Genomic DNA, 72089 nt, shown 5'->3' on the forward strand with positions numbered 1-72089 from the left:
CTTACCAGAAATTTCCAAAAGTTCAAATTTTGGTTGACATCTAAAATTAACACACAATTCAAATAAAGTTCTCACAGGACTGCCCATCACAACAGCTGCAGCCATGTGGATTCGCTCACACTTCTTAGTAAATAAGTTGATGAAATCACACAGGTGTTCTTTGAAGTGTGAAAAGTTGGGAAATGTTACCTGTGGAGGAAAAAAAAATGCGTTTAATGCATGGCTGTATAATTAATAAAACTTACAAAAACAGAGTATTAGTGATCCTTTCCTACATTATGCCTAGAGTACTATATTAAGCTGCCTCATTGGATTTGCCCTAGTGCCTAATGTATAGTTGTGGCCAGAATTATTGGAATTCCACGTCTAGTATTCGTCCGACTGCCGATCGTTCATCGAGTAGTAGTAGTAGTAAAAAAAACCAAAGAGGAACGAATGTCAGATCGAGAATACAATACTGTAACAGGCTGAACATTCCTAGTATTTAGGGGTGTTCCCTCCCAAGATGTATATCAAACAAGTAAATTAGCACTACACCCCTGAGGCGGCTTGGCAAAGGAAGCACCTGCTGCTGAGCTCGAAGCCAGCAGAATAGAAGATGACACCAGGTCAGTGTGACAAAACTTCTCAACTGTTATTCTTGGCTTCCAAGACCGGGGATCCTGTCTCATGATCAGTAGATAGCTCCTTAATTTATTGTCCTCACTTAAGCTGAGTGAACCTCAGATCTAGTTAAAAATCTCCATCCTGGCTGGGAAACAAAACCGGAGCATCCGGTTGAGAGACAGGCATCATACTCTTGGACCATGGGATCAACCAGGATGGCAGTATATTATTTAAAATTAAATGGAGTTTCATCAAAGCCAATGAAGCAAGCTGCCAGTTACAATCAAAGGTGTTCTATAAGAAAGAAGAGAGCTCTTGGATGAAAGCTGGGTGGAATCAGAATATCTTGTACATAAGTAAGAAATAACAGATGCTAAAGTAGGGAGAATGACTAAAAGCTAATAAAAGCTAAGTTAGGAGTAAATTCGATGGGTGAATCTGTAAATATAAAATGACTTCGGTAGTGGGATCTATGAGGTGAATGGTGGTAGATAGGTTACAGTACTTTTGAGAATAACAGACCACTGAGCGAGTTGGCTACACAGTTTATGTTGTGTACCTGTTTTTTTTTCACATTTGGGAACTTGAGAGTTCGAACCCTATTGTCCGCAGTCCTGAAAATTGTTTTCTGTGGTTTCCAATTTTAATAACAGGCAAATGCTTGGGCTGTACATTTATTGAGTCTATGGTCACTTCCTTCCTAATTTGTCCCCTGTTCCTTCTCAATGTCAGAAAAAAACCTGTCTGTGTCAAGACAAATACTAAAAATGAATGATGGAAACGGCCATGGAGAAGTAAAGGGAAACCATGGTGATGATGGCTAGATTCAATTCTTTATTACTTAATGATAGGAGAAGTGGAACTAAATAAGGCCACATGATTATGTGTAAAATAGTGGATTGTGGAGTCACTTGGTTAATTCACAGAGGCTCGCATACTGAATACTGACTGGCATAATGGTCTTTAATGAAGATCTGTATATGTATAAATTATTATTATTATTATTATTATTATTATTATTTTGCATTCATCTTAATGATGCATTAACACTGGAAGGTGTGGTGATGATGGGATGGAAAATGTTAGGATTGGGAAGGGAGCAGCCATTTACTTAATTCAAGTACAGCCTGAATATTTGCCTCGTGTGAAAATGGGAAGCAATGGAAAACCATCTTCGGGGCTGCCGGAGTGGGGTTCACTCTTCCTTCTCTCAAATGCAAGCTGACAATGACATAATCAGTACATTCTTACATTTGAGGAGGTAATACTTTTATAATAACTGCATTATAGCATGGTAGGAACTTTTCTATGATGAAGTAGGAGAGAGTATACAACATGGCCATCATTATACAGATATATTGCCTAAGTTCAGTTAGTAATAATCAATGTCTCAAGAGAAAATTCAACTAGATACACATTATCCTTTGCCAAGCTATGCAAGGTGATGAGTATTCTTATAGAACAACTAGCTGAATGTGATCTAATGGATGTTTAGTGACAGTGAATGATTTTCTGGGGAACCATTAGAGTTACAAAGATAATGCACATTGTGTTTTTTGAGGAAACTGTATGTTAATTACACACAGTGTTCTTTTGTTTTGTGATAGGACTAACCCAAGCTTTGTACGCAGCAAAGCAAACACTGAAAATATTGCCATGTTTGCCTAGCAACAACCTTTTGTATTGTTAAAGGACTGTATGATGAGCAATTTAAGAAGAAAGCCCCAAAACAACAGAGCACTGTTAGCTGTCATTGACAAGTTCCTTCATACAGGATCAGAGGACAACAGGCATGGGCGCCCATATGACACTTTGTAGGGAGGGGCCTAGACCTGGGGGTATGTAGTATTTTCAATATTTTGGAAGATGAATGGCAACTTGTATTCTGCGGTAGAATAACACCCATGGTATCCCCTGCCTGCTGGTGGGGGGCGGTACTACCACTTCTATGTAATACCAACTTTCAAATCATTTCCTTGAAAGAAAAACACCTGACTTCATTCGATTTTTGCCTCTCCCTGAGAACTGGGGGGGAGGGGGCAGCCCATCCCCTGCCCCCGGGCATGGGTGTCCTTGACAACAGGCATCTAAGAACTGTCACCACAAATGAGAATCAGAAATATACCATCCAACGACAATTGATGCAGAGAGATGGAACCCACACTGCGCGGAGTCACCCATCTGCAACGAATCTTTGTAGTTTGCTTATTTTCTCCTGTGCAACTCCATTCCCATACCTTTCCTGCTGTCCCTACAGTAACCTTTGTTTGCCAACATTTTCAATAATGTTCAGAAAGGTTATGAACGATGTGCAGCACGTGATGGTGGACATTTTGAACACATACTGTACCAGCATGATTAAATAAAAATTTGGTGTCATTTGTTTTGCTGCATACTGTATTAGTTTACCTGGACACTTAACATCTCATTTCATAATGCAAGAACATCAAACTGTACCAGCTCTTCTTTTTTTCACTTTTGAACAATGTATATTATTATTCTTCCTGACCACTTTGTATGGATGTAGCCTATTTGTAAGGGTGGATGCCTTTCCTAACACCAACCCTATGTGGAGTGATGTATTTGCTGTTGAGTTTATCTCTGGTGGTTTGTACTGTGATGTGTATGTAATTAGTATGTATGTGTATTAAGGCTAACACAGACAACCAGCTTCCAAGCCAGATAAGTTACCTAGACAAATTTAAAATCCCCAACACAGCCGGGAGGAGAATGTGGGGCCCTTTAAACCAAAGGCCCGTGCTTTGACCATTCCGCCAAAGAGCTGGACGGATATTATATATACACGAAATGGAAATAAAACATTGATATGAAGGTGGTGATGATTACTGTTTTAAGAGGTAGTATAACCATACTCGTTTAGCACTAATAAGAGGGAAAATGGAAGAGGTCCAAAATTTCAAAGAATAAAGGTACTGGTAAAAATTAAGATGGGTGTTAAAATGGAAGATCTCCTAGGCTTCGCAAGCTTAATACCATTACAGACTATGAATCTCTAGTTAAATCTATATTGATGGTTTAATTTCTTACAAAATTGTACAAAAGTTGATTGTTGTAAAGTTCCATCTTAATTGGATGTAAAACTTATAGTATTGACTAGGAGGATTAAAAAGTTTTGTACAATTTTGTAAGACACTTAATACCATCAGGGTTAGAAAAGAATAAGAGTTGGCCAAGGGTGGTTGGACAGGAAGGATGAAAGCTAAGAGACTGGCACAAGTAAGTGGAGGCAGTGTGAGTATCAGTTAGGTTCCCTGTGGTCACAAACCCATACCCTCAAGTTGAGAACCCCTGGCAGTAGTGGTGATAAGGACCCTGCAGACCCCGCAGGGTGGGGGGGCCCACGGCTTGAGAGAGGCCCTTGACTGTTTCCTAACTCAGTAGCTGAAGAGTGATTTTACATATTGTTAAAGCTACAGCACACAACACAGTATTATTTTTATTACAGAGGCAGGGATGAAATGGCTTCATAGAGTAGTAAGATTAGCATGGAGTGTTGGTAAGGTACCTTCAGATTGGACAAAAGCAGTAATTGCACCTATCTATAAGCAAGGGAACAGGAAGGATTGCAACAAGTATCGAGGTATCTCATATATTAGTGTACCAGGCAAAGTATTCACTGGCATCTTGGAAGGGAAGGTGCGATCAGTCGTTGAGAGGAAGTTGGATGAAAACCAGTATGTTTTCATACCACAGAGGGGCTGTCAGATTAGATTTTTAGTATGCAGCAGATAATTGAAAAATGCTACGAGAGGAATAGGCAGTTGTGTTTAGGTTTCATAGATCTAGAGAAGGCATATAACAGGGTACCTAGGGAAAGGATGTTTGCCATACTGGGGGGCTGTGGAATTAAAGGAAGATTACTAAAATCAATCAAAGGCATTTATGTTGACAATTGGGCTTCAGTGAGAATTGATGTCAGAATGAGTTCTTGGTTCAGGATACTTACAGGGGTTAGACAAGGCTGTAATCTTTCACCTTTGCTGTTCATAGTTTACATGGATCATCTGCTGAAAAGTATAAAATGGCAGGGAGGGATTCAGTTAGGTGGAAATGTAGTAAGCAGTCTGGCCTATGGTAACGACTTGGTCTTAATGGTAGATTGTGCTGAAAGCCTGCAGTCTAATATCTTGGAACATGAAAATAGGTGCAATGAGTATGGTAGGAAAATTAGCCTTCCGAAGACTAAATTGATATCAGTGGGTAAGAAATTCAACAGAATTGAATGTCAGATTGGTGATACAAAACTAGAAGAGGTTGATAATTTCAAGTATTTAGGTTGTGTGTTTTCCCAGGATGGTAATATTGTAAGTGAGATGGAATCAAGGTATAGTAAAGCTAATGTGGTTAGCTCGTAGTTGCGACCAACAGTATTCTGTAAGAAGGAAGTCAGCTCCCAGACGAAACTATCTTTTCATCGGTCTCTTTACAGTCCAACTTTGCTTTACGGGAGCAAAAGTTGGGTGGATTCAGGATATCTTATTCATAAGTTAGAAGTAAGAGACATGAAAGTAGCGAGAATGATTGCTGGTACAAAAAGTGGGAACAATGGCAGGAGGGTATTCGGAATGAGGAGATAAAGTTTAATTTAGGAATGAACTCGATGGATGAAGCTGTACACATAAACCAGCTTCGGTGGTGGAGTCATGTGCGGCGAATGGAGGAGGATAGGTTACCTAGGAGAATAATGGACTCTTTTTTTTTTTTTTTTTTGCTAGTTGTTTTACGTCACACCGACACAGATAGGTCTTACGGCGACGATGGGACAGGAAAGGGCTAGGAGTGGGAAGGAAGCGGCCATGGCCTTAATTAAGGTACAGCCCCAGCATTTGCCTGGTGTGAAAATGGGAAACCACGGTAAACCATTTTCAGGGCTGCCGACAGTGGGGTTCCAACCTACTATCTCCCGAATACTGGGTACTGGCCGCACTTAAGCGACTGCAGCTATCGAGCTCGGTAATGGACTCTGTTATGGAGGGTAAGAGAAGTAGAGGGAGACCAAGACGACGATGGTTAGACTCAGTTTCTAATGACTTAAATGTAAGAGGTATAGAACTAAATGAGGCCACAGCACTACTTGCAAAGAGAGGATTGTGGCGATATTTGGTACATTCACAGAGGCTTGCAGACTGAACGCTGAAAGGCATAACAGTCTATAATGATATTGTATGTATGTAATGTAGGGTTATTCCAAACTTAGGCCAATGTAGTGCAGAGCTTCTGTACTGTAGTTATTTCTGAAAGAATGTTGGTTTCCCAACCTGTTCCAATAATAAGCATCCCTTGCTGCCACTCACAAAAATCAACATGGTTTTTGAAGTTCTGAGAACCCAGCAGTCAGCAAATATGCAATAACAAGGACAGCCTCCTTAACTAAACTCTAAATACTGTTAATAATTCTCGGCAGTCAGTGTAATTAAATTGGCCTACGATTGACAGTTAAACTGTAGATAGGTACACACATCAAAAAAAGTTGTGTATCACCTGATAAACAAACGTTTCAAAGCATTCTGTAAAATGTTAAAGTGTACTTCAAAAGTAATGTATCATCCAGAGTATGACAACCAGAACCAAACAAATCACTTCAATATAAGGTAAGAGTAACACAAATAATTTTCTTGAGGTAAGCCCTTTGTGTAGCAACCTAATTCAGAACAGAGTAACATGGTCTCTTGCATGAAAGCAGCCCTGTAACCTATGTGACAGGCTGCCCATGAATTCATTTAACCATTTAACCACTGCTGGTCTAATGATCCCATGCTTCAGTAGCAATCCTGTGTAACTCTCATAGATTTCTTGTTGAGGAAGGACATGTGTGCATGGCTCTTTTCAATCGATCCCAAGCATGTTCTATGGGATTCATGTCGGGGAAACATCGAAACAATACCAGCACGATTGATGAAATTATTGACGATGTCTGCATATTGGAAGTGTGAGTTGTCATCTATAAACTTGAATTCCTTTCAAAAATGCTGATGAAAATGTTCAGCGTGGGTTGGAGAATGTTGTCCCTGTATTGAGAAGCATTAAGTGTGCTCTGGATTGACATCAGTGGCATCCGATGCCCACATATTATTCCATCTCAGAACATCACTGATCCACCAACTTCCTGTAGGCTTACTTGACGGATGGGATATCTCGGGCATGCAGCATTACCAGGTGCCCTTCACAGACGTTGTAGATGGTCATCGGGTATCAGACATATGCGGCATTCATCCGTGAAGACAACTTTCCGTAGTCCATTCTTGGTGATTTTGTGCCCATCTGTACCATTAAGTATGGTGTCTGGGTTTAATGGCCAGCCTTTCCCTGATCATCTAGAATACAGAAAGGCATTGTGGTGCCTGTTTCGTATAGTTTGGTTGGAAACATGCCTCTTGGTGGCCCTCATAAAATCATTAGTAATCATGGTGGCAGTGTGATCGGAGTTCTTGCAAGCAAGAGATCTTAGACACCTGTCATCTACCACAGTTCTTGTCCTACGGTGACCGGTACAAGGCAAATCATAAGCACTACCGGTGTTTTAAAAATGATTACAGGTCCATACCAAATCACTGGCTCACTGCTGTTTGCAACGCAACATCTCATGTTGACATAAATCAAAAATCCATGTGCGTTCAAACAACATCTGTCCTCTTGCAATCACAGAACATCCATACACTGATTACCAAAGCCCTACACTGTTGTCTGAACGAAGGTATACTTGTAACTGACTCACCGACATTCAACAAAATGGGTATGCTTGCAATGGATGGGACTATACACAAATTTGTTTACATGTTTAGACAGTTCAAGGGACGAGGTGTTTTGCATCATGTTAACATAGGTCAAGGAGGAATGGTTTATGCACACACTGGTGATGCATACATTTTCTGATGTGTGTAGTACTAAATTATTTGGTGCTAGGAACAAAATTATTTCTTAATATTGTAACGGTCAGTATGTTTTGGTTACTATAATTGGAATATGCATTTCTTGTCTGTGTGTGTGTTTGTACCACTTATGTGCATTATTTTATTCCTTCAGATTTGAAAACTAAATTGTGTAACTTCTTCTTCTTCTTCTTCTTCTTCTTCTCATCATCATCATTGCTGTTCATTGTAATAATATAAAACCTTGTACTATGAAATAAGAAATAAACTTGTAACTTTCCTTATCAGGAGATGAGGGTCCCAATTTCAATAACTGCAGCGGTCCCTGAGCTTCTTAGCACCCCTACTGGCTCCTGGGGTCTCCTTTCAGTCACCTCTTATGGCAGGCAGAGATGATTCTACAGACTCACCAACAGGAGGAATAATGAAAAGGTGAAAATGTTTAAGAATGCTATCATCTTCATACATATTACTTGCAATGCCAAATTAAACTAATTACGACCCTCAGATTTCCAAACTACCTGACTCAAAAGTAATTGTAGTTAATGTGCCACCCAGGTATGACCTTTTAGAGGACTCATGTGTGAACAAAGCTGTACATGATGTAAATATAAAAATCAAGAGATTATGTAAGAGTTTTAGAAATGTCTATGTAGTAGATACTTTAGGTCTTGGCAGGCAAATGTTCACTAGGCATGGGTTACATCTGAATGGTAATGGAAAAGCAACTCTCTGTAGACAAATTGCTACAATTATCAAATAGGGATTTGAAAACTAATGTGCACTTAAGAAAACCCATACCACTAAACTGGCATATACAGGGAAACGTGCCAGAAAACCCAGATCCTTAAATCAAGATCTATGTACAAGGATCTGGGTTCCAGGGACGTTCTCAAATTATGAGTCAAATGTTACCCAATTGCAACAGTCAAGTTTTAGGGAGGAAGGGGATCTGATATTGCTCTTGGTAAACTGTCAGAGCGTAGTAAATAACCAATTAAAATTCGGTACATTGATGGAATCTTATGAGACTGATGTGGTGATAGGAGTGGAATCATGGTTGAGAGAAGGGTTGGGTAATAGAGAAGTATTTCCAGAAGGGTATACAGTCTATCGTAGAGACTGAGCAGATAAAAAGGGTGGGGGGTGTTTATTCTGGTGAAGGAATCCTATTGTTCACGTGAATGGTTTACCGATGAAAGGGATGAAATATTAGGGATATAATTAGTTTGTGATAATATGAAGGAGGTGGGAATTATAGGAACATATAGACCTGGAAGAGAGGAAAGAGACATGGTAATATTTGAGAAAATAATAGATTATACTCATAAAAACAATAATAATAATAATATGGCAATAATTGGGGGAGATATGAACTTGCCTGAAGTTGAATGGAATGGAGCTGCAAGTGAAGCCCATGAACAGAAACTGGCAAATAAGTTAATTTGGGAGGGAGGATTTACACAAGTAGTACCAGAACCGACTCGTCTCAATAACTTGCTAGATGTATTCTTGGTTAAACCATGGGAAATTGTTGATAAAACTGAGGTAATTGAAGGAATAGGTGACCATAAGGCTGTAATAATGGATGTAGGACTCGTACCAAAAATCCTTAATAAGAGGGTCACACAAGACAAGAAATTATACAGAAAAACTAAAGTTGATGAATTTGGGACTTACCTTAAATCACAATTCAGTTGTTGGATAAGTGAAGGGAGTAATGTGGATACACTTTGGGCTAAATTTAAAGGAATCATTTGGGAAGGAGAGAAGAGATTTGTACCTGTTAAGAAGGGTAAAATGATCTCAGACCCTGTTTATTATACAAGGGAAATAAGAAAATTAAAAAGAAAATGTACAATAGTAAACAGGAAAATCAAAGAGGGTAGGGAGAATAGAGAAATTAGAAAACAGCTAATGAGGGAACTGAATAGAGTGAAAAAGGAAGCAAAAGAGAAATATATGAATGGCATACTTCAAGAGGGTAATGAACACAAAAGGAAATGGAAAAAAGCTGTATTCATATATTAGGAGTCAAAAAGGGAAAGGAATCCAAATTCGTACAATGGTGGGAGAAGGGGGTGAACACTATTTAACAGATACTCAAAAAGCAAATTTATTTAGTAGGGAATTCAGAGATTCAGTAGAAGATTGTCAGGAGTTGGAAACAGTAACAGAAGATAGAGAGGGAGAGACACACAGGGAAACAAGAAGCTTCTCATTCACAAATGAAGATATTTTCAAAGAAATCCAACTGCTTCAGCAAGGAAAAGCAGCAGGAGGTGATCAAATTACTGGGGAGGTATTAACCCTCAAGCACACGCGCCAAATTTTAGGACGCAGACACATGCGTGGGGGTGCTTTCCACCCCGCATATCATCGTATTGTAAAATATGAATTACTGTATTATTTGGAGATTTTAAGATAGATTATATAAGAATAACTCTTTCTGCGGGGATCCAGCCAGAAAGATATAAGAGCGGGCAGAGCACAGGAGAGTTATTTGTACATTTCACTAGGAAATAAAATGACCTGGGTGGATTCCACCCCATACGCGTGTGTTTGAGGGTTAAAGACAATGGGGTGGTACATAGTCATAAATAATAGTGTAATACCGAAAGAATGGAAAAAATCTGTGATAATACCAATTTATAAAGGAAAGGGTGATGAAAAAGGAAACCAGAGAACTACAGACCAATCAGCCTGACCAGTATAGTTTGTAAAATACTGGAGAGTTTAATAGCAAAATACATCAGAGGGATATGTGATGATAAAACTTGGTTCATGAGAAGCCAGTATGGATTTAGAAAGAAATTTTCTTGTGAGGCACAACTGGTGGGATTTCAGCAGGACATATCAGGTCAGTTGGATTCAGGAAGCCAGTTAGATTGCATAGCCATAGATCTTTCCAAAGCCTTTGATAGAGTGGAACATGGAATACTATTAAAGAAATTGGAGGGAATAGGATTGGACGTAAGGGTTACACTTTGGATAAGAACATTTCTCAATTCAAGGGTTCAGAAAATCAAAGTAGGAAATAATATGTCACAGGAAGAGGAAGTTTGGAAGGGAATTGCACAGGGTAGTATAATCGGTCCGTTACTTTTCTTAATATACAGAAATGATTTAGGGAACAATATAACATCAAAAAAAAGATTGTATGCAGATGACATAATTGTTTATAGGGAAATAAATAACATTGAGGATTGTTCAGAATTACAAAGGGACCTTGAGAGTATCCAACAATGGGTTGAAGAAAATAATATGAAGGTTAATGGAGGCAAATCAACTGTTACAACATTTACAAACAGGAGCTTTAAAATTGAATTTGAATATACTTTGGATGAGGTAGTTATCCCAAAAGATGACATTGTTGGGAAAGCATACAGATCGTTACATGTCATAATGAAGCTACTTAAAGGATGCAACAAAGAAATAAAAGAAAAAAAAGTTACTTAAGTATGGTTCATCAATTATTGGAATATGCAAACAGTGTTTGGGATCCTCGCCAAGAATACCTAATAAAATAAATAGATAGTATGCAGAGGAAAGCAGCAAGATTTGTAACAGGGGATTTTAGGAGAAACAGTAGTGTATCAGAAATGTTAGATGAACTTGGGTGGGATACTTTAAGTAAGAGAAGGGAGAAAACTAAACTTATAGGATTATATACAGCCTATACAGGAGAAGAAGCATGGGGAGAAATCCGTGAGAGGCTTCAGTTGGAAAATAATTATATCGGCAGAACTGACCACAAGTATAAAATTAGAAGGAATTTTAGCAGAAGTGATTGGGGTAAATTTTCATTCATTGGGAAGGGCGTGAAGGAGTGGAACATTTTACCAGGGGTAGTGCTTGATCCTTTTCCAAAATCTGTACAGATATTCAAGAAGAGAATAAACAGCAATAGGGAAAATAAATGAAAAGTTAGAGGGCATTCTTCCAGTGCAGTCTATTGTAAATCAAAAAAGTGTGTGTGAAAAAATTAATTCCATCCCCTGGTCCCTGGAGTTTGGACAGCCAAAATAGAGGACTGCCTGTAGGAGTAAAGTACAGTGGGGACTTCGAGGGCCCTGGGACCGCTTCGGTAGCTGTGAAGGCCCTTCAGGAACTCTGAAAAGTGGTGGCAAAAGGGGCTCTGGTTAAGATGCAGCAGGTCATTTACTTAGGTTCCAAAATGGGTACTGAAAAAAAAGTAAATAAATGCAATGCAAATTTTAATCTTATACCAGTTACATAGTATTATTTGAAGTAATTCCACTTACTGTATATGAGTTGACTATGTTTGTAAGTATAGGAGATATTATAAGTAGAATTTTGTAAACAATATAAATTTATTAAGGATGATATGTTTGTTTAATAGAAAAATTGTTAGCGTAAATTGTATATCATTGTATTCTAGAAAAATTTTCTTCTCTTGTTAATTTAAAGTTTAGTGCTTGACAATAATGTATTTTAGTGTACCATTTGCCACCAAGGTAGACACCTCATTTGCAAATAAAGAGATTTTTATTTTTATTTTTTATTTAAAACCCTATATTGGCCCATAGGCAGTTGAGCTCTATGGGGCCCCCTTGATAAGTAACTCCAACCAAGTATTTGATATCATCCTCAAATTTTAATAAAAGAACTAACAAAGACAAACATTATCTAACCATTAATATATATTAGATTCCAGTTACATTAGAGGTAAACGCTGTTACTTAATATCAATGAGGTTAAGCAATATGCTATAATGCAGCACCGCAAAACTGAAAAAAACATGTTAAATTTAAACAAACAAACATCACTTTAAACATTCTCTTCCGTACTTTTCTGCAAAGAAATCGTAGAAATTGTCTCAAAAGTATATATAATATTTTACAAAGTTTCATATTCAGTAAAAGTAATGGCAGGAGAATTTAGTTGTTTTCGTACCACTGGAGTTCGATGACGAACCAAAAATAGTTTTTATTGAAAAATGTCCGTTCGGCAGAAGCATTTGTTAACGTGAGTGTCCTATAAATCCTCAATGCTGTCATGACATTTGGAAGTACTGATTGCACTTTTCCTTCAAACTGATGCTGTATGAAACCGAAGGAAAGTTGGACAGTAAAACTGATCACTAGGGACATCCGTATGTTTCAGCTATGGTAACAGGTGGCAGGTTTTAGAAACTCAGCTTGCCACTGTAACACAGGTACTACTAAAAAAATTGTTCTAAAAATTATCCTCAGTTCACTCAGCCTCATAATTTACTATGTGGGGTTTAAAGTTAACCTGCTGTTTTGGGGTACATAGCATCATGGGGCCCTTAGGTGGCAGCGTAATTTGCCTAATGGGTAATCCTGCAATGATTTCCTAATTGTGCTCACCAAATTAATGTTGCCATCCTCACAAGACCGTTTCTTTACTCTTCGTGCCTCTTGTTACTATAGATCCCTGTCATTATGAAACGAGGGGTTGACATGTGGTAGGGTTGAAAAACATGCAGAGGAGGACCAACCAGTGCACTAGTCCACTCACAGGCTACATTTGTTGGGAAGTTCATGGTTATGTGAAATCAAGTTTTGGTGATGTAAAAATCAGGTTCATCTAAGAAAAGCAACTATTGTAACTCTTGATGGATAATGGATTCAAATAGAATACTTCAGTTGTCAAGATTCGGTATCAACAACACAAGAAGGCAGCGCTAGATTGGATGAACAAAAGATTTAATATATCAAGGCTTTAAGTATGAATTTCAGATAAAGGAATATTTAGTTTTGAAATAATTATGAAATATGTGTTCAGGGCCCTGTTTCATAAAACATCTTTCAGTAATATTATTAGTAAGAAACCAATAATATTATTAGTATTATGTTTCATAAAATTATTAGTTAATAATATTAGTTATTAGTTTATGAGTCAAAATTATTAGTAGATGTACCTAATAATATTAGTAAATTGTTTCATAGACAACATGACTAATAAAAGTTACTCATATTATTAGGATGATTTCCATGAGTGTATTTTGACTCATAATTCATATTATTAGTGAAACCAAAGTGAGCGGTGTTTTATTAATATTTTGGCATAAAATCATGAAGATCACTGAAATGGTTGACTCTGATTCAAATAGTGATAAGGAATGAGTGTAGGTATTCATCGTTCAATAAATGTTACTTCAAAAACAGCCTGTACTGACATGTAACAAACATATGAATACCGGTACAATGGGAGATTTAGGTTAGATTACATAACTTTTTAGTATTTGCTTGATAGGATTGGTAGGTAATAGAACGTTCCACTGCAAGGAATGAAGCATAACCTTAAAATAGCAGCTTCACATTGCAGTCCACTGGTTGGTAGTGATACACAGTATCATTGTGTTTCTCTAGTGCAGTTCTGCTCGGACACTCCAAGTATCTTTTAAAATCTTGGCTTATATCACCAGTAATCCAAGATGTTACTGGTGATGATTATTGTTTTAAGAGGAAGTAGGCTACAACTAGGCATCCATCATCTATAATAACACTAATCAGATAGAAAAATGGAAAGGATCCAACATTTTGAAAAATAAAGGTATCAGCTAAAGAAAGAGAAGGGCCACGAAGGGCGTGAAACTGAAAGACTCTCTTGGCCTCGCAACCTCATACTGTCAGGGTCGGAAAAGAACAAGAGTTGAACGAGGAAGGTAAGAAGGGTAGATGAAAATGAGCCTGGCAAAAGTAAGTTGAAGCAATGGCAGGACTCATCCCAGTGCCCCATGTTCGCCAACACACGCTCCCAAGTTGAGAGCCCTGGGACCCCTTTTAGTCGCCCCTTACGACAGGCAGGGGATACAATGGCTGTTATTCTACCGCCCCCATCAACAGGGGTAGTAAACAAAGATTTTGCTAGTCTATCTCAACAGAGATTTTTAAGAGCACATGAAATAAAAAGGTAAAAGAATAAGGAGAGTTATAGTGTGCAAAAGGCAGCGAATAGGCGACGCTTTAACTCAATCACTTTCTGCAAAGAAAATTTATTCTCTCACATTATTTTCACTTCTTTTATCCATTTTCATATGTATTGAAGGCACAACAACAAAAATATCAAGGGAGCCTTTTGAACATGTGGATTAATAGGATTAATAGTCAGTTGTAGTCAAGCATTAGCCTACTGCTAGAAACAAACCCAAACCAAGAACATATGCAACAGACCGATTCTAACCTCCATTTGTATCAGCTGACTAATGAACTAATATTATTAGTGAAGATATTTTATTAGTCATGTCTAAATGTTTATGAAACAGAATTTGGTTAACTAATAATTATTTCTATGAGCTCTAATATTATTAGCTAATATAATTAGTTAGTTTTCTGAAACAGGGCCCAGGGGTCGTTAAGATCATAAAGTTTGTCAGAATGCATTCCAGACCATTCTGGCTGAAAAAAAAAAGAAACAACCTGGGACTAGCCATTTGTCCATTATTTTGGATTTCAGTGAATAGATCCATCGTATAATCAACAGTATCCGGACACCCCTGTACACTATTAATTAACACAAAATGACACATCATATTGGTACAGAAGGAGGTGGGGAGGTATGAATTGCTCAGTGCAAATATGGAAGAGAAATACGGGTTGGTCAGGTGAGCTTGGTACCAATATAGTTGGTCCGTAATTGGACATTATGAATTTTCCAGCTAACTCATTCCTGGTTGGCAGCATTTCACCCCAGAGTGCTAAGTTGGGCTCATCAGTTGATAAATAGCACACCTACAAAGATGCATCGCTAGTGCATAACGTAGAGGCCACAGAATAGGCTACTTGGAGCGACTGGCAGTGCCAATGGACAATGAGAGACTTTGTCTCATTATCAAATATTGATGCCTGCCGGGCGATCAAATGATATAGATCTAGATTCCCATAGGGAACCTGAAATATTTGTCACGAGTGAGTAAATTTATAATACCAATATATTGTAGTTGGTCCATTATTGGACATTATAAATTTTCCATTTAACTCATTCCTGGTTGCCTGCATTTTACCCCAGTGTGCTAAGTTGGGCTCATCAGTTGATAAATATCACACCTACCAAGATGCATGGATAGTGAATACCGTGGAGGCCACTGCGTAGACTACTTGGAGCCACCGTTTGATATTATAGTGCCTGCCATATGATAAGTGGCACTTTCATTGTGTCTGAAGATGGATCTTGAAGAAGGAATGGACGGGCTTCTCATTTAGCATTGATGACACAGAAAATGTCTTCGTTGTTGTCATCAAACCAGTCTTGTCTTACCTTTCTCGTAAAACCAGTAGTTTTCTGTACTGATTCTGTGATTGCTTTGAGCAATGTAGCCTGTTTCTACTCTACATTTTTGTGTTGACTGGAGCATTTTCCAGCATGTCAGAGATCATGTTGTGGAAATTCATGGCAGTGAGACCATTCAGAAATTTAGATGTATCAAACTTCTGTCTGAACGTGATTTGAAAATGCCTGGTTGGTTTACAGTGAAGACTGATCCTATACCAATATAAATGGTCCGCTATTGGACATTATAAATTTTCCAGCTAACTCATTCCTGGTTGCCAGCGTTTCACCCCCATGTGCTAGGCTGGGCTCATCAGTTGGTACCTAGCACACCTACCAAGACGCATGGCTAGTGCATACTGTGGAGGCCACTGCGTAGGCTATTTGTAGCCACCGGCAGTGCTGATGCACTATGAGAGACTTTGTCTCATTATTAAAAATTGATGCCTGCTTGGCCATCAGATGATATAGATGTTGATTCCCATAGGGAATCTGAAATACTTGTTCCGAACGAGTAAATTTATAATACCAATATAAATGGTCCGCTATTGGACATTATAAATTTTCCAGCTAACTCATTTCTGGTTGCCAGCGTTTCGCCCCCATGTGCTAGGCTGGGCTCAGCAGTTGGTAACTAGCACACCTACCAAGACGCTGGCTAGTGCATACCGTGGAGGCCACTGGGTAGGCTAATTGTAGCCACCGGCAGTGCCAATGCACTATGGGAGATTTTGTCTCATTATTAAAAATTGATGCCTGCTTGGCCATCAGATGATATAGATGTTGATTCCCATAGGGAATCTGAAATATTTGTTCCGAATGAGTAAATTTATAATACCAATATAAATGGTCTGCTATGGGACATTATAAATTTTCCAGCTAACTCATTTCTGATTGCCAGCGTTTCGCCCCCGTGTGCTAGGCTGGGCTCATCAGTTGGTACCTAGCACACCTACCAAGACGCCGGCTAGTGCATACCGTGGAGGCCACTGCGTAGGCTAATTGTAGCCACCAGCAGTGCCAATGCACTATGAGAGACTTTGCCTCGTTATTAAAAATTGTTGCCTGCTTGGCCAATAGCGGACCATTTATATTGGAATTATAAATTTACTCATTCAGAACAAATATTTCAGGTTCCCTATGGGAATCAACATCTATATCATCTGATGGCCAAGCAGGCATCAATTTTTAATAATGAGACAAAGTCTCTCATAGTGCATTGGCACTGCCAGTGGCAACAATTAGCCTACGTAGTGGCCTCCACGGTATGCACTAGCCAGCCTCTTGGTAGGTGTGCTAGGTACCAACTGATGAGCCCAGCCTAGCACACAGGGGCGAAACGCTGGCAACTAGAAATGAGTTAGCTGGAAAATTTATAATGTCCAATAGCGGACCATTTATATTGGTATTATAAATTTACTCATTCAGAACAAATATTTTTCCTATGGGAATCAACATCTATATCATCTGATGGCCAAGCAGGCATCAATTTTTAATAATGAGACAAAGTTTCTCATAGTGCATTGGCACTGCCAGTGGCTACAATTAGCCTACGCAGTGGCCTCCACGGTACACACTAGCCAGCGTCTTGGTAGGTGTGCTAGGTTCCAACTGATGAGCCCAGCCTAGCACACAGGGGTGAAACGCTGGCAACCAGGAATGAGTTAGCTGGAAAATTTATAATGTCCAATAGCGGACCATTTATATTGGTATTATAAATTTACTCATTTGGAACAAATATTTCAGATTCCCTATAGGAATCAACATCTATATCATCGAGTGATCCTATGTCGAGGGAACAGTTTGTTGTGTTTGGTCCTGCAATCATCAACATTTCAGGCTGTCCTGGTGATAAGGACATCATTTTTATCACATTGTCGAGTGATGATGTAATCAAGGACATGACACTGCTTAGAGCGAGGGTGCATCCGTGAGGTCTTGAAGCAAATATGTAGGCGATACTGCATATTAGTTATCAAAAGCTCATGTTCAGTACATAGACCGAGATGCAGCAATGCGTTGGCATTGCAAGTACTGAGTCCTTGTTTGCCCATCACATTTTCCAGTAGCAAATTATCCTTCCCAACTTTAGCATTGAAGTCACCTGTAGGAAGAACTTATCTTTAGTAGGTACGTTGGAGATCGTTGTGGAAAGCGGGTTAGAGAACTGGTTCTTAGCATATTCGTCAGCATTTAATGTAGGAGCATAAGCAGAATGAGAGTCATGAAAATATCTCCAGAGTGTTATACGAGGAGTCATAAGTCTTTTGCTAATTTCAGTTGGGACAAGTTGGTGGTTACCGGGGAGTTGGCCATGCAGTAAGGGGTGTGCAGCTGTAAGCTTGCATCCTGGAGGTAGTGGGTTCGAATGCCACTGTCTGCAGCTCTGAAGATAATTTTCCATGGTTTCCCATTTTCACACCAGGCAAATGCTGGGGCTATACCTTAATTAAGGCCATGGTCGCTTCCTTCCCATTCCTAGGCCTTTCCTATGACATCATTGCCATGAGACTTATCTGTGTCGTTGCGACGTGAAGCAGATTGTAAAAAAAATGTTGGTGATTAGCAAGAATATTAGTCTTCACGGCAAATCCAATACCATGAATACAATGCTCTACATTCTCCTTACCCTTCCAAAAGATGATATATCCTGAACAGGATTCAATAACTTTGCCTTCATCACATAATCTTGTCTCAGTCAAGGCAGCTACATCAATATTCTTTCTGGAAAGCTTGTGGGCAACAAGAGCTGTTCCCCTTTCACATCTGTCACTGTCTATCATGCCAAGCAGCGTTTAGGCATTCCATTTTGCAACTGTAAATTCTTTTCCTTGATTATTTTGACCGCGTACTGTGTGACTTGCTGGATGTGGTCACCCAGCCGGACATAAGTGTAACTTCCAGTGTTTAGCCCACCTTTTTCTAGGGCTCTCGGAGGGCAGCGTTTATCCTAATTAAGCTTGCCCAAACACAGGTGCAGGACCAAATTCCCAGGCAGTCACAGTTCTTAGAAAGATGACCACACACCTGCTGTCAATGTGCAGGTCCAAACTGCAAAGTTTCCAGTTTGATCCAAAACCTGCCTCCACCGTCCTCATCTAATCACAATTGGATTTGGAGTGAAAAATGACAGCTGAAGAAACTGCCACAGTTGTTGATTTGTTTAAGTTGGATCGCAGCTTGGTAGGATGTGACTGACACACTGTGGTTTTGGAATCATTCACCGTGGCACATATACATGTGTCATATGGTGTAAAACACCAAAATTGCAATGCACTGCCACTGAATCAAAAAAAAAGAGCAGTGCCTTTGTAGCTAGTTGGTCTGGCATTTTCTCTTCCACTTCACTCGCCACACCAAAGCTAATCTTCATCACTGAATAAACCGCTGTGTAATGATATTTCAGAAGTATTTCCTTTAATGAGGGACCATCAGCCCTCTTAAAGTGCCTCATCTGCCTGAAGGCATTGTCCTCTTGTAATTGTACTCTTATTTATCTCCAAGTCTAGGGCTGCCTCTTTCACCATCTCCACTGTACTGACGTCCACCTTCTCCACCGTACATGCCTTTGTGAGGTCTTCACTCGTAACCCTGAGCTGGGAGCCTTACCAGATATTACACACCATGTCAGTATGCTTTGTGACTCACACAGGCAGAGGCACCACCCCCTGGGTAGGGCTGTCTTCCAAATTGGGGTCCCCATCAGCTGCTGCAATACTGTACATACTGCTGACTAAAACCATAAGAAAATTCAGAAATATAGCCTTGTCGCCCTTTGTAACACTGAATGAATGTATTTCTTTGGTTTGTTAATGATTCCATCAATGACCTTTCTAGTACTTGTTTCTGGCTTTTAGTACCTATATATGCCCTTCCATTTTAGGCTAAAGCTCATATAACTGTCAATCATGCTAGCCATCATATTCTCATTAGCTGACTTTATGCTAAATTCAATTTCCTTGTAACTTCTGTTTCTCTACAAATATACATAACTCAAAGAACATGTTGAATTTAGGTACCAGTACCATAAAAAGCTAACATATAATGTTGTTATAAGAATGAGTGACATCTGCCCTGTTCCAGTATTTTGATGGTTTTCTGTGTTAGAGCACTGACATGTGATAGTTAAAACATTAATGTCAAGGTGTATAGTTGCTTTTTACTGGAAAAATGAGGAAATGCAATATACATACAGTATTTCAGATTGTAATGAGCTCGGTATGTGCATAATTTTGTTTTTAGATGATAACTAAAGATATATTTTATGTTTAAAGGTACCATTTATCGTCCCTGCATTTCGTGACATACAATTATTAGGTTGGCATTGCAAATGAGAAAGCATGTTGTGCAGCATACTTGTTGCTGTTGTCATCGTACACTGTCCTCTATGTTGTGAGCAGTTGGTTTAAGCCCCATTTAATGTTTTCCTTGTAGTTTACAATTGAGTGATACATATTTAATGAAAGTTATTTGTATTCTATGTTGAGTGAGCCACGAAGAATGGAGCATAGTAGGTGTAATTATAATAACTTCTGAAGTGATATAAGAATAGCATTTAAGAATTAATAAAGCAAAAACCAGACACGTATTCACTGTAATTTCCTTGCTACTGATGGTTACTTATGACAGGGCATAACAAATATTTTTAAATTTAGGAGCCAGCACTTAAATCTAGGAGATAGGTTATTTTTCTGGTACTTGCATTATTAACATACTGGTGTCTAACGTTTTGACCTATAAAACAAATGATAGTATTAGCATTAGATTTTGTATATCATAGTTTTATACACTACAATTAATTATGACAGAATGTAAGAACAGTGCCTGGTCTACCAATTTCTTAAAGGAAATTAAACTAATTTTTATGGAATGCCTATAATAAAGGATGTTAAGAAAGATATTCCAAGAACTATATTTTGAGGACACTGAACTAAATAAAACATGCCTCTATGTACACAAATGTAGGAAACTAAACAAAAGTTTTGTGATTATATTTTAACACTGTTCTAAGAAACTTGTAAATTGTAAATAGCAAAGTGAAAATTATTGGCAACACCAAATTGTACAGTTCCATTGTGAATATTAGTTTGATTCATTAAAGGATAAATAACTTCAAGCTTAAACATTATATATGTTTACCTATATAAAAGCAATATAGTACAAGAAACAACTCATTCTTTAGAGAACAACCTTACTTTGCCTCTTGCATCCATGCATATCCCTATAGGTTATTCCACATTAACAGTACCATATTGGCAACACCAAATTGTACAGTTCCATTGTGAATATTAGTTTGACTCATTAAAGGATAAATAACTTCAAGCTTAAACATTATATATGTTTACCTATATAAAAGCAATATAGTACAAGAAACAACCCATCCTTTAGAGAACAACCTTACTTTGCCTCTTGCATCCATGCATATCCCTATAGGTTATTCCACATTAACAGTACCATTGTCAGAATAGGCAGACTCCGCAGGAAACAGATGGAGTCCGAGACATAAATATGAACACTGCTTGGCCTAAGTTTCAGAGGAGCAAGTTGGCAGTGACAACGAGGGGACGTACGTTCTTACCTCCGAGGCACACTCTTCGCCAGGCTTATCAGTCAGTGCTAGCCAGGAAACGTTTTCTTGTTATTATATTCCCAAAAGTGCTTTCTCTACAGTTATTTACTTTTAAGTACAGACTAGAGCAGGAATTCTCTTTTCAGGAATTATTGTTTCAGGTACCAACAGGAACTATGGCGTATGACAGGGAACAAGTGGATGCCAACAGGTAGGCCTGCTGGACTACGACACCATTTTTGTGGGCTGGACCAAGCATATCACACCCAGGGCAGAGCATACTGACCCAGGCATGCCAGCTATTGATGTATCACCGAGAAGGCATGGAAAGGGCCGACAAAATATGTATCATCTTCATCCACCTCATAACATCATATGCTACGATACCCCAAGAAACTCGGTACCCAATACCCGAATAAATTCATGGAATTAGTTCCCCCGTGGGCGCTCATCATGCCCACAAGAGGACCAAGGCCATTTTACTACTACTATGACCACCTGTCTTGGTACTGGCAAGTCATCTGGGAGCGCGGTTGGGGGACAAGGACAAGGGACAGCATTGAAGAGGAGGCAGCTGCCCAGACGGTGCCCGAGGAGGAGACAACCACCACAAACTTGCAGACTGCCAGGAGGCAGTATCACAAGCAGGTGGGCACAGTCCCCATGCTTCATGGCTCCACTGGAATCCAGGGTGAGGGTGATGAGGACACAGGAGGACGACGGCTCCTGAGTATCGCGACGGCACAACCCAGGTCAGACTTCTGCACTTCACGAAGTAAACACAGATGAACAAGGCAGCCAACCAGGAATGTCCACCACCTGTGTAGGCCATATAGGGTGGCCAATTACCCGGGCGCAGACCATGAAGGCTCCCCGTTCGGAGAAAGGCGGTGCGGAAACAGACGTCCCCCAGGTGTTCAGAGGCTGCTAGCCAGGCCTAGCGGCCTACCTGTACCTCCTTCATGATGCAGACATTGATGTGAGCTCCACGCAACAGAGAGTGACTAAGATGCCAGCAACAACCAATGCACCCTCCCGCCAGCCAGGTGAAGAGAGAAGCCAGCATTGCAGTGGGGCCACCCATTAGCCCACAGACACCAAACCGGGAGGAGGGCCACCAGGATGAGGGCTCTTGCCATGTGAAGAAGAGACCACCACTGCCAAGAAGAGATGCCGCCCTTGGACCAAGATGAAGAAGCCACCGGCCCACCAGGAGAGGACCTTCCAGCTGCATCCCAGGACTGCTCCCAAAAAGGCAGTCAACTCAGGAGCCAATCAGGAGAGGACCTCGGCAGGTAGCGGAAGTCAGGAGATATTGAAACGTCCCCTCTCAGCAGCTCTTGCAGTGTTTCTACTGTGTGAGATGGGGCCACCGTCAGGATAGATGTGGGATCCTAGTGAGGTGCAAGCATTGTCCAAGTGATCACTCTTACACAGCCTGCGTGCCACTTAGGGAGACACTGGTGTGTGGCAACTGCACAGGGGGCCGCCCAACCTCTCATCGCAGTTGCCCTGTGTACAGTGCCATGGCCTGGGCGGAGAAGAAGCCGGCCCGGCATTGTCTCCCGCAACCATCCCGCAGGTCCCTGTTTTGGCGGGCGTGGCCTTATTCTCCGGGATCAGAGACTGGGTATCAGGGACCCCAAGGGAACTAGCAATGCCCAGAAGGACTGATCTCCTGAATAAGTGGACTGGTGAGGAGTGGTCTAATCACTTGTGTATGTATGCGCTATTTACAAAACGTCAGGTTTTACATGTAGCCATATTTCCTTTTCTGCCTATGTAGTTTGTCCTGACTGTTATTATCCGATAACACCACCATTGATAGCCTATCACTACATCTGGCCTGGTAGCATGCTGAGAATGGGTACAGGCAGATACTTCTGTAGTATTACACTCCCTATCCTCAATCCTCCCTGCTGTCTCCTTCCTTTTAGAATTAACGGCATATCAGAAGGAGGCGATGTTGATTAGAGTCTATCACCACGCGGTGGGAGCAAGCTTTACACCACAACCCCCAGCCCCAACACCCTATCCCACCCGGTACAAAAAAAAGAAAAAAGAAGCCCCAGCTTCAGTATATCCACGACTCCCGAGACGACCTATCGCCTTAAGGATTTGAACTGTATTAAAATGAAATACAGGAAAAGATGGCAAAAATATCATGTCCCATTCAATCTGGTGGAATATCAGGAACTAGCCCGTGAAGTCCGCAATTGCTCGGTAGAACCTAAGATTGCAAAATGGGATGAATTATGCAGGATTGCTCAGAACGAGAGTCAGATTCTGAATGCTAGTGGGTTACTCGCAATCTGAGCAGATCTAATTCTCTACTGGCATGCAATTCATGGCTACAATCCCCTTATGAAAAAAGCTGGGGCTTTCGTTGACTAAATTGTATGTCAGTGTGTAGGCCTAACTCACAATATTTCCGATGATGACAAAAACGAACTACAGACCCGTGAGATGCACAAAAAAGCCTCAACTGTTAAACAACAATGGACACATGACAATGACTTACCTGACGTTAAGCCTGCAGAGGTCCGCAGTGTCATGAAGAGCCTAAATGAGAAGTCTCCCGTTGATGAATGGGCATCGAATAATGAAACTAAATCACTGCCATACAGTGCAATCATATTTTTGGCTTTTATTTTTTCGGCCTGCTTAAGGATGGGATATTTCCCTGGTGTTCAGAAGACAGGTAAAATGATTGTCATTCAAAAACAAGGGAAGGACAGATTGTTCCCTCAAAAATATCAACCGAATACCTTGTTATCCCATATCTCCAAGCTATTTGAGAGACTTCTTCTCACATGTCTCAACGTTACCTGGGTACCCAAAATTACTGAGACCGGAACAATTTGGGTTCCGGTTGAAATGCAGTGCCCCTCTTTTTATCCAAATTCCTCTGATTTTATTTTATAAATAATTGGTAAGTGAAGAATGGTTTCTTCTCTGACATGTGGGACAAAATACTGCCTCCACAACTGCCCATTTTACACCCCCCTCCCCATGCAGTACAATGAAGAGAAATGACAATTAATTGCTAGTGACAAATTTAAGAGCTTAATGCTAAGTTAAGGTAATCAGCAGTTTTTCAAGTAACAAGGTTAACCGAGTACTTAAAATAGGCTAAATTAAATATGAAATACAGAAAAGGAGAAGCTGGCTTAATATTATTATCAGTAGGCATTCTCACTAGGAAGTTGGGTTTGTCATATAACAAAGTGAGAAACATGCTCATCGACTTAGCAAATGGACTTTTTTGAGGTTACATCAGATCAGGAAAGTGTTTTATGTAATACATGGGCAGGATTTTCACAAGAAGTCCAACTATAACAAAATAATTCATAAATACTGTATCACAAGACGAGAATGTGCATGTCTGCAAGGTTGGTCAGAGTTTGCTCATTAAATCATGGTTGTTTTAACACATTCCCCACAAATAAGAATGGCAAACGAGCAAACACTAGAATACCACAACCTGTGTGAAATACGGAGTATTGTATTAATCAATCACTACTGATCTGCATTTAGGGCATGTGGCAGATTCCGTATCTGTTGTTTTCCTAGCCCTTTCTTAAACAATTGCAAAGAAATTAGAAAAGTATTGAACATCTCCCTCGGTAAGTTATTGCAATCCCTAACTCCCCTTCCTATAAATGAATATTAGTCCCAATTTGTCCTCTTGAATTCCAACTTTATCTTCATATTGTGATCTTTCCTACATTTAAAGGCACCATTCACATTTATTCGTTTACTGATGTCATTCCACATCATCCCTCCACTGACAGCTCAAAACATACCACTTACAAGTAATAACTCTCATTATTATTCCATATTGAAGATGACGTTAGGCATAAAATCTCAAGGATAATTTAATAAAACCACCTATTCAATACTTTCCATTTCTAACTCTATTTCTTTCCAACCTGCACCTCGTTCTTAGTATTGAAGTATTCAATAGGTGGTTTTATTGAATTATCCTTGTGATTTGATGCCTAACATGCCACTTAGTCGAGCAGCTCGTCTCCTTTCCCCCAAGTCTTCCCAGCCAAACATTACAACATATTTCTAACACTACTCTTTTGTTGGAAATCACCCAGAACAAATCCAGCTGCATATCTTTGGATTTCTTCCAGTTCTTGAATAAAGCAATCCTGGTGAGGGTCCTATACACTGAACAATACTCTAGTTGGGGTCTTACCAGAGACTTATAAGCCATCTCCTTTATATCCTTACTACAACCCCTAAATAACTCCATAACCTTCTGCAGGGATGTATACCCTTTATTTACAATCATATTTATGTGAATACCCCAATGAAGATTTTTCCTCATATTAAGACCTAGGTACTTACAATGATCACCAAAGGAAATTTCATCCCATCAATGCAGTAATAAAAACTGAGAGGACTTTTTCTATTTGTGAAACTCACAACCTGACTTTTAACCCCATTTATTCTCGTACCATTGCCTACTTCCATCTCATGCCATTATCGAGATCATTTTGCAGTTGCACACAATCTTGTAACTTATTTATTACTTTGTACAGATTAACATCTTCTACAAAAAGCCTTATCTCTGATTCCACTTCTTTACACATATCATTGATATATATATAAGAAAACATAAAGGTCCAACAATACTGCCTTGAGGAATTCCCCACTGAATTATTAGAGGGACAGATAAAGCTTTGCCTACTCTAATTATCTGAGTTCCATTTTCTAGAAACATAGCCACCCATTCAATCACTCTTTTGTCAAGTCCAATTGCACTCATTTATGCCAGTAGTCTCCCATGTTCCACCTTAACAAATGCCTTAGATAGGTCAATTGCTATACAGTCCATTTGACCTTCTGAATCCAGGATGTCTGCTATATCTTGCTGGAATCCTACAAGTCGAGCTTCAGTGGAATAACCTTTCCTAAACCCAAACTGCCTTCTATCAAACCAGTTATTAATTTCACAAACATGTCTAATATAATCAGAATGAATGCTTTCTGAAAGCTTACATGTAATGCAAGTCAAATTGACTGGCCTGTAATTTTCACTTTTATGTCTATCACCCTTTCCTTTATACAGAGGGGTTACTATAGCAACTCTCCATTCATTTGGTATAGCCTTTCATGCAAAAAATAATCAAATACTTCAGATATGGTACTATATCCCTACCCATTGTCTTTAGTATATCCCCTGAAACCTTATCAGTTCCAGCTGCTTTTCTGGTTTTCAACCTTTGTATCTTACTGTAAATGTTATTTTATCATAGGTAAATTTTAATACTTCTTTAGTATTAGTCACCTCCTATATCTGGACATCAGCCTTGTAACCATAAATCTTTATATACTGCTGACTGAATACATCTGCCTTTTGAAAAACCGCATACACACACACACACACCCCTTTTTCATTAATGATTCCTGAAATATCCTTCTCGGAACCTGTTTCTGTCTTAAAGTACCTATATATTTTCTTCACTTTTTCACTAAAATTATTATAACCGCCGATTATGCTCATCATCATGTTATCCTTAGCAGACTTCTTTGCTAGATTCAATTTCCTAGTAAGTTACTTCAATTTCTCCTTATTTCTACAGCCATTTCTAACTCTACTTCTTTCCAGCCTGCACCTCCTTCTTAGTCTCTTTATTCTCTGTTATAATATAGTGGATCTTTTCCATTCCTTACCATCTTTAAAGGTATAAACCTATTCTCACATTCCTCAACAATTGCTTTAAACCCGTCCCAGAGTTTGTTTACATTTTTATTTACCGTTTTCCACTGATCATATTTCCTTTAAAAAAAAACTCCCTCATGCTTGTTTTATCAGGCATATGGTACTGCCTAATAGTCCTAATTTTAATATCTTTCGTTCTTTCTTTCACATTTATTTTTAACTATGATAAAAACAGCTTCGTGATCACTGATACATCCATTACTTCGGTTTCTCTATACAGCTCATCTGGTTTTACCAGCACCACATCCAGGATATTCTTCCCTCTAGTTGATTCCATCACTTTCTGAATCAGATGCCCTTCCCATATTAACTTACTTGCCATTTTTGGTCATGCTTCATGTCGTTTGCATTACCTTCCCATTTGACATTTGGTAAATTGAGATCACCCGCTACAATCACACTCCTTTCCTTATCGTTTCCAACACAGCTGATTATCTTATGAAATAATTCTGAATCAGTGTCTGCACTACCCTTTTCTGGTCTGTACACTCCAAAGACATCAAGTTGCCTATTATCTTTAGAGATGAGCCTTATACCTAGAATTTCATGTTTGTAATCTTTAACTTTTTTGTAGCTTACAAATTCTCCTTTCACCAGAATGAATAGTCCCCTCCAGTTCCATGAGAAAATTTATGCATCCATTATATCATTTCTCAGCCATGACTCAACTCCTATTTCAATATCTGTAAGTATACACCTATTAAATTACTTAACTTAATTCTATTCCCTTCTTTACAATACTTCTACAGTTAAGCACTAATATTTTTATATCATCCCTACTTGATTTCCAGTTCCCTGTTCCCTTATCATCACTCCCTAATCCACCCAGTTTCCTCGAATGTACCTCCCTATAACCCTTCTAAACAAATTTCCTGACTTATATTTACCACTACAGTTTATGTGAAGGCCATTTGAGCACAGATCCCTATCTCCTACCCACCCATTAGGAACTAGAAATCTCACCCCTAGTTTCCTACATACCCACTACATAGTCTCATTTAAATCCCCAATCACCTTCAGTCAGTACCCCTCCTACACAGTATTTTACTGATAACAATCTCTGCTTCCTTAAACTTCACACCTGCCGCATTTACTAGGTCCCACATATCCCCAAATATGTTGGTACTTATACCTGCTTGTCTTACGTTGATAGTACCAACGTGAAGCACTACCATCTTCTCCTTTCCCTCCTCTTCATCTTCTACTTTCCTCATCATCTGCCTTAACCTAATTCCTGGATAACACTCTATCCTGGTACACTTTCCTCCACACACTTTCCCGACATGTCTAACAATGGGATCCCCCATGACCAGAGCCTCAACCCTACCCACCTCATTTGATCTCCTCCCTTCCTGGACAGTCCTATCTTTCCTGACAGTTGCAGAAGCTACTTCCTCCATCCCATGACCCTGTTCCACCTGGCTTTTCCTATCCACTACTCCAGATTTCCATTTACTACCTTTTCCCTTTCTCCTACTTTCTCATTTCTCAGCAACAGTTCCCTGTACCTCATCTTTTATCTGTTGTTCTACCTGGAGTGACTCGTACTGATTTCTCACAGACACTTGTCCTGAATTCTGATCCTGAAATTCGCAAGACTAGCATACTCAAAATAATAGAATAAGTTCTCTAAATTCTAATAAGTTACTATAATACACTACAATAATTTTTAAACTATGTTCAGACATATCCTAATTACAATAGGTTATTACTAAGCACAAATAGAAATGAAAATTCCAATTGAGACTAAAGCTAGATATTCGCAAGAACTACCGGTACTCAAGGATTACCAACAAAGTTAAACACTACTTTATCCTACACCGGGCAAGTTGGCCGTGCAGTTAGAGGTGCGCAGCTGTGAGCTTGGATCCCGTAGATAGTGGGTTCGAATCCCACTGTTGGCAGCCCTGAAGATGGTTTTCTGTGGTTTCCCATTTTTACACCAGGCAAATGCTGGGGTTGTACCTTAATTAAGGCCACGGCCGCTTCCTTCCAACTCCTACGCCTTTCCTATCCCATCGTCGCCATAAGACCTATCTGTGTCGGTGCGACGTAAAGCCACTAGCAAAAAAAAAAAAGGCTGAAAAATATGAGGCGGTTTACAATGATTTCTCAAAAATAGTTCTGTCTAAACTACCTCAGGGACTTGAATTGCAATTATTGGGATGTAGGAACTTGATTATTAGGTACCGTAACCGCTCTTAAATACTGAAAGATCGAGGGTGTGAAATATAAATTACGGATACTTTGACTGCCTACTCAGAACTACAAATGATCGGAATACAAAGAATCAGCTGATTTTTATTCATACTTTCTTAATACACTACACCCTTTGTTCACGACTGTAGCCAACAATGCCAATTTTTGAATACGTAAAGCGGCAACAATCAATGATAATACGACTAATAACTATTTCGCCAGTGAAAGACTGTAGCCTATACCCTGTTGAAATCCTTTCTTTAAACAAAATTTACAATAGTATCGAGTTATTTAAAGAAGTTGTAATAATAGGTGGAACTGTTGAACTGCTATTTGAAATACCATGCCAAATGCCTGCACTAATAGACTATAACCGCTGCCGAAGTTACGACTTTTTTTAATATCCCGTCTTTGTAAGTATTTTATCAACAAACCTGCTGATATTTTAATAAGACTATTAAAACGAAAGAGAGATTTCTTCTTTCACGCAGTCCTAAATTACAGGTTGTAATTTAGCGAACGCCAACGGAACTAAAGTGTGAAAACTGTAAATGAATACCACTAATCGCAGATTACCACAAACAAACAAACAAACAAACAAACAAACAAACAAACACCAATGTTTGTGGAACTAAATGTATCACATACACACACAAAATTTGCTAAATTTCAACAGTTATGAACTACCTTATCACTGAGATAATACAGAGCTCTTGGAACAACATATCCAATAGTGGACAATACACTGTAAATCATTCTTCATCTAAATTCATATGAGTAAAGCATTTCTAAAGCAAATAAGTTTCAAATAAAAGCCATAATTACCGTTAGCCAACACTCAATTGGATCACACAACAGACCGTACCCTGTTCTACCATGAACTTACACTGTTGCTTGGTGTCTGACCAGCGTTGCCAACCCGCAAATTATGAAAGCATGCTTACCATAATATTTTCTCGGAAACATGTGTACGTCTGTGCTTCCAAATACGTACACCTTGTCCACGAATTAATTCGAGGTACAAAATGTTTCTCGTTTCTTTTCTTGTAAGAATATTTCTTCAATACTGAAAGTTTTATATCCGTTAAAAACGATCACGCAAACGGGGAAGTGTAGTCCGTAGGTGGTTTTGCTCATATGTTGCTCCGGGTTTACGATACACATAAGGCAACGTGCCGTGCCGTGTCAATACGGCGATATGGGGACAACATGAGCGCTGAATTAACAATTCCTCACTTGAGTTAAAGGTTTGTCGATGTCAGTCGTTTCGTAGTCTTTACGTTACTTTTTTTTTTTAAATGTCATGTGATCTCGAAGGAAACGACATGCGGCAATATCATGGAGTAAATAAAATGTAGTAATCAATGGAATTGCAGTAGTTGCAACTTGATACTCCCTTCCTCCTTTGGAGGGAGTGAGATAGATATACAGATTTCATATTTGATAGTTGTCCGAACAATTTTGGGGATATTCGAACCTTTAAAAAAATGCGTCATTATACGAGGGCTGTAAATAAAGTAGGTAGTGGTAGTATTGATAGAACGCAATATTTAGTGAACTAACAAGTACAATTGCATTCCTTCAATTTAGGTGGTCACCAGCAAAGTCTATTACCTTTTGCCAAATGTCGGGGAGCCGTTTGGGACCATTGGCAAAGCATTCTCTGTTGATTACAGCAACGTAGCACCCTACTACGCGGAGTACAGATACCACGCCAGGAAATCGGCAGCATCGGAGTGTTTCCTTCACATTTGGAAACAGGCCGAAGTCACAAGGACTCATGTCTGGTGAATAGGGAGGGTGCTCCAAGATCTCCCAATCTCACCACTGCAATAAGAGTTTCACATTGTTTGCAACATAACAACCAGCATTGTCATCCAACACGATAGGGCGATCGCCTGCAATAAACGTGGATGCCAGCTGGTGCACACAGCTGCCATTTCTGTACATCGGTGAGTTGACATTGAACCCGACGGAATGAAATTTACCTCATATTGAGGTATTCCATCAGTATTTGCCACACCGCTTGATGGCTGAGACCTGCCTCTACAGATAATTCTTTGGAAACGAGACCACTCACGATGTCAGTCTGATCTTGAGGAATGGACGGCCGACCTGTGTGGTGCAAGTCTGCACTCTCTTTCTGACCCGCATGAAATTCATTGACCCATGTTCAACCGTTCAATGCATTCTCCCCACAGGCTTAATGTAATCCTCGGTAACATTCTGATTATTTTTTGCCAAAGGCAACCTCGATTTTAAACCACAGGAGCTGATCAGCTTTTGAAAGCATGCTTTACGACAGTGAAATTGACACTCTTCACTTCAATGGCACACAACAACAACAACAACACTCCCAACTGGATGCCCGTCAGCTGCACACAAAACAATGAAAACAGTGCCACCTGACTGCTTCCATATCCTATTTGCTCATGCCTGTTCTCCTGCGAGTGTTTGGACTATGTCGCCACCACTTTATTTACACGCATTGGAGCAAGTACAACAATGAATTAGAAAAATATAGCTGTGTAAAATGATCATCTCACCCCCCAATGTTCGTTTTCATATAAACGATCCTCCTCAGCCCCGCAAGTCAAGGCGGTTGATTACACCCACGGTATACCATGCCCATCACAATATGCGACTAGAGGTGGCTTCAGAAATTCTTAACTTTTGAGTGTGGTTTGCAGCCCTAGCTGAGTCTGATAATGCTTCCATTTGTGCCAGTCTCCTTATTTTAATCTTTCCCATTCAACCTCCCTTGGTCAACACTTGTTATCTTCCGATCCCGACAGTATTATCTCTGTTATCGTTGATGCTTTCACAGCCTGTACTTGTATACATAGCATGGGCTTTTGGGCTTATGTTGTGTCAAGAGAACAAGATGAAACTCTTTACGTTTCCCAGAGAACTTATCACACGGGGACCGATGACCTTAGATGTTAGGCCCCTTTAAACACCAAGCGTCATCATCATCATCATCATCATCATCATCATCATCATCGAACTTATCACTTCGAGGCCAAGGGAGACTTTCATTTTTGTGTCCTTAATGGCCCTTCCCTTTATTTTCCCGATACATTCACTTACCGAAGGATGCGACCTCTTCCATTTTCATGTCATATTAGTATTCAGAGGGAATGTTTGACCATTTGTACTTCCTCTTGAAATAATAATATTCATAATAATAATAATAATAATAATAATAATAATAATAATAATAATAATAATAATAATAATGTGCACGGCTGTGAGCTAGCATCCGGGAGATAGTGGGTTCAAATACCACTGTCAGCAGCCCTGAACTTGGTTTTCCATGGTTTACCATTTTCACACCTTAATTAAGGCCACGGCCGCTTCCTTCCAACTCCTAGGCCTTTCCTATCCCATCATTGCCACAAGACCTATCTGTGTCAGTGCGAGGTAAAGCCACTAGCAAAAAAAAGGCACCATTTGTTCACTGCTACCTCCCTCTTGTTCGGGCAGTAAAATACGTTCAGAACATTTGCTGCCTGTTGTAAAAGGTCACTGAAATGCACCCTACGGTTTTTTAACTTAAAAGCACGGGTCATCGATTACAAGACCTCGAGACGAGTCTGCCGCTGTTTCCACTTACATGTGCCAGTCTTTATTACATTAATCCTTCCTATCCGACCTCCCTTGTTTAACTCTTTTCTTTCCTATCCATGACTGTATCAGCTTTTTAAGGCCTATGAAATAATTCATTTTCATGCCCTTTGTGGCCCTTTCATTTCTTTCCCCATTATCTTCATTCTTTGAAGTCTTGGACCTCTTCCTATTTCCCTTGTTATTAATATTAAGAGAGGATGGTTGCCTAGTAGTAATTCCTCTTGAAACAATAATCCACCATAACAGCCATTCTGTATTCACACTTCAAAAATATTTTGTTCTCTGGTCTTTTTTGAACTATCTTTCATTTCATTTTTGTTGAAAAATATTCCCCATAAGTAAGAAAAGACTGCTATTCAGAACAGTGGACTATATTTTCTTCTTATACTTCATTCAAATAGACCACTTGAGGATCATGATGTTCAAATTTTCTCCTTAGAGTGGGACTTGACATTTGCCCAGTACTCACACATTCTCTGGCTATGTTTCTATCTATGGGGTGCCTGTTTTCCTTCAAGTGGTCTGTCCTGAAACATCTTTTGTTTCATTATTCTTCTGAGAGGTGCTCAGTTTAAGATGTCATTTCCTCACTTCTATTAGCCATGGTAACCCTATCTTCCTGTTATTTCAGTAGTTAAGAAGTTGGCAGGTCAACCTAGTTGGGTTCATCCTTATGAAATGTCCATAGAAAGTCAGGTGCCTCTTCCTGACTATATCTGTGATTTTTTCAGTATGACTATATAGCTCCTTGTTGGGTTGCCTTTGCATTCGCTATCTACTTCGATCTGTCCTAGTGTCTTTCTCAAGATCTTCCTCTGCTGGACCTCCAGTTTGTCCAGCAATCCTTTCCTATTCAGTGTCAGGCATTCTGTAATGTATAGGGCTTCTGGGCAGATACCTGTGTGACAGTGCCTCAATTTTGATGTTATGAGAGAGACATTTCTTGTTATAAATGTTCTTGCTCAGTCAGTGTGCTTATTCTGCTTTAATAATCTGGGTTGTTGGTGATAAACATTCTGACATATCGGGTTCCAACCATTCTCCCATGTTCTTAAATCTGATTAATTCCTCCTTGTGGCCCTATTCCAACTGTAGTTCACTGAGAGTATCACTAAGGTTGGTGAAGTATTTTGTCTTTTCTATGGACACCTATAATCCCACCCTAGCAGCCTGGTGTTTAAGTGCATTGAGCTGTTTCACTGATACTTGTACTGAGTTTGCCAGAAGTGCCAGGTCATCTGCAAATGCCAGTCTAGTAGTAGTCCATTCCATTTGTGTCCCAGGAAAATACTGCTTGGTATCTTTTGTTCTTCCAGTTCTTTCCGCCACCCTCTGATGACTTTGTCCAATGCACAGTTGAAGAGAATGGGGTGGGAGAGAATCCATCTCCCTGGCTAGATCTTGTTTTTATTTCAAAACGTTCCTAAAGTATTCCTCTGAACTTCACTTGCAATCACATATTGCTGAGGGCCTTTAGGATAAGGCTGTGGGTCTCTTATCCAGGCCCATCTCCCACAGAATTCTCATGAGGGTAGTTTTGTCTACTGAGTTCTATGCCTTCCTAAAGTCAACAAAGGTGACTTCATACTTCCTTCCTGCTTGCTTAACTTGAATTAATACAGACTTCAAGTTTTGGGTCTGTTCAGCACAAAAAAGTCCTTTTCTGAAACCACTCTCGTATTCCTCCAATTGTGAATCCTATTCCGCTCAATAAGACTTTAGGTAGTATCTTGTAGGTAATTGGTTTCAATGAGATCCCTCTATAGTTCTTTATGTCAGTCAGGTCACCCTTCTTTTGTGAGGGTTTGATCAGAGCGGATGTCCAGTCATCTGGTAGCCTCTCAGTTTCCCAAATATTCCATAGGATCTCTGTCAACTTACTGATGGCTTTGTCCCCTGCCTGCATGCATAGTTTGGCAATTATTGTGTCTTCTTCTGATGCACTGTTATTTTTTAGTGACTGGATGATATTTGTGACATCTTCTGTTGGAGGGAGAGAGTTTAGTTGTCTGGAACTACCTTGGTAGACAAAGGAGGTTTTAAAGGATTCATAGTTGAGGAGATTCTCAAAGTATTTGCCCCATCGGTGACAGTTAACTTTGTCATTAAAGGCTATGTTCTCATCTGGTCCCCTAAAGTGTAGGCTGGGTGGGGTATAGTGCCTGAGGTTTTGTTTGAAGGTCTTGTAAAAGTTTCTGGAGTTGTGTTTCTTAAAGTCTTCATAATTGTGTTAATTTGTCCTATGTATATTGACGCTTAAGCTGTCTGATGATTCTGGTTGTTCGTGGATGCTACTCTCTGAACTAACCCTACCTGCTTGGGTCTTCTGTGGGCTCCATCATAGCCAAGCTGCCTGTCTCTTTGCGATTGCTTGGTCAAATGTACTGGTCCACCAGGTGTGATTCTCCTCTTTCATTAATGTGGCAACTTCTGTGGCATCTTTCACTAAGTTGTCCCATAATTGGTCCCCGTTGTGACTCTCATATTCTAGTGCTTGCATTTTCTCTGTAATCTTGTTGCTAGACCATTATAGAAATCAAACCACAATGGTTAATTAATAGATTTCAGTTTCTCGAGGTCAAACTTAGTGAGTTTGCGTGTTCGCGTCCTTCTTGTATTTCTAGGTAAGAACCGAAATTTAATTTGGAGGGGTAGGGGTGTGAGTCCACATTGGCCCTTCTTAATAACCTGACATTTTCTATTTCTCTGTGGGACTTACTTAAAAAGGCCATAATATGGTCTATAAAATGGCCATAATATGGTCTATCTGAAATTCTTCAGGGAGTTTGTTAGGTGAAGTCCATATCTTCTGCTTCTTTGGTAGCAGTTTGAAAGCCATTGTTTTCATTACTGGATTAAAGGTTTTTCAGAGTTCAATAAGTCATTCTCCATTTCTGTTGGTCTGCGTGTGACCTGGGTATTCCCCAACTATGTTCTTTTATTTCTGCTGCATTCCTAGCCATACACCAATAAATTTGCTGTATATTTGAAATCAGCCTTTTCAATAGATAAAGTTAATTTTGATAATACACTGATATGTACTCCTTATTGTCCTCTTCCTCAGCTGTTTACTTAAACTACCAAATATATCTTGGACCTATTTAACACTAGAACAGCTGAGAATCTCACATTCCTAGAACAGTAGTAAGGGGTCATTTTGATACTTCATAAGAAATGGTTGGAAACGTTTAAAGTAGAACATAATAAGATATATGTTTTCTTCTACTGTGTATCCAAAAATTTATTTTACACACAGAGACTTGATATTCGTTTATGGACATTTCATAGACTATTATTCATGGACTCATGAATAATCACAAACAATTGCACCTTGTTTCTGCTTCTCTAAGGAGTTTTCAAAAATATTAACCAACTGAACACCTTATCAGTTGCAACAATTATACATTTTCAGAAATACTTAAAGAAAATTTAAAACACCCTAAACACATTTTGCACATACAACTTCTACTTTATGTGCACATTTTCTGCACACTGCTTTGAGACACCTACTGCAGGCATCACTAGACTTGTTGCCTTTACACAGGCAAACTTGGCACTTCTGCTTCTTAGATGGACAGGGTCCTACAACCTCCTCTTGTTGTTATTGTTGACCTTGCTCGTCCCGCCTAGTTATTTCACTTGCCAGCTGGAGGATGAACTACTTCTGCTTTATCATCCCATTACTTGCTTGTAAATGACCAAAGCATTGAGAGCTGATAGGTCTAGGATATTGTAAAAGACATGCAATGACCACCTCCTGCATGCAGCCTCGGTAGTACTGTATATTTACGAGTCATTTGGTTGACTACATCTCCGTGGTTCAGTCCTTGTTCTTGAGTTATTTCTAAGCGTTTGATGCTGTGTATCGCATCATTAGACAAAGCATTGATTCATCAAAGATGAGACGAAGGCACTAATGATAGAGTCTTCAATTCTGTGGCAAGCATATGTGGTAGGACCTCCGCATTCTTTCAGGACGTTCATTGCAGCCTGTTTTCCAATTGAAGATTTTAAATCCAAGACTGCCCACTCAGTTCCATCTCAGTTGACCATCTTTGTTGATGAAAAACCTAACTGAGACACACTGGTGTCTGACAATGCAAACTGCTGCATTTTAACAAGGAATTGTACAGGTGTCAAAATGACCCCTACCACTGTTCAGAATATGTTATATCAAAAATCTATGAAAATGTAAACATTTTGCTGGGTGCGACACATCACCATAAACGGGACGAGAAACAATGAAATGTCAAGATATTTGTTGAGAAATGATATAAGAATGTACACATTGTTAAAGAAAATTGAAGGTGAGTTTCATTTTGACCCCTTCAACTGTTCTGGTGTTAATTATCATTAATCACCAACCACATGTCCCCTTATAATTTGTACAACATATTTAATTTTAAACATCACTTAATTGATATATAACATGTGTCATAAATAAACTCAAAACTATATTATTCTATTTAAAACTGCATTAAACTGTCAGCCTTGTCTGTTACCCACAAATAATCAACTTACTAAAATCAGCATCTCTGAAATCTTCCAACCCAGTGTTTACATCTGCTGAATGTTGTGACTACTTCCGTATATAACTATCTGTCATTGAACACTCCCTATAGTGGTAGCTTCTCACTCCACAATAAACTGTAAGAAAGAAGAGCCTGTTTTAAAATCCAACCCTAATAGAATATTCCAAATTTACTCTCAGAAAATTTCCAGTTGACTTACTGAATATTCTGTTGTACACAAATAAACATAGTTGGCCTTGACCTTTGTTTGGAACAACATGCTAGATGGTTGAACATCAATACCAGAATCAATAACTTACCCCACCATTTGCATATTGGAAAATGATAGTTTTGACATGCAAATCAGAAACCTAAATAAAAATATTAACATCATTACCGTATAATGCAGGATTATGACAGAAATATTTATATATATACCTGTCACACTAACTCTGTCAGCTCTATTTGAAAGTTTGTGTATCTATGTTGCCCTTGACTTCTGTCGGTTGTCACATGATTCAAAACAAAAATGATCCTGCTACCTTGAAGTGGCACGCATGGGGAAGGAAGGCAGGTAGAGGTGAACCTGAGTGCTACCAGATGTAATTGATTTGAATGGGGGGAGGGAACTAACTGGGGAAGTGCTGGACGCTTGTGGACAATGGTATTCCAGACTATTTCTTTCTTTCTTCTTGTCCTCCTTATGTGTCATCTTGTTAATTAAAATAGTATATTCTCCTTGTTCAATGCCTCATTTAAATTTGTCCCTTTCCTTCTGTGCTAAATAAATCCATAGTTTTTCCACAATATCCATAAGTTTACCTTTCTGAACTATATGCAATATCCTCATATCTTTCTCCACATTCGTAAATTGATGATTGTGTTCTTGCTTGTGTTCTGAGCAATAAAATCACCCAATTAAATGATTATATGGTGCTGTGGGATCTTGCCAGTGGTATCTTTGAGTTCCTCCCAAAACTTGTCCATGACTTCAGGATTACACTTGTTGTCCTGGTTAATGGACACATGTGCATTCACAACTGTTCAGACCTTATTAGTGCACCGAATTATTAGTAGAGATACTCTTTTATTGAGCGAATGGAAGTCAATAACCGAGTCCAATATTTTGTTACTGACAATGAAGCCAGTCCTTAAATGATGGATGTTCTTCATCTAAACATATACAATTGTTAAGAATCCACAAATTCAATGCACTATTTAATCAGATTAAAGACATCACTTGACAGAATTTATCACTACATATTTAATCCACCCAGTGGACATCTTCAGCTACGAAAGTGTACTTTCTCTTTCATGTATTTTAATTTGGTGGTTCATTCTACAATTTCTTCTTTTTTTTTTTTTTGTTAGTTGCTTTACGTCGCACTAACACAGTTAGGTCTTATGGCGACGATTCTACAATTTTAATGGGTCATGCATTAGTTTCCCTATGGATATTTTAATTCACATTTTTCTCTTTTTAATAATCTAAATTTAATAACAGTTTAGTACTTATGTTATTTAGCTGAAGATGTCCACTAGGTAGGTGAAATATGTACTCATAATTTCTGTCAAGTGATGTCTTTTAGCTGATTAAATAGTGTATTGAACTGCTAGATCTTTAACAACTGCATACGTTTAGTAATCTCAATACAGAACCAATATGAAACTTTCAGTACATTCTTCATCTTTCGTTGCTCCACTTTTCCCTTGAGAAACCACTATCTCTGAGCTTAAAATGTGTATTCGTTGTAATATCTGGTTTCTTGTACTGTTGTTATCAGAAGGTAGTGTTGTGTCAAAGTGTCTGCTAGATGCTTCAGTTTACCCACCTTGATTAGGGAGTTGACGTTCAACATTGCAAAGTTGTTGGGCTGTTTATGCCGTATTTTGTTGCAAGAGGTTTCAGGATGATCCAATTCATCCTTGTAGCATGTTGGTGGGGGGGTTCCCAGGATCCGAAGGCCCACGAACATCACTGGAAGTGACAATGGATTGGTTACCACCTGGGGTAATCATTTCCATATGTTTGTCCTCCATGCTTTAATTGAAAACTGTGTTGGGTTGATTAGGGTTGTTACACCCTAATCATGTTACTACCGAGATTGTGAGCTCTAGTAGGTATACTCCCTTAGATTAGTTGCCTGCTCATCTATGGAGACCAATCATCCCCATTGTGGTTCTTCCATTTTCCTTGCCGCTGAGAAGGTACCTAATATCTTTCTCCACCTTGGAAGACCAGTTGTCCTCATATTAATCCCCAAGTACAGGGCTGCCTCTTCCTCAGTCTTCACCATACCGAAGTCCACCTTCTCTGTACTTGATGTCGTTGAGATCTTCACACATCACACTGTGTTACGGGCCTGTATATTTATGAGCCCCGGAGAGAGGGTGTCCCAGTATTGTAAAGCCCCCAGGAGTAGGGTTGCCTGTTGGTCTGCAGGTAGTTCTTCAAATTTACTCTGGCCATCACTTTCCCTTTCAATGGGAATATGACAAATTCGTCACCAGAGTTGCCATCGGGCAACACCTCCTCTATTTCATCCAGTTTTAAACTTCCCATGTAGACCATAGCTTCTCATCTATTTCAGAGCACACTTGTCAACATTCACAATACACGCTTAGGTCCTAAATTCTCCACATCGACCTTTGTTCAAATAAAAAATAGCATATATTATATAGTCTGCAAGGTAAGCAGGGTGAAACATATACCGTCATTGAGGTATACTTCATTTATCATTTATGTGCCGTCTGTAAGTTATAAGCACAACTATAACAAAATATGTGAATGGAGCTCGGTTTAAATTCCGTTAGTCCCTGTGAAAGCTTATTTGACTTAGGTTGGATTTAATCTCTCACAAGTGAATTCATTAAATGGGTGGCTACATTTCTAGAGTACAGAACTCAGATGATTAATGTAGGTGAAACATTTTCTGATCCTTTAATGGTTATAGAGAGTGGGGTCATGTTCTGCAAAGTACTATTATTGGATCTTTATATTTTCTAATACTGTATCATCATCATCATCACCACCATCCCTCCTTTCCCATTATCCAGCTCATCCTGCTGGGTCAGTGCATTTATGGCACTTCACCACCTTCCTCTCACCTATCACTATTCATCTTCCATCATTTTGTCCCAGTTCAGGTTTCTTCATTTTGTACTCCACTTTATTGAATCAATCCACCTTTTTGTAGTAGTTCTAAGTCTCCCTCCCACGTACTTTCCCTCAAAATTCTTTTCTCCTCCATCCCCTTTACATGTTCAAATCATCTTACATTATTACTATCAATTATTTTATTTAGATTTTCTATTCTGACTTACCTTCTAAAATCATCATTTCTTACTTTCCTTGTCTTTCCTGTCATAATTCTTAGGTACTGGTATTTCATTTCATTTTCTTGAATTCTACTCTCATGCCTACTTGTTATTTCTGGGTCTTACCTTCAGTAGTCAATATGGGTGCATAACACATTTTGCACATTATCTCTTTACACTTCCTTTGTGTTTCCTTATTCCAGACAAAGTTTCTTATACTCTGGTATAATGTATTTCCCTGTTGCACTCACTTGCTAATCTCCATGCCCAGCCCATGTTCTGCATTAATTCACACCCTAGGTATTTGAAAAAGCTCATAATTTTAAGGCTTTGACCACCAATTTTCAAGATTTTTTCCCTTGTCCTTCCCCTCTTGATATCACCATGGTCTTACTTGTCTTTGCATTGATTTTCATAACATACTTTTCAATTTTCTTGTTTAGTGCATCAATTTGTTCTTGTACTTTTTTTCATTTCATTCCCCAGACCACAATATTGTCTGCAAATAGTAATATCTTCATCTCCCTATTCCCATATATTCCTTTGTCTCCCTTACAATTTCATCTACAGCTATTAGAAAACAAGGATGTGAAAGCACATACTCCTGTTTTAGTTCATTTTCATTTCTGTCAGGTCAGGATCATCCTGCTACATTAAGTGACAGTGGACAATACTACCTTTGACTGTCTGGCGATAGGTCATGCGGCCGTTACTATTGTGGCTCCCTAATGGGGGGGGGGGGGGGAGTGGACCAACGGCTATAGGCAGAGCAATGCTTCATTTGGTAGCCAGATGAGGTCTTTATGTAGGAAATGACACATAATTTCACCACAAAAGGAGAGCACGGTCATTGGTTCAGAATGTGAAAGGACCCCAGTCCCAACGGCAGATAAAAGGGAAGAACATTCTCATGCCAGCAACGTGTGTACTTTAGTCAAGTGGTTGTGTAAGGCACCTGTGCTTCTTAAGTGTGGCCTACAGTTAAACCTGGCAGTGGTGACTCCAGCACAATAATAGCATAAATGTTACAGTTGCCTCTTACACCATGTGTAGATATATATAATGGATACTCTGAAATACTCTGAAATACCATATAAGGTAATAAATAAGTTACAGATTTGTGAGCAATTCCAAAAAAACCTGGACGAAGTTGTGAGATGTTCGACAGAGAGTGGTATGATGATGAATGGTGTGAAAAACTTGGCGATAGGTTTCACCAAGATAAAAAGTCTCTTCAGTTTTAATTACTTTATTGATGGAGAAAATGTACCTCATGTGGACTGCTGTCAGTATCTAGGTGTTAATATAAGTAAAGATCATCTTTGGAGTAATCATATTAATGAAGTTGGAAATAAGGGTTACAGATCTCTTCATATTGCTATGAGGCTATTTAGGGGTTATAGTAAGGATTTAAAGGAGAGGGCTTCCAAGTCTCTGCAAAGACCCCAATAAATGTATGGTTCCTGTGTTTGAGACCCTCACTTGAATTACTTGAATAACTAGAAAATATCCAAAGCAAGACAGCATGGTTTCTTCTGTGTAATTTCCCTCAAAAGGATAATATTTAAAAATGTTAAAATCTTTAGACTGGGAAGATTTTGGAGTCAGGAAATGAGCAGCTAGACTGTGTGGTATGTTGCAAACTGTCAGTTGAGGCATGGTGTATAATGATATTAGTAGATGAATATGTTTGAGTGGAGTTTTTAAAAGTGGGAGGAATCATAATATGAAGACAAAGTCAGAATTCAAGAGGATTAACTGGGGCAAATATTTCTTCATTTTAGGAAGAATTAGGGATCAGAATAATTTATTTTCTGAATAATTTGAAATTATTTAAGAAAAGATTCAATGGGTAAAAAATTGATATGGAACCTAACATGTGAGTGAGAACCCTAAATGGAGATCAGTTGTAAATGTATTTATTGGCTACCTCTGATAGTGACGCTCTTCCTTATTCTAAGTGAAGAAATGCAGCAGCCACAATAATATGCACCTACTGAATACACTATCCTTTATTATATATGGGTTTGTTTGGCTTATTGCACCTGATATATAAATCCTTTAAGACTTACCCCATATATTGAGCTTGTATCCCACCTATTTATGATTCATTCTTGGAAAATTTGTGAATCATTTTTGATAGCACTTGGAAGAAAGTTAAATTTTCCTCACATACTTGTTCATGCTTGGGTCATTATTGAAAACCATTCCACCTTTTCTATTATGGCTTTGCAATACATATTTTCCATAAGACTGTATCCTTGTGCAGAATAATACCATGTCCATTTTCTTGTTACTCTTACTCCTTCACACTGAAAATCTCTAGTAACGGGAAATTTTGCTAGTCAGTTTCATGTTATCCTTTGGTGTTTTGAAACATTCGTGTGATTAAAAAAAATGTTAAAAAAGATCATCTTCATTGTTAGATAAATTAGAAAACTTCCAAAGTAGTAGAAAGGTATTAAACCTGAATTAGTCATGCCTCTGAAACAGGCCAAGTTTGTTGCGGCTATCTCTTTGACAGCCCCATTTATGATCTCCTTTAGGCACACCTACCTTTGTTAGTTATGATCGGAATACATAGAAAAGATACAGAAATAAGTCATGGAACCAGGCAGGACATTTTTCATGATGTAAACAGATCAGTTATATTACGAATGAAAGTTTATTTACACCTGCAATCTTATGTCTAAAAAAAAAACCCATGCTTAGGAGCAAACTTCTTAGAAACCACCTAAGCTCTCTTTGGAAAAAAGTAATTACTTAGTCCTCTCTGTTGAGAAATCATCTTCGTAGTCACTGTTCAGCTGACCACAAATTGATTAACAGTTCAGTTTGCAGTACTGCAGACACAAGTGGTCCTTACAAAAGTGGGGTAAGTATTGCATAAGTCCACTCTCCCTTTCTGAAGGACAGATCACACATGGTAGCAGTAGTTTTATGAGGAGGGATGGGATCTCATTTTAAACAAAATTTTTTATTCAGTCTTGCAGAAACTAACATTGGTATGCCAATGTTATTCAAGATTCACCACAAAATCCTTTCAGAGATCAATTTGGAAGACAACCTGCATAAAGCTGTCTCCTGCATATTATTTAGTTCCTGTTACCTTGTAAATGATTTGACTGTTTGTACCCATGAAGTTCATAATAATGAAAAAAAAAAACGCATTGGCCAACACATTGTGTAACATCAAAAGGACCGACCATCAAGTCAGCAATGTCTACCCCCTCCTTTGACTGAGTTAACAAATGTACTAATTTCCAGCTCTTTTGCATCACCTCATCCCTTGTTGATTTTATCATCGTCGTGAAGACTGAAAATTAGAATTACATTTTGCTACCTCTTTATAGTGTAGGAAACAATAGTTTCATTCTCCTGCTATGCACATAGAGATTTAGATGGTTCTTTCAGACTCTTCTTGAACGTGTGGGTAATCTGCTGTTTTTTTCCTTCATTGTCCCCATCGGAAACAATTTCATCTCTTTCTAGGTAAACAGTCAGGTTGTAGTCTGTGAATGAGTTGTCCATTGTGATGTTTCTCCCAGTGTTCTTCATGGGTTTTACTAACTTTTTGACAATATGGATGGGCTTATTGCTTAGAAAATAAGGGCCATCTGGTTTACTTCAATATGAAAGGTATAACAAACTATAGCATCAAGCAAATCCTATACCTGGCTAATTTCTTGGGATTATGTTGGTGAAAGAAACATCTCCTAGAGAAAGCAAACCAGCATGTCATTAATTGTCAAGTTTTCACTGCTTTTGGAAATTAGAAACAAAATATTTGAAAATTACTCTAATAGGTGCCAATTTGCTTTCTAGTTAGCCTTGTTGTGCAGTCATCAAACCTCAGGCAAAATAAAAGTACCTACATCTTTTTAGACCCATCACTAATGTAAAAGTTTCAATACCATCATCATCTGAATCCCATAGCTCTTCGAGATTCAAATGGTTGGCTTTGTATACTCCTGCTAGATACAGAAACACAGTGAAACAGTTTAATTCTATTATAGCTGTTGTTTTAACATCCTTCAGTCTTTGAAATTTATTTTGAATTTGCAGTATAGCCTATACTTGTTGGTGTAGTTACTATAGAATTCACCATAATGTTGTCAATAAAGAGCTTCTGGGTATCTTCAGCATCATTTAAATTTTTTGTGTCACATTTGACCCTGAGGAGATGTATCAGTATATTCTGCGGCTCAAGTTTTCCGGTAGATTCCTTAATTGTAATTACATCGGCTGGGTGGTCCTTGAACCAGCCATCAAATTCAGTTCAAAATCCCTGACCTGGCCGGCAATCATACCCGGGGCCTCAGGATAAGAGGCAGGCACTCTATCCCTACAGCACAGGACCAACACTTATTATGCACTATAAGTTTAGAAATTGTTCCACAAAAAAGAATTCTGAAAAAAAAAAAAAAAAAAAATTAGAATTATTCTTTAAGTTACACTGACACGGATAGTTCTTATGGTGGCGACAGGATGGGATAGAAGTGTGAAATAAGCTGCCATGGCCTTAATTAAGGTTCAGTACCAGCATTTGCCGGATGTGAAAATGGGAAACTACAGAAAATCATCTTCAGAGCTGCCGACAGTGGGGTTCAATCCCACTGTCTCCCAAACGGAAGCTCTCAGCTGCATGACCCTAACCTCACGGTCAACTCCCTCAGTGAATAAAGATTAAATTGTTTCATGTGTTCTACTATTGAAGTGTAATTTATTTCACAAACTTGCACATAAGAAAATTTGTTCATATTTTGAGATCAGATGTGTCATCTTCTTCAAGGACTAATAAAATTTCACAATATTTACATTAATATGTCAAAAATTCTCTTTCATCTTGAGGTCTAAAACACATCCCCTGATCTTCTTCTTCTGAGAGAAAAATAACATGCTAATACCTAAACTTGTTCGTTAGAGTTCCGATCTCTAAGCACTCCATTCCTGTTTTGTCAATTATTTTGTAAGATTACATTAAAAGCATGTATCTCAACATTGCTTAAAATATAATTAAAATTGATATTTTAGTCATAAATGAATGCAGATTTTTATGTAGACATTTTATTATAATGTGAATGTTTATTTTGACATTATTATATGTTGTAGGCTTATGTTCTCCTTAGGGATTTTGAGATTTTATTAGTAAACGTTTGCAATACATTCCACCTTCGTAGTTTTATTTATGTCACTTTAAACCTGAACTCTGTTAGATTATGGAGCAGTTTCAGGCTACTTTGCATTAGTCATTATCAGGGTTAGGATTTTAGGACCGGGCGAGTTGGCCGTGCGCGTAGAGGCGCGCGGCTGTGAGCTTGCATCCGGGAGATAGTAGGTTCGAATCCCACTATCGGCAGCCCTGAAGATGGTTTTCTGTGGTTTCCCATTTTCATACCAGGCAAATGCTGGGGCTGTACCTTAATTAAGGCCACGGCCGCTTCCTTCCAACTCCTAGGCCTTTCCTATCCCATCGTCGCCATAAGACCTATCTGTGTCGGTGCAACGTAAAGCCACTAGCAAAAAAAAAAAAAAAGGGGGGGATTTTTTAGGTACAACTTTCAGATGAGAAAAGGAAGGGTAAAGGTGCTCAAATAAGGTTAAAAAAAAGGGACAAAAAGGTGCTGGTTTATTCAACTAAATCAACGATTTCTCTTTCCTCTTTCTATTTGATTGAATTACAAACAAGTACATCAAATTATCACTCATCAAAAGATGGAAAAAAATGAAGTTGTTGTATTTCAAGACATTAAGCATCTTTATATTTTTAAAAGTGAGTCTGTTTCTATTAGGAGATAGAATGTCTTTGTAGATGCTAAAGCTTCTTTCGATATTTGCAGAAACCAGTGGGGCAAATCTTGTAATCACTCAGAATGGCAACTCTACAGATGTGGCGAATTCCTCAATGTCTGGATTCTTCTGAAGACTAGACTCAAGTTTGTCTTTCGCAAAGCCATCTAACTGCTCCCTCACGGAAGTAAAATTATCCCATTGTTTTTCCATTTCCAGACCTTGTTCTTTTAATCATTTAATAACTGCAGTCAGATACTTGCAACTATGGACACAATATAGTTCTGTCTGCAAATTAAGTATTTTCTTCGGTAACAGAAGTTGCTGTGCCTTGGAAATTGCACCTGCATCAGCTGGATCCAAAGGAAGCACAAACTCTCTAATTTTGTCAAAATTCTCACACAACATAGCAACACACTCAATCCACGATCCCCAGTGAGTAATGACTGGAAAATTTGGAAGGGACAGGCCAGAGGTTTCCCTGTAGGCAACAATATGACTTGGAGCTTTAAGTAGAATTTTCTTCAGGGCAGAGATGAATTGATTTCACTGATTGAATTGAATTGATTGAATTGATTTGCAATGTCATATTCATTCCTCATGGATTCACAAACCCTGTGAAGGGCATGAACAAAGCATGTCACATGCTTCATGTTAGGAAATAAAGGTTTCAATTGGTTAACAGCTGAAACCATGTATGGAGCTTTGTCTGTAACCACAAGAAGAAGATTTTCAAACTCAATACCAGTAGGCCAGAGTTTTTGGCAGAAGTCCATAAATGAGTGCGTTATTGTACTGGCATTGGCTTTCTTCATCTCATACATTTTTAATACTTTCAACACTATGCCCGTACGGGATACGGGCTTGCTGCTTTCCTGCTTCTGGATGGCACTCGTATGTGATACGGGCATGATTTTCTTGTGTGTTTATATCCAGCTGCACGTATCACGTATGGTTCCCGTCCCTTGGTTGGATGTAATAGTTCATCTAGTGACCACTAGAATGCAGCAGTTATTAGGAATTTCAAACTGAAACAATAAACAAGGTATTTTCTCCTTGCCGTGACCTCTACTGAAGCACTCGGTGTGCCGTGTGCTGTGCGCGCCAAATCTGTCATGCTGTCAGCTGTGTTACTGTGTAAACATGTCTTCACGCCGGCTCAATGATAGTGATATTTTGGACATTTTATCGGGAGAAGCGGGTTCAGAGATGGATGAAAGTGATAACGACCCTGCTTATGAACTGGATAACGTATCAAGCGATAGTTCAGGTAAGATTTTAATTTATAACGTCAATTTGGAACATAAGTGTCTAGCTGTATTATTTTACTCCGAATACAAACAATAGAAATACTTCGCCTACAGAAATTTGGGTTTATTTTTTTCATTTAGATGAAGAGACGCAGCCTGATGATTCACCGGTGCCGGGAACATCTGCTAGATCATCTGAACCTGATGATGAATGGTCAGAAACAGATGACCAACCACAGCTACCTGTCTTCCAGTCGGCATCTGGTTCTACTCAGTTTTGCGCAGGGAGTGACAATATGGATTGTTTCAGTAAAATTTTTATTGATGATGTGATCAAAAATATAAAAACAGAAACTTGTGGATTACATGAGAGTGATCAGTTCGTGGTTAGCAGCTAAAGAAGGAGGAGACATCTCAAGGCTGGAACCTACTCCCTCCCCCAATGTTGACAGGACTTTTGCTAGTCATTTTCAGAAAAGGTTCCTCCAATGAACATTAAAGTGAATGCTACTCGTTATTGCAAGGTATGCTCAGACAGGGGCAAGAAGGAAAGTGGTAAGCGCGTCAGAAAAGAGACTAGATGGTGGTGCAAGGAGTGCAAAGTAGGAATGTGTATAGTCTGATGTTTTCAGGACTACCATACAAAAACAAACTATTCCTAAATAGGTAAATATTTTATTCCACTACAGTTGTGTTTATTTGTGGCCTAAGTAGTCACATTAAATGATTATTTTTTATTGTTTGAGCAGGCTTATTGGTATAACCTCAATGAAAAAATTTTTCCGTACTATTTTTTTCATGTTTTTCATAAGACTAGTATAATTAAATTACTTCAGATAATCACTTGTTGATTAACATCTTCATTTTGGATGGTTGACACCTTCATACGGTACAAAAATCAGGCATGTAATATGTTTCGCTGTTCCATAATAACGTGTTAAAAATGAGCAAAAAGACCCAGTTCACAGGCAGGATCCATGTTAAAATATGATAGTGTTGAAAGTGTTAACAACATGGGTTTAATGTTCTCCCCTGCTAAGGGAAAACTAAAATGTTCAAAATATATCGTTCAATTGAGTCTAGGGTTTCATCCCCAATGATTCCCACATCGCAATCAGACACTTTCTCCTTGATTCATGGTATGGTTTCGTGGTAAAATGGCTCCATGTAGTTTTTTCTTAAAGTACTCTCATTGGGTTTTGATATCTTTGTGTATTTTTCAAGAAATCCCTTGAAGGCTGGATGGTTCATCTTATTGAGTCAAATTCCTGCTTATGTAAGATCTGCACACAAATCAATGTGTAATTCCTTCAAATTTTGGCTTTTTATAGAGTCTTATTCATTTGATGCGTAGAGCTGGAAGTGTGTTGTTTGATGTGGCCTCGCTGATGATTTTCATCTAACAAAATTCTTGAATCACAAATAGCACATTGCATAACTGTTCCATCAGTGTCTATGAAATCTTGTTTGAATTCTGGAGCCAGAGCATTAAATTGGTCAATGGACACCTTTGGCATGGTAAAATTTAGTAATACACTCATTTAGTAATGTAACAAAGTGCCAACACCAGTTCACCTGCTAACTCAATGTGACTATCACACAACTCACTCTAGCGCTCGCTCACTTGCTGTCCACACTCTCTTAAGACAGCACAACAATTACCAGAATATTCTCATTCATGCTGGAAGTGCAGTCTCAGCGATTTCTAGTAGCTTCATGCAGAACACAGTCTCAATTCTCAGAACTACGCGGATGCAGTTGCTGACATCTCTGCATCACCAGTCTCTGCCTCTATGTGAACAGATGACATCTCTTACAGTAATAAACTCACAATCACGAACAGCAGGCTACTGATTCTGGTGGGATAGAATCACTCATTGTCAATTGCATTATTGTGGGCTACATTATAGCGGTAAAGTGAGAGAAAGAGGTTTTGTCAAACACACAATTATTTTCCATTGTTGCAGGCATGCTTTCACCCCCCAAGCAGTGTTTACTGAAGAGGTAGGCTTACTATTCGCACATACACAGCAAGCTGAGGAGACGTTAATTGAAAGTTAAATATTTTATATTGATTAGAAATCTTATAGATTAAATTGGAATTAAACATAAAAGAAAAAATGGGGAAAAGGGATAAAATTCCCAAGAAAGGGAAAAAGTTGTGTGAAAACTGCCTCTTTTCGCAACTAGTAACAAAATTTCACACAGTGACATCTTTCCGAACAGATTTAATTTATCCTAACAAAAAAGGTGCGCACCAAAAGTTCCTAACCCTGGTCGTTATGCACTGTAATAAATAGAATGGAATAGAATAGAATAGATTTATTTATCATCAACAGGTTATTTTCCCAATTAAAGATGATTCAATAAAACATAATATACAGCAAATACACCTTAACTAAATAACACTAATTTCCTAAAATAATAACCAAGTTCAAACTAAACCTAGAGACCTTTTTATATGCATATTTACAAAACCTTAACTAAATAAAATAAATAAATAAAACTCAATCTCCTTAAATAAATTACATTATTAAACTACATCTAGTAACATTTACATATTTACATATCTTACAGATAGGGCCTTACATTCAAGAGCATGTCTTAATTTAGATTGGGGTGAGTGAAAAAGGTCCACTGATTCACCCACCTCATTCAGTGATGTTAGTGCCCCACAAGCAATGAGTTAGCCCGAGCCACAGTTCTCACTTTAGGCAGATGAAAAATATACCTTTGCCTAGTATTTCGACGAGGAGCATGTAATGGAATCAGCTCCAGTAATGTTGAGCAATCCACTCTGTTTGTCAGACACCTATAAAGAAAGAGGGCATTGGCACATCTATGGCATGCGTGCAATGTCCTCATGCTCATAGTCTCACAAAAAGACTCGTAATCATACGAAGAGAGAGAAATACCCAAACACTTGTAGCTGATCCATTTCATGAACCTTATTTGGACTCTTTCCAAGTTTTGTAATAAATACTGCTTAGAAGGCAGCCACACCTCGCAACAATATTCTAACGATGGCCTGATTAGAGTGCAAAACAAAGTTATTAGAGTTCTAGGAGAAACAAATTCGGCACAATTTCTTTTTAGAAAGCCAAGTAATTTAAACCCTTTCCTAGAAATCTTGTCTAAATGTTTCTCGAAGGAAAGACCGTAGCAGTTTGAAATTGTCACACCAAGATCATTTATTTCATTCACATGAGCTATTTGGAAATTTCATAAATGGTAAGGGTAATTTACTGGTTCCAACTTGTGTGAAAATGTAATTGCATTGCATTTTGAAGCATTCAAAGAAGTCGTAGAAAAGGGTTAATGCCTCATCGACGGAGGGGGAGTCCTGGATTAAATTCCACGGACACAACAAAAGGAGATCTCTCATTTGAGGAAAATTGGCCTTAGTCCATGCGAACATTAACTTCCTCTGCGGTACGGGGCACATAACTTGCGGTAAAGAGAGAGAGTGAATTCTACAGCTCGATGGTCGAATGTAATTACCTTTTCCATCTCAAAGCAGTCCGAGTGCCCACAGTATTGATCCGATATTAGAACAAGTTCCAGGAAGTTCTCGTTTCTTGCTGGGAAGTGACACATTTGCTTGAGTCCGAATTCACTGACGATTTCAAGAAGTAAGAATATTTCCGCACATCTTTGTTTTATAACGGGACTAGGATTCCAAGCCAAATGTCTGATGTTAAAGTCTCCACAAACTACAAGGATATCCTGCGGGTTTAAAACAGCTGTGACGTTGGCCAGTGTTGCTCGAACATTACTCATCCTAGCAGTCACTTCGTCCGGTGGCAGGTAGCAGCACACTACAAACACAGACCTCCCTGATATTGGGGTGGCCTTGACCACAAGACACTCCCAGTCTCCCGCCAGCTCTGGCCGGGAAACTGGCCTTAGAGCAGATTTCACAGCAACCATAATCCCTCCCCCTTTCACTTTGCTACTATGGACCTGATGTCTGTCTTGACAAAACACACAGTAATCAGTACACAACAGTTCATTATCACCAACAGAATCATTTAACCAGCCTTCAACTATACAGATACAATCTTTGCTGGCGTCACTGAAAGCAAGCTTAAAATCTGTCAAAGAATTACACATGCTCCCTACATTTTGGTAGAAGAAATTCATACCGCTGTCATGCTGGGGTCCTGGGTTCAGATGTATGTCACTGGACAAAGCCAATAGAAGCACACAAATTGCTGAACCAGATATCTTTGGGCTAGAGTTCGTCTGTTGTTTTCTCGCAGACATAGTTCCATTTAAAGCCAGCACGTGGGCCGAAATACGAAGCTCCGAACCATTCACAAAAACGTTTTCCCAACAGTTTCCACATTTCACATCGAAGTCAAGCACATTCTCATCCTGGAGGCAAACTCGAACGGACGTGATACTACATTTGAACACTACTAATAGACAAAAGACATGGAGCAATACCGACACACGACTACTCCCAGACGCCATCTCTGTCACCTTTATCAAACTAGGTAGATAGAAAATACACATACAAAATCTTGTATTATTTGAACGACAAGGTAATTAAGGCAAATATTCCCTCATAAAGGGACATTAATGTTTACAGAGTAAAATATCAACATTTCAATAAAGTTACTAAAATCATTGGTCATTAAAATTGAAGGTCAACACTGAAAAATGCACATGACCTTTAGGTGTTTTTCTTGAATAAAGATAATCTTTCTCATATGTCTCTGCTAAAGCATCTTCAACCGTGGAATCTCTGGGAATCATAATGAATTCACTATGGTACACTTCAGATATGGTCTTAGAGTACAATCTTTCCTAATCTCAGAACTTCTGTTCTGATATAGGAAGGCGATCAGTGTATATTCATGATCTGATAAAATTCTCCTGCAATGCAGTCACTGATGACATTAGGTTTGGCAGTTTCCAATTCTAATGGAAGTTGATTTTAGCCCTGTATAATCCAAATTGATGACTATTTCATAGGAATTCTTTTTAATTACCACTGTTTTTATGTATGTTGTTTTCAATGCTGCTTTGTCAACTATAGTCTTCAAAGTCAGTTTGATGTGGAACAGTGGCAATGTATGTTCTACGTTTCATTCTTGCCAGACAAAATTCGCCATGGGCGTGGAACCCAGATGATTCTCTTTTGTAGGTATGTTATCAGTTGTTGAATGAATTGAATCTGCAAGCACGTATGTGTGACATAGCAATGGGAATATCAGTTTTACTTGTATATTTTTAGATCCTCAAGGAACTTATGAATCATGGCTAACATTTGCTTGTTCTTATTTAGACAAGGACAGCTATCGGATTAGAGAGAGGTAATGTTTTTACTTAGAATGTGACTATCCATGGTGGTTAAATACTTAAGCATGGTTGCACAAATTTCATTTGCTCTCCTCATGCCCTGTGTTTCATCCTATGTATAGCAGAATCCATCCTGAGTGATACTTTCATACATAGTAAACTTATAAAACGTTATTTTGTGAGGGTAATATGAAAGCATGCTTTTGCCACAAGGACTGTTGGGCAACTATTGTAAGGCAAAAGAAGCATACAGAAAATTATCTTGCTGCACTTGTTGATCATTTATGAAGTTGGTTTTGCAATCTTCTTTAAACTCCAAGTGAGTTTCATATTCTGACTGGTCATATTCTTCAAGTTTATCTTCACCTAAATGCTTGACCTTCTCATATTTGGCATATTTACCTTTCTTGGAAATGGCTAGAACTGGCAGTTATGTGTGTAACCTATTCTGTACGATGTACATGTGAGTGTGGCTAGTTCGTTGGCTGGATTAGGAGTGTATTTTTTAGGATTATCAGTTATTCATGTTGTGTATAAATGCTGCCTCTATTAAGTGTTTATTATCATAACAAAAATATAATGATATTACATCTGTGCAACACAATATGGCACAGTCATATACAGACTTTATTTAGTGAAAAATTAGAAGGCTTCCATGTCAAGTGTCAAAACAAATACAAACAATGATACCCACACATGATTCCTAATTTTAAAACATAAATACAAAGCTTGTGTTGAAGGATTCATCCAAGTCTGAGAAAGGATTGCTTCACAATCAACGCAAATCGCCCATTGCAATAGAGAAAACTTGAAACATGTCTCAAACAGCATAAACTATGAAACAAGATGCCAATGTTAAATGTATGTACCCCTGATGCATTCTCATTCCAAGGAAGAAACAATTTGATCAATGCCACTCAGTCAGTCAGCTAGAACAAATGCCAGGTAACAAACAGATCAATATGCTGAACTATTGCATAGGGCAAAAGGCGGAGTATATTCTAGTTTCCCTAGCGATCCCTGATACACAATTTTGAATATGTTCTGAAATCATTTAAAAACTACTTTATCCCTAGAAAGATCTAATTTTTGAAAGAGAAAGAGTCCTGTTTCGGAAGCTAGGAGCACTTGAAATGGCAGAAAATGTTATTACAGACTTACGTACCCTTGCGAAAAATTGTGATAGGGGAACTCTCGAATATGAGATGATCCTTGTGGGCATAATTATGCGCATGCGAGACCAGGCATTGAGGCTTCTGAATTTTTTTCCCCTATGGTGATAATTCCAAAAAAGAAAAATCAAATATGAATCTGTGTAGACTACACCAAACTTTATGACAGTGGAAATGACTATATTACCCCATTACACACATTGATACCATGACACAGATCGAGAGAGTGATGGTTTTTTCGAAGTTGGATGCCAACAGTAGTTTTTCACCAATCCCTTTAGAGGAGGCATCTCAAAATCTAATAAATTTCCTTAAATCATTAGGATGACTTAAATTGAAAGTAATCCCCTTATGCTTGACTTCAGCTCATGAGCTTTATTAATGCTGATACTGTGAAGCTCTTGCTGTTCAGCGGAGCGTGAAGATTAATATGGATGACACCTTGGTTTGGGGAAAAATTCAAGTAGAACCTGGCCAGGTCTTGGAAGAAATTTTGTCAAAACTAAAGAAGGTTTATTTTCAGTTAAAAGAGTAACATTTTTGGGGCATGTATTGTTGAGGTATGGAATTTCTACCAACTCAGACAAGGTAAAAGCTATTACCAACATAAAGCTCCTATGGACATTAAAGTTTTACAGTTTATTTTAGTGATAGGAAAATATATAGGAAAAGTTCCTTTTGGGGATGATTGTAGGTATCTGGGTGTTAATATAAGGAAAGAACTTCATTGGGGTAATCACATAAATGGGATTGTAAATAAAGGGTACAGATCTCTGCACATGGTTATGAGGGTGTTTAGGGGTTGTAGTAAGGATGTAAAGGAGAGTGCATATACGTCACTGGTAAGACCCCAACTAGAGTATGGTTCCAGTGTATGGGACCCTCACCAGGATTACCTGATTCAAGAACTGGAAAAAATCCAAAGAAAAGCAACTCGATTTGTTCTGGGTGATTTCCGACAAAAGAGTAGTGTTACAAAAATGTTGCAATGTTTGGGTTGGGAAGAATTGAGAGAAAGAAGAAGAGCTGCTCGACTAAGTGGTATGTTGCAGATGTTGATTCCCATAGGGAACCTAAAATATTTGTCCTGAATGAGTAAATTTATAATACCAATATAATGGTCCGTTATTGGACATTATAAATTTTCCAGCTAACTCATTCTTGATTGCCTGCGTTTCGCCCTCGTGTGCTAAGTTAGGCTCGTCAGTTGGGACTTAGCACACCACCCAAGACGCAAGGCTTGTGCATACCGTGGAGGCCACTGCATAGGCTATTTGAAGCCACCAGCAGTGCCAATGCACTATGAGAGCTATGTCTCATTTCCAAAAATAGATGCCTGCCTGGCCATCAAATGATGCAGATGTTGATTCCCATAGGGAACCTAGAATATTTGTCCTGAATGAGTAAATTTATAATACCAATATAATGGTCCGTTATTGGACATTATAAATTTTCCAGCTAACTCATTGTTGGTTGCCTGCATTTCGCCCTCGTGTGCTAAGTTAGGCTCGTCAGTTGGGACTTAGCACACCACCCAAGATGCAAGGCTTGTGCATACCGTGGAGGCCACTGCATAGGCTATTTGAAGCCACCAGCAGTGCCAATGCACTATGAGAGCTATGTCTCATTTCCAAAAATAGATGCCTGCCTGGCCATCAAATGATGCAGATGTTGATTCCCATAGGGAACCTAAAATAGTTTGTCCTGAATGAGTAAATTTATAATACCAATATAATGGTCCGTTATTGGACATTATAAATTTTCCAGCTAACTCATTCTTGGTTGCCTGCGTTTCGCCCTCGTGTGCTAAGTTAGGCTCGTCAGTTGGGACTTAGCACACCACCCAAGACGCAAGGCTTGTGCATTTGATGGCCAGGCAGGCATCTATTTTTGGAAATGAGACATAGCTCTCATAGTGCATTGGCACTGCTGGTGGCTTCAAATAGCCTATGCAGTGGCCTCCACGGTATGCACAAGCCTTGCGTCTTGGGTGGTGTGCTAAGTCCCAACTGACGAGCCTAACTTAGCACACGAGGGCGAAACGCAGGCAACCAAGAATGAGTTAGCTGGAAAATTTATAATGTCCAATAACGGACCATTATATTGGTATTATAAATTTACTCATTCAGGACAAATATTTTAGGTTCTCTATGGAAATCAACATCTGCATCATTTGATGGCCAGGCAGGCATCTATTTTTGGAAATGAGACATAGCTCTCATAGTGCATTGGCACTGCTGGTGGCTTCAAATAGCCTATGCAGTGGCCTCCACGGTATGCACAAGCCTTGCGTCTTGGGTGGTGTGCTAAGACCCAACTGACGAGCCTAACTTAGCACACGAGGGCGAAACGCAGGCAACCAAGAATGAGTTAGCTGGAAAATTTATAATGTCCAATAACGGACCATTATATTGGTATTATAAGTGGTATGTTCCGAGCTGTCAGCGGAGAGATGGCGTGGAATGACATTAGTAAACGAATAAGTTTGAATGGTGTTTATAAAAGTAGGAAAGATCACAATATGTTAATAAAGTTGGAATTTAAGAAGACAAACTGGGGCAAATATTCATTCATAGGAAGGGGAGTTAGGGATTGGAATAACTTACCAAGGGAGTTGTTCAATAAATTTCCAATTTCTTTGAAATCATTTAGGAAAAGGCTAGGAAAGCAACAAATAGGGAATCTGCCACCTGGGCAACTGCCCTAAATGCAGAACAGTATTGATTGATTGATTGATTGATATATCCCTAACCCCTCCCAATTACTGAAGCTTCTCCATGATTTGCTTATAGGTGCATACATAAAGGAAGTTGTCTCTCACATCCAAAGAAGGGACAGCAACATACAGCGAATTTTGAGAGCTCAGCATCAAGATCATGTGTGCAAGTCTTTATTCGACATTGCAGATTGGTCTGAGTATTCAAAGCTCACTAGGATTCGCTGCCATATTACAGTATGAGAGATGAAATCACAGTCATCGATGACGTTGTTAAGGGTTACACTGCTTGTAGTAGCAGCTGTGTTGCGGGAGGAATTCTTAAACAGAATCTATGTCAGTCACACGGGCGTGACAAAATGCAGCCTACGTGCCATTAATAGTGTTTGGTGGTGGCCCGGCATATCTCGGCTGAGTGGCTCAGATGGTTGAGGTGCTGGCCTTCTGACCCCAACTTGGCAGGTTCAATTCTGGCTCAGTCCAGTGGTATTTAAAGGGGCTCAAATACATAAGCCTTGTGTCAGTAGATTTACTGGCACATAAAAGAACTCCAGTGGGACTAAATTCCAGCTCATCAGCATCTCCAAAAACCGAAAAAGTAGTTAGTAGAATGTAAAGCAAATAACATTATTATTGTTTTGCTCATTTGGCATACCAGTAGTCCTCAGAATGTAGAGTGGCTCAAAATTCAGCAATGGAGGCAACTCAGAATTTCAGTGCTTTGCTAGAGATTATAATTTTACATTGAAGACGAGCAGTTCATACCACCACCAGAGTACTGGCTCTGTGGAAGCCCCCATCAAAATAGTGAAACAAATATTAAAGATAAACGATGACCTGTACCCAGCTCTTCTTGCCTACAGAAACACACCAATTGAAAATGGATATAGTCCAGTCCAACTTTTGATGTTTAGAAGACTGAGAGACATCATACCCCAATTACCTGCCACACTGGATGACTGCCTGGATTATGCGCAAGTTGAAGAGCAAGAAGAATAATTACAGAGCGAAGTATAAGTTTGGCTATGACAGGAGACATGGAGCGATGAGCTTTCCACCTTTCGACATACGTGAGTCATTCTTGATTCCGGACTTAAAGCAGCCTGGTACAGTGGTAAGAAATGCCAAAGAGCCACGGTCATACTACATCAAGACGGACGAAAGTGTGATTCAGCAGAACAGAGGGCATCTTCTGCCTTACTTGGGATCTGCGATGGTGGAATGGAGATCTCCTCCTACTGCCCTTCGTAAGATACCCTTTAATCTAGAGCCTTTGGGGCTAGCACAATTGCTCCCCAGCTCAACCTCATCAGGCGATGCGATACTCCTGGCCTCTCTCCAGCTGCCTCCTCAAAGACATTGAGACCTTAAGTCCCATGCAGAGACAAAAGATGCAACCAATCAGATGCCTGCTGTGGACTCGCCACCTCAGCCTCAGGTGTCTGGACTCAGGAGATCCAGACATCAAGTGAGATCTCGTCAGGTGGTACATACGATAAACACACAAGGTACGTACGATAACTGAGGGTAGGATGTTGTGATGTTGGCATCACTTCGATGCTTAACTGGCAGCTATGTGTGTGATGTACATGCAAGTGTGGCTAGACCATCAGCTGGATTAGGATTGTCAGTTATTCTTCTTGTGTATAAATGTGGACTTGTGCCTCTACAAAGTGTTTATTATCATGGGATTAATATAGTAACATATTATTTAATGGTATACAACTGCCTACTTGGATATATTATACATACTATTTTATTTGGGAATTCCTGAGCACATAAGAGCAATTAATAGTTTTGCCATTAATTACTGTTCATTCCGTAGAAGTTTTCAAATAATATTTTACTCTCCTCTATGGAAATTGTAGCTCACTCATTCTGGAATTATCTCCTAATAAGGATTAGGTTCAATGGCCTTGCCATATACTAGGCTCACTTTAAGATTCTGGAAAGTCCTTTTCAATAACTTTAGACTTTGGTTTCAGTTTTTGTAGATCATTATTTTCCTGGCGTATTCATTAAGTACAACTAGTTTGTTACTGTGAAGAACACAATCTGTGCTCACGAAGTTTAACTGTTCACTTTTACTGTGTTCTTAAGCTTTATCATGTTCTATAACTGTTCAGAGGAGTGGAGAGAAAAGGGGACTTCATTGAGGTAAGTTCCAGATCTCAAATACCTAAGTATTTAAACAGAAATATACATGAATGATTGTACATTTATAAATATCTCAGTGTGATTTGATAGAATCCTTCTTTCAAGAATGAAACATGTTGTTCTGTTTTAATTAAGTAGTTTCCATTTCAAGTACAATATTGTTAGAATAAGTTTCCTTCTTCACATAGTTTGTATATTTTTACTCAAAAATGACTTCAGTAGACTGAACAACCTAACAGTTATAAGTTAACTGAGTTGAAACTGAAAAGAGAACACATTTTTGTAAATCACTATCCACTGAGTTTGCTAGTTGGTTAACAGTATCATTGTTTTTACCATCACATTGTTCAGTACTGTTTGATACTTCACAAACCATGCCATTATCATAAAAATAATAATTATTCACTTCACAATCTGCTTAAAATATCTCCATTGGACTGGCATTCTCCTTTCTGACCTTCAATGTGGAGTCATCGAATTTTAGTGAAAAATGGAAGGGTATGTATAGATATTTTAAGGCAGAAACAGGTTTCAAGAAGGACATTCCAGAACAATTAATGAACAAGGGGAGTGTGTATGTGAGGATCTTCAAAAAGCAGAAGTATTCAGTCAGCAGTATGTAAAGATTGTTGGTTACAAGGATAATGTCGAGATAGAGGAGGAGACTAAGGCCAAAGAAGTAATAAAATTTACATATGATAACAATGACATTTACAATAAGATACAAAAGTTGAAAACTAGAAAAGCGGCTGGAATTGATCAGATTTCTGGGGATATACTAAAGACAATGGGTTGGGATATAGTACCATATCTGAAGTACTTATTTGATTATTGTTTGGTCGGAGAAGCTATACCAGATGAATGGAGAGTTGCTATAGTAGCCCCTGTGTATAAAGGAAAGGGTGATAAACATAAAGCTGAAAATTACAGGCCAGTAAGTTTGACATGCATTGTATGTAAGCTTTGGTAAGGCATTGTTTCTGATTATACACTGACTGACAGAGCAAATGCAACACCAAGAAGGAGTGGTCAGAACTTTATGCCAATTGCAGGGTAGACTGATGTCACTGAGGTATGCTCATGATGTGAAATGTGCCGCTGTGCTGCGCACGTAGCGAACGATAAATGGGACACGGCGTTGCCGAATGGCCCACTTCGTACCGTGATTTCTCAGCCGACAGTCATTGTAGAACGTGTTGTCGTGTGCCACAGGACACGTGTATAGCTAAGAATGCCAGGCCGCCGTCAACGGAGGCATTTCCAGCAGACAGACGACTTTACGAGGGGTATGGTGATCGGGCTGAGAAGGGCAGGTTGGTCGCTTCGTCAAATCGCAGCCGATACCCATAGGGATGTGTCCACGGTGCAGCGCCTGTGGCAAAGATGGTTGGCGCAGGGACATGTGGCACGTGCAAGGGGTCCAGGCGCAGCCCGAGTGACGTCAGCACGCGAGGATCGGCGCATCCGCCGCCAAGCGGTGGCAGCCCCGCACGCCACGTCAACCGCCATTCTTCAGCATGTGCAAGACAAATATCGACCAGAACAATTTCCCGTCGATTGGTTGAAGGAGGCCTGCACTCCCGGCGTCTGCTCAGAAGACTACCATTGACTCCACAGCATAGACGTGCACGCCTGGCATGGTGCCGGGCTAGAGCGACTTGGATGAGGGAATGGCGGAACGTCGTGTTCTCCGATGAGTCACGCTTCTGTTCTGTCAGTGATAGTCACCGCAGACGAGTGTGGCGTCGGCGTGGAGAAAGGTCAAATCCGGCAGTAACTGTGGAGCGCCCTACCACTAGACAACGCGGCATCATGGTTTGGGGCGCTATTGCGTATGATTCCACGTCACCTCTAGTGCGTATTCAAGGCACGTTAAATGCCCACCGCTACGTGCAGCATGTGCTGCGGCCGGTGGCACTCCCGTACCTTCAGGGGCTGCCCAATGCTCTGTTTCAGCAGGATAATGCCCGCCCACACACTGCTCGCATCTCCCAACAGGCTCTACGAGGTGTACAGATGCTTCCGTGGCCAGCGTACTCTCCGGATCTCTCACCAATCGAACACGTGTGGGATCTCATTGGACGCCGTTTGCAAACTCTGCCCAGCCTCGTACGGATGACCAACTGTGGCAAATGGTTGACAGAGAATGGAGAACCATCCCTCAGCACACCATCCGCACTCTTATTGGCTCTGTACCTCGACGTGTTTCTGCGTGCATTTCCGCTCGCGGTGGTCCTACATCCTATTGAGTCGATGCCGTGCGCATTGTATAACCTGCATATTGGTTTGAAATAAACATCAATTATTCGTCCGTGCCATGTCTGTTTTTCCCCCAACTTTCATCCCTTTCAAACCACTCCTTCTTGGTGTTGCATTTGCTCTGTCAGTCAGTGTATTAGACATGTCTGTGAAATTAATAACTGGTTCGATAGAAGGCAATTCGGTTTTAGGAAGCTCAACTTGTAGAATTCCAGCAAGATATAGCAGATATCTTGGATTCTGGAGGTCAAATGGACTGTATCGCGATTGACCTGTCTAAAGCATTTGATAGGGTGGATCATGGGAGACTACTGGCAAAAATGAGTGCAACTGGACTAGACAAAAGAGTGACTGAATGGGTTGCTATATTTCTAGAAAATAGATCTCAGAGAATTAGAGTAGGTGAAGCTTTATCTGACCCTGTAATAATTAAGAGGGGAATTCCTCAAGGCAGTATTTTCGGACCTTTATGTTTTCTTATATATATAAATGATATGAATAAAGGAGTGGAATTGGAGGTAAGGCTTTTTGCGGATGATGTTATTCTCTATAGAGTGATAAATAAGTTACAATATTGTGAGCAACTGCAACGTGACCTCGAAAATGTTATGAGATGGACAGCAGGCAATGGTATGTTGATAAACGGGGTTAAAAGTCAGGTTGTGAGTTTCACAAATAGGAAAAGTCCTCTCAGTTTTAATTACTGCATTGATGGGGGTGAAAGTTCCTTTTGGGGATCATTGTAAGTATCTAGGTGTTAATATAAGGAAAGATCTTCATTGGGGTAATCACATAAATGGGATTGTAAGTAAAGGGTACGGATCTCTGCACATGGTTATGAGGGTGTTTAGGGGTTGTAGTAAGGATGTAAATGAGAGTGCATATAAGTCTGTGGTAAGACCCCAACTAGAGTATGGTTCCAGTGTATGGGACTCGCACCAGGATTACCTGATTCAAGAACTGGAAAAAATCCAAAGAAAAGCAGCTCGATTTGTTCTGGGTGATTTCCGACAAAAGAGTAGCGTTACAAAAATGTTGCAATGTTTGGGTTGGGAAGAATTGAGAGAAAGAAGAAGAGCTGCTCAACTAAGTGGTATGTTAGGCATAGGGAATCTGCCACCTCGGCAACTGCCCTAAATGCAGATCTGTATTGATTGATTGAGTCATTTTCTTAATGAAGTATTTTGAATACTCTTGGGTTTGTGTCCATAGCACTGCATTAATTAAACCAAATATTTCAAATAACACAGTATGTTCCAGCCAGATAAACAACTAGCAGAGAAACAGCACCTTTGACATTGAGGTCTAGATGACTAGTAATATGATTATCTGAATGCTCTCTTAAGGCAGGACTGCCATTTTTCAGGTCGTGCATATAATAAACGCACAAGGTGTGTACAATAACTGAACCTGTTTACAATAATTTTGTGGTCTTCTTTCGTTATACTGCTCCCAAAAAAGGAAAACCAGAAGAAGGGGGTGGTTACGATGGCATTCATTTCTTCAAGTTTTCAGATGTTTTTAGGCATGCTATGCTTACGATACTTTGCCAGTATGTGTAGACTACCTTTTCATATGCATTTGTGCCTAAACTTCATTTTCAACAAAGTGACACTTGTGACACTGTGGCTTTCTAGGGATTTTATAAGAGGATGAAAAAAAAGTAAAAATTTCATTACTGTCCTTGTGGAGCAATTCTTTTACTTGATGCTTTCAAGAGACCATTAGAGTGAGTGGGAGCCTCATTTGATTTGTTTGGAATTGAAGTAATTGAGCTCATGAAGGTTGAGCCTAAGGTAGAGGAACTGGAATTAAGACAATGAAAGAAGAAACATTAACTTGTACAAAATGAATAATTAATTGGCACCAGGATAGACAGCTGGCCTCACATTTAAAGTTTAATTTGTTTGCAGACCTGCTTTAATGCAGATATGAAATTATTGCCATAATGAAGAATTTTTCAGGAGACAAATTTTGAATTTCACTGAAAAGGATTTAATGTACAATGTATAATGAGCCTTGTAATTTGATATTTTTATGCATTTACCTTGACAAGAATAACATGTTGTTATTGTGTGTTTGTTAATTTGCAGTGCTTTTTAGGACCTACTCTTTGTGTTAATTTTAATGTGTACAAAGGAAATGCAGCTGATGATGTCCACAGAGGACCAAACATGTCATGCAATATCACAAAAATGTAGAAATAAAATAATCAAAGGATTATTTTTGTGGTGAAAAGGTGGATCATTAACATAATTTTTTATTTATAGTATAACCATAATTTCCACATACCAGCCACAAAGCAGAAGATAACTCTTCCAGTCAGAGAGTTTTCATCAGCATGCTAGTGCTTCAAGTTGTTCTTTAAATTGCAGACAGCAGCAGATGGATTGTCTTTCTACGGTTTAAAAAAAAATTCAGCACCTTCCAGTCTCTTCTAAGGTACCGTAGTTGGACCCTGAGGTATTTTGAATTTTCTCTGGAGATTTAAGAGTGGAAGCCCTTTCTGACCCCAAGTCTTTTTCTCAGATAAAGAGAAACCACTCTAGCAGCACAATACATTGAGCAGTTACCTGAATATAATAGTCATCCTAGAGCCTCTTTGGCTCAGGCGGCAGTGCGCTGGCCTCTCACCGCCTGGATCCTTGGTTCAAATCCCGGTCATTCCATGTGAGATTTGTGCTGGACAATGTGGAGGTGGGACAGGTTTTTTGCTGGGTACTCCAGTTTTCCCTGTCATACTTCATTCCTGCAATGCTTCCAATATCATTTCAACTCATCTGTCATTCATTAATCATTGCCCCAGAGGAGTGCAACAGGTTTCGGCAGCCAGCACAATTCCTATCCTCGCCGCTGGATGGGGGGCTTCATTCATTCCATTCCTGACCTGGTCGAAGGACTGAAAATAGGCTGCGGATTTTTATTTCCATTTTTCATTTTCAATATTCAATCCTCAGTTGTCTGGATTGGAGTATCTACGGCTAATCATGAGTGCTTGTCACATTCCCTCACTTCTCTGACTGGTGCTTAACTGTTTTTGTCTGAGAGATATCTGAATCTAAATTCTAAAGTCTACCACATAGTGATTAGACAAGTGGCCCTTTAGGGATATGAATGCCCTCTCTCCCCATCATGTTCACATTAAGAGACAGCTTTCTTTAAGTCTGACGTACAGCACATACTGCATATAAGAAGGGGCTATCATGCTATTTACAGCTTGCAATTGAATACACGCCCATGGGTGAGTAGAAGTAGAAATAATCTCACTTTTTTTGGAGTGTTTACAAAAAAAGCCTCTAGTAGTTCTGTTTTGGCTGCAATAATGGCACTCATTTTGTCACCGGAACAACCATAGAAGGGTATGTATGGTTCTTCGTGCCATGAAGCAGAGCTTTATTATTCAAATAGAACTGTCTTATGAATATGCTGTTTCTTCATGTAAGAGTGCTTAGGCTGTTATGGCCAAAGGGCTTGTACAAAAATAATTGGCTGAGTATGTGAACCTTAATAAGAGTGAATTTAAAACAAGAAGAAGTGGGCTATTGCTTTGTAAGGGAAGATTAGTGTTACAATTATGAAGCTGCTGAAAATTGTTTATAAGTCTTTTATAAATTAAACTTGTAGTGCAGAAGCACACTAATTAATATATTTCAAACACAAGGCTGTTTTTTGTGACTCTTGAGTTTGAGAGAACGGCTGTATGGATTAATATTGTAAAGCATTCTGATGAAAAATCTTGGCCTGTAGATTTGTAGAGTGTTTTTAAGAGCATAAAAATGACTTTCCACATATTTTCAAATTATTGAAGAAAACATGTAGCATTCTGTCTGGCCAAAGCCAGTACTTCAAGGTCACCTGGACTGCGGAGACACTGAGCACCTGGGCATACGAGAGGGGAGGTGGAAGTGGGGTTATCACGCATCTATAATCAGATGTCTTCCTGTTCGTATGTTCCAATCTGTGTTGTAATTTCAGAAAGTCACTTAGCAGTGCTGCCAATTTAGCAGTTTTCCTGCTGGTTTTTAAAGTTAAGTTAGTGGGTGAAAATCAACGACAGTGGCCAGCAGGTTTTCTGGCGGGCTCTAACCTATGAATAGCTGTAATTTAGCTGTAAATACCATTGCTATTAAGTACAATTTTATTGATAATTATAGTAGTAACAACCCTAAATATATTTTAGTAAGCGACATTTGTACTTTAATGCTAACGAAAAAAGTTCTGCATAATGATGCATCGTGGCTTTAGTTCTTATTTTGTTGAATCTAGAAAACTGGAACATTTCTGGTATAATGTTCTAGCTCCTTCCAGCTGTACTTAGATGAAAGGCAAGCTGCTTTGTCTCAGTGACCTGATGACAGGTGATGACAGCACCCCCCTCCTATCTGCATACATTACTGTAGTCTAAGGTATGTCACCAGTTAGAATGTCAAACCATCTGGAAGTTTGGAATGACTGTTGATTTTTACTTTTCCTCCCAGCCCCTTTAGTCTAACCACCCACCAGACACGACAATACATTACACATCAGTAACAATCCATGTTTCCGTGAGAGCTGACAAGCTATCCAAATCCTATAAATGTTACAGTGCAAGTACAGAATTACATAACATACATACTGTTTTGAGAATATGCCAAAACCGAATTACCAACAGTGTTTCCTAAAGGAGTGGTTATCAGACACAGAGTTTAAGGACTGTTTGTTGGAGAGACCGGTGAATTTTTCTATGTTTTGTATTCTAATCTTTGACTCTGCATTAATTACCATACCATTTTCAGAATTTAAGAGACCTTTGAGCTGCTGTGCAAGGCAGAGAATTAATATATATTACTTCAATGGCATCTTGGTAAGTTTATATAATCCACATGCCTATAACTTTTCACTCTTTTTGTTATACAGTTTGTAAATGAATGTAAACTGTGACATATTGGCAGTCATCTCATTTAATATGTACAGTTTGTATTCAACCATGCCCCATTCCCAATAAATATAAAGTAATAGCTTGAAATTCGTAGAAGAATTGGAGAAAATTTGTGAGTTTTAAGAGTCATCTAGCGGGGCTGTGCCAAACGTAGTTGGGAACTCTGTCACTCAGATAAGAAGAAGCTATTCAGGCAATATTACTGTCTCTTTGTAGCCCTCCCTACATTTGCTAGCTTGAAGTGATGTCAGAGAAATGTAAAATTACTTTTCTGTACATCATAATTTTAACGCTTGCTGTGAACTTCTTCCACTCTGGTAGTTACGAAATTGAGTCAGTCCTCCATGTAATAATTTACTGTCATGGAAACCCAAAGGAATGTACCTTTTCCATGAGCAAACTGCTGTTGCATCAATTTTCAACTCTGATTTGGCCGACATAGTGCTTGTGGAAAACCAGGAGCCATTGCACTATACATTCAAAATAGGTATGAGATATAATCCCTCAGGATGATTTAACTCCATCAGATAAAACATTTCCATTTTCTTTGAAGTGGTACCAGTTTCCAATTCACTTGGAATTTTGTATCACCATTAATAAAGCTCATTGGGAAACACTGGAATGAGCAGGTTTCAATTAACCTCAGCCTGTTTTAAGCCCTGGCATATGTTGCAATGTCAAGAGTGCTACCTTTTGATGCCCTTACAGGTGGGCTAATGTCTTAAGGTCAAGGAAAGTGAGTGCTAAGGAATTTCCTCTGGAAATGGGCCCAAGAGAGGTAGTGGTGAGAAATCAGTATGAGTCACTGCAGGTAGATCAGCAGAGGAAAGACAGAGGTCAGAGAAGGGTTACAAGGGAGGGGGAGGTAAGAGATAGATCAATAGATAGATAGATAGATAGATAGATATTTCAACAATTAATTCCAACAAGCCAAAGGCTCCTACAGAGGAACTGTACAATGAATAATATATTCAATGGCAGATCTACAAACCCTGATACTTATAATGATATAATCAGGTGACTTAAATAGTAAAAGTAGAGACATCAACACAGAAAGTGTAAAAAATAAAATACCATTCTATAGTTCCTTAATTATACTAACATACCTAAACTATTTAGTACTACAAGTGAGTAACAATGCAACAGGATTGACAAAGTGGGGCAGGTGGTTGTATTACACATTACCTATTTATATTTGACCTATGATGTATCTATTCTACAGATTTTCCTTTGCCTTTCGTTTGAAAGTTATTAAAGTAGGGGCAGTTTTTATGTCAGCAGGAAGTTTGTTGTATGCTTGAATTGCTGAGAATTTACAACTGTTCTTTCCATATTTTGAAGTGTGGATGTGATACATGGCCAAATCATCTGCATGTCTAGTTTGACACCTGTGGTTGTCTGAATAGGTTATTAAAGTAGTGGTGTGAAATATTATGTTTCTTTTTATTTTATACATTAGTATGACAGAATTAAGCTCTGTAATTATACTGAGAGGTAGAATTTTGGTCTGAGTGTACAGGTCTTTTACTGGGCTGCATAATGGTAAGTTAAATATGTTCCTTATTGCCCTATTTTGTATCACCATTAGTTCATTCAAGGAAGACTTTTAACAATGTAACCAAATTACACATAAGTACTGCAAGTGGCTATGTACCAATGAATAATAAATTTGTAGGAGGAGGTGTTTAGGGATTAAATATCTAAGTCTTTTTAGTAACCCAGCAACTGGGGTGCTTTCCTTAGTTATGTATTCAACATGATCATTCCAGGTCAGGTTCTCATCAATAATTAATCCAAAATATTTCCTTTACTTACTTTTTCTATTTCCATATCATTTATGAGTAATTTATCATTATTTGAGTGAAGGATTTTCTGTTTTTAAATAATTATATATTTAGTTTTCTGCAGTTTCATTGTCAGTTTGTTACACTGGTACCAGTGTAAGAGAGTATGTCCTGCTGCATGTTTTCTAAAACTGTGTCCTTACTTTTGCCCTATAAAAGATATCGATGTCATCAGCGTATAACGTGATATAGCCATTTAGATTATATGAAGAAATATCATTTATATAAATGAGAAATAAAATAGGACCTAGTGTGTAACCTTGAGGCTCACCATGGATTATATAATTGGCAGAGCTTGAGTAATTATTCATGGTAACAAGTTGCTTTCGTCCTGTTACGTAATTTTGAAACCAGTTCAGGGCAAGGCCACGAATCCAGCCTTTTCTAATTTTCTTAAAAGAATACGATGATCAGCAGTATGAAAAGCTTTGGTAAGATCAATGAATAAGCCTGCTGCAATGTTGTCATTGTCTACAGTGGATTGTAACATTGTGATGAGATCAACAGTAGCTACTTTGGTACTAGACCTCTCCCTGAACCCATATTGCCCCTTATAGAAGAAATTATTTTTGTTTAGAAAAGCCAAAAGTCTTTTCTTCACAACTGTTACCATAATTTTGAAAACAATTGATAAAATTGAGATTGGCCTATAATCACTTGGATTTAGTCTATTCCCTCCCTTAAACACAGGGATCACAATAGCTATCATTAGTTTATTGGGTATTACACCGGTAGTCAGAGACTCCTTAATGATCTCTACGAGTAATCCTATTATAGGGTCCTTTGCTATTTTTAATAGTGAGGTAGTAATGTCATCTATTCCACAGCTATTCATACTTTTAAGGTTAGATATGATGGACTTTACTTCTGCTACATCCGTTGGGTACAGGTAAAGGGATTCAAGACTAGTAAATTCGCTGAAAGACACAATATTATGTTCAGGAATACTTAGAGCTAGGTTTTGGCAATGTTTATAAAAAAGGAGTTGAATCAGTCACAGAGAACCCGTTTATCAGTTATTACTTTGCCTTCAGTTTCAAGCGTGGTACATGAGACATTCGTTACTTTTTTATTATGAATGATTTCATTCATTCATTTCCATGTCTGTTTTGGATTGTTGTTATGAGATTTGAAAAGGTTGAAAAGGTCATGTTTGAGTCTTCTTTTTAAGTTAGTTACTGTTTTCTATACCTGCAGTATTCTTGTCTCAGAAGCATGTTGTTCTTGTGAGTAGGATGTTTGAGGTTTGCATGCAAGCAGTCTCGTCTCTTTATAAGGGTAAGAAGATCATTAGTAACCCAAGGAATTTTCCTAGGTGTGTTTATGTACTTTAATGTTGTATTGTGTTTATTAGGACAGCTCATATAATTGTCCTTTTGTTGTATTTGGTTAATAAATGAATCATCCAATATATCTATGTGGCAACTGTTCACATGATATGTATCTGTATTGTGTACACTGGTGTTCATGTAGGTATTGCTCGATTCATTCTCGTTACACGAACTAGGTACTGCAGAAATATTAAAGTGAGGAGATGTTAGGTGAGTATTTTGGTTTGGCCATAGCATGTCAAAAACTAAAATATTATGGTCACTTAATTAAGTATTAATATTTGATACTGTATAGCATAATTCAGAATTATTCATTGATATGTGGTCAAGTAAAGTGCTAGCAGAGTCACTTATTCAAGTTGGATATGTTCTATTGCACTGAGCAAAACCATAGCAAGTTAGAAGATTGAGATACTTTCTTTTTAATTGGTCACTGGATAAAACATCAGTATTGACATCACCTAGGAACAAACACAGCTTGTTAGGACTATTAGGTTGACTGAGAAATTGTTCAAGAGAACTCAGGAATGGAGCATCACTATTCCAGTTAGGACTGTATCTGGCAATAATGTTAATGTGATTGCAACTTTTCCTTTTGAACTGATATCTGTAAATCTCAATCCACAACAAGCTATGATTCAACTCTCATTTTGATATCAAGTTTACTTTCCAACTATGCGATACATAAATACTCACTCCACCTCCCTCTCTACCATCTCTGTGAGCAAATACACAATCATAATTCCTTAGATTATAGAATTTAGCTTCATTGCCAGTTACCCAAACTTCAGACACAACCACAATATCCACTTCACCAATAAGGAATAACAACAACAACAACTCAATATTGTCAAGCTGCTACTTCTGGTGTTAAGGTACAAAATCCTAAACACACTAAGTAAATTAACTGAAATTAAACTATGACACGAGTTCATGGTAATATCCAAGGGTTTCTCCTGAATTAAATCATCCAAACAGTTGAATTTAACTTCATAGCAACCTAGAGGAAGTTTTGGGTATCCTGTTATAAGATTATTTAAAGTAGTCCTATCACTAGTCATTTGGAGGTTGAACAATGTGCCTGGGTGGCACAGACTTGGTAATGTCTTCCCCTTGAAGGCGTTTAATGTCCTTGGTGTTCTGAATGTAGATTGATCGGTGATTCTCCGATTTCCTTACGTATATTTTGCAGTCTTTAGTCCATACAAAATTATAACCGTGTCCCTTCTGGTCCCTCGCCAGTTTATGTTGGTATTTATTGGTAGGTGTCAGGTGCTCATTTATGTAAACAGTTCTAGGGGTAGCCTGAATTCCTACCTCACTTGACATGATGTTTTTCATCTTCTTGGCTAAAAGAAATTCTTCTTTCTTGAGGCGGCTACAAAATTTCAAAAGGAGAGGTGGTGGGAATTCAGGCTTTCTGGAGGGTAGTCTATGACACGCATCGATATCACAATCAGCCACTTCAACATTGAGTGATTTACCAAGGCATTTCACTATTGAAAGTGGATTTTCATTCTGAACTTAAGGCAGGCTGTGGATTTCCAAATTATTTCTTCGAACATATTGTTGCAATTCTTTTTTTTCTGTCTTTAGTTTTACCACCTCTACTTCTGTTATTTCACATTCTTTCTAAAGATCATTTACCTTGCATTTTGACATTGCGATTTCAGACATCGCCATCTTGAAGTCTTCTATAATTTTACGAAGAGAATCTTTTACCTCGTTAAACAAGTCCACACAAAATGACACTGCCTTTCGAATCTCGCCCTGCTCCGTTTCTATTGCCTCAAGTTTTGAAAGTCTTTTATGAATATCTCTAATCACGTGATCTATATCACTAATGTTAGACACACACTCAGTCTCATTACTAACACATGCCGTATCGTCACACCTACCACAGTACCATTTTTTTGACTTATCATCAATAAGTTTCCTGAAATCTTTCTTATTGATTTTTACACACACTCTATGATGCCTTCTTCGACACTTTCCGTCACATATTATGTAGTCATCTTCTGATTTTATGTTAACATTGCACAAGCCACACACACACGACTGAATTGGATCTGCCATCTTTACCAAGGGACTAGTAGGAAAGGCAAACGTGGAGTAGGAGATAGGAAGAGGAAGGTGGAACAGGTTGGTGAGAGGGAGGAAAAGGAGGTGGAAGTTAGTTCTGCAGTTGTCGGAGTTTAAGGGAGACCAGGATTGGAGTGTGGGGTTGAGGCTCTGGTTATGAATGACTCAATTATCAGGCATGTACAAAAAGTATGTGGAGGAGAGAGAACCAGGGTAGAGTGTTATACAGGATTTAGGTTAAGGCAGATGTTGAGAAAAATAGAAGGGAGGGAGAAGGGTAAGGAGAAGGTGGTAATTTTCCACGTTGGCACCAATAACGTCGGGCAAGCTGTAACGCATGGTTCACACTTTCTGGGAAGTCAGAGAAAATCAGGGAAAGTAAGGGAATTTGGAAAAGGTCAGGGAAAGTTAGGGAAGCACTGAAAAAAAAATTCTGGAAATCAGGTAAATTGGCTAGGTCTTTAAAAAAAAAGTCAGTGATTTTTAAATTACATCATTTGCTTGCACTTGTTGCTGTGATATATCATCAACAAATGTGTGATTT

The sequence above is a fragment of the Anabrus simplex genome, chromosome 2 (genome assembly GCF_040414725.1).
Source record: "Anabrus simplex isolate iqAnaSimp1 chromosome 2, ASM4041472v1, whole genome shotgun sequence".
Taxonomy (NCBI): domain Eukaryota; kingdom Metazoa; phylum Arthropoda; class Insecta; order Orthoptera; family Tettigoniidae; genus Anabrus; species Anabrus simplex.